The 72,089-nt window shown below is 39.4% G+C and overlaps 4 protein-coding genes across 4 annotated transcripts; 3 read left to right on the top strand and 1 right to left on the bottom strand.

Moving 5' to 3' along the window:
* Positions 1-1,014: 1,014 nt before the first annotated feature.
* Positions 1,015-9,898, bottom strand: pax9 (paired box 9). The gene is given in 5 exon segments (XM_080042838.1): positions 1,015-2,024; positions 6,215-6,263; positions 6,265-6,352; positions 8,476-9,090; positions 9,758-9,898. Coding segments are annotated over 5 exon segments (1,017 nt in total). The 5' UTR covers positions 9,762-9,898; the 3' UTR covers positions 1,015-1,763.
* A 14,898-nt stretch (positions 9,899-24,796) lies between these two features.
* Positions 24,797-26,017, top strand: nkx2.9 (NK2 transcription factor related, locus 9; the record flags this gene model as incomplete). The annotated part of the gene is made up of 2 exons (XM_080042083.1): positions 24,797-24,962; positions 25,425-26,017. The coding sequence occupies 2 exons, from the start codon at positions 24,797-24,799 to the stop codon at positions 26,015-26,017; spliced, it is 759 nt and encodes a 252-aa protein (XP_079898209.1).
* A 7,248-nt stretch (positions 26,018-33,265) lies between these two features.
* On the top strand, positions 33,266-35,091 carry nkx2.1 (NK2 homeobox 1; the record flags this gene model as incomplete). The annotated part of the gene is made up of 2 exons (XM_080041972.1): positions 33,266-33,632; positions 34,406-35,091. 2 exons carry the CDS (start codon positions 33,266-33,268, stop codon positions 35,089-35,091), a joined length of 1,053 nt encoding a protein of 350 aa, XP_079898098.1.
* An 18,657-nt stretch (positions 35,092-53,748) lies between these two features.
* Positions 53,749-59,672, top strand: mbip (MAP3K12 binding inhibitory protein 1). Its single transcript, XM_080042935.1, has 9 exons — positions 53,749-53,883; positions 54,826-54,942; positions 55,229-55,432; positions 56,030-56,126; positions 56,496-56,561; positions 56,773-56,931; positions 57,270-57,367; positions 58,530-58,568; positions 58,668-59,672. Exons 1-9 carry the CDS (start codon positions 53,764-53,766, stop codon positions 58,773-58,775), a joined length of 1,008 nt encoding a protein of 335 aa, XP_079899061.1. The 5' UTR covers positions 53,749-53,763; the 3' UTR covers positions 58,776-59,672.
* The last annotated feature ends 12,417 nt before the right edge of the window (positions 59,673-72,089 follow it).

Below are 72,089 nucleotides of genomic sequence, written 5' to 3'. Positions count from 1 at the left end.
TACTTGGCGCTTTTGTGGCTGCATGAAGGTTCGTGTTTGGGTCAGATGTCTGATGACCTTGGAGAGCGCGGGCCAATGGGCCTATTTGCGGCTGCACGTGGACTCAACCTCACCCCGGGAGTCCTTGGCACACATGATCTCAAAACTTAATGGAACAGTGATGTTCAAATGTACTGCCTAGATCCAAATGCAAAATGCTTTTTGATTTATAACTTTAAATATTATTGGAAATGATTACGAATGCTTGTTATAGAAGGATATGACTTTTTACATCTTATGAGAAATGTAATGAAGGCAGCCTTTTCTGTAAGTTCAAAAGAATAAACCGAAAGCTTAGAAAGATATATCTTATTTACTCAACTAAATTTTGGTAATACTTTTACATTGTATAATTTCATTCATTTTCAAAATAAAATATGAGAATTAAACCTTGAATTTTCTGAAGAAATGTGTGCATAATATAATTTTGTAGTAGCCTATGACTTATACATGAATCAACTTTTTCTATATTAACAAACATTATGCCTGAATATTGGTTAAATAACAAAGACATACAACGGCATACATTGTTTAAAAAAGGGGAAATTTATATTCAGTTGAATTTCTTTAAAACGTGCATGCCTTTGTCATTGCGATAATGTTCAGGCATAAATGTTAATGAATATGGAAAGGCCCATATGAAGTGTAATGAGGTGAGGTCATTTTAATGACCAAAAGAGTTTAAAAGAATTGCTTCATGTGGCGACGAACACTGCATGTGCCCAGAGATGAACTCTACCAGTGAGCCTTGACGTTTGGTAATAGAAAATACAGGCCTTGTATGAGCACGCACACTTTTTTTTATGGAAACCAGTTTCCTGCTCATGTAAAACAGGCTGGTAGACTACAATACCCTGAATTTAACATGGTATAAAGAGAAGGGGGATGAGTATTTTTAGCTATATGATGGTGTATCGCTTTTGTATTCTCAGAAAAAGAAACTGAGGTTCCTCCAAACAAGCGTCAAAACTCCAATAACAGCCAAACAATTTAATAAGATACATTCAATTTCATTGTGCAACATTTGTCAATTGTAAATGCTCTAGACTCCAACATAAGACCAATGCCAATTTTGTCTAAACGTGCGTGGAGATTCCCATGCTGTCTGCAAGGCAAATTGCACTTCATTCAACGTACCTTAATCTAATAAATAAACTTCTCTCTGGAGCTCTTTGCAAAGGCTACATTTTTAGAGAAGTGGGAAAACGATGCTCCACAAGACAGTTCCTTTTATCAACAAAAAAAAATTAAACAACACAAAAAAGCATACAAACATATAAAAACAATAGCAATTGATAAGCACCCTGAAACACTAATGTAAAAGTTGTTTTTCGACCTCTTCTTTGATTGCATATTCATGAAGTTATACATTACCCCGTTTTTTGCCCAAAGACATTTGCAGCAGTGTGCAGTAAAGGAATCTGAGAGGAATTGTGTTGATGGACGGAGTGGCAGTCATACATCAGTCCTTCAGTACACCTGTCCTGCAAGTTCTTTCAAGACAACAAGTTTGGAGTAGAAAATTGAGAGACTGTTTATTCCTCGTGTGTCTTTGGATTGTCTCTGTGTAGCAGGGCGGGGGAGGAGGGAGCGGGGGCACGAATATGGTTCCTGGGGCCGAGTCCTTCGTAGAAATGAAGCCAGAGGGGACAGACTTGGTGTCTCTTGTCCTCACCCACTCTCTCTCACTCTCCCCACCCCCCATCAGTCTGTGGAGCTGAACTTCACAGCGCCGAGGCGGTGAGCGCGTGGATGGCGTCACGGTTGGCTGTTGTCACGCTCTTGAAAGCCAGCGGGGCGGCGGTGATGTCACAGCTGTGGGGAGATAGAGCACTGCCATTGGCCGGCTGCCATGTGGCTCCGGTCACATAGGCCGAGGTGGTGGCGCTGTACCCCATGTAGGGTGACACTCGGGTGGGAGGGTGGTAGAGAGGGGTGCTGAGCGCTGTGACATAGCTGTTCACTGTGAGCAAGCCATTCAGCGTCTGCGGGGACAAAAAGAGGGGACAAAAGGAGAATATTATAGGTGTACTATACAGTTTCAGGTTAGGGGGTTTGTTTACATTTACAGAGCCTTCATTTGGTTTACAAAACATATGTTCTCTGCATGTAATTCTTAGAATTGAATAATTGTATCATCATAAATATACAATATATTTTAAAGCACCTGGATGGACCAAATGTTAGACTTGAATGTTTGTAAACAAAACTGTGGGCCCAGCTGCTTTAAACAACAGTGGAATAGTATGTTTTCAGGTATAGCTTTCTAACTTCAAACAGTGTTCCAGGGATCCAATTTTCCTGTGAAAAAAGTTTGTTTATGCCGTTTTGAGACTATACCCTCGACATTTTGCAAGTCTCTGACACAGCCAAAGTTACATTTTCAGAGGTAGAAATCTGCGTCAAATGTCCGAAAGGTCACTGTTAGTTTTTAAGGGTGGTTGGTCTTTTTCCTCAAACTTATAAAAACGGAAAGTGATATGTTCTTAAATCTAGCATCTAACCAATTTGAGAGAGGAGGATTGAGAAACTAGGCCTCACATTTTTTAGCTGCATTATTTGGTGACCCCCTTAACCCAGGTACACACATACACACAGGCAGCTGAGTTCTAATGGAAAAAAGCTGAGGCATGGAGAAAGTGAAAGGAAAAGTGCTGTAGGTTGAATTATAAACAGCAGAAACATAATTCCAACTTCACAGCCACCACATAAAAAAACCATTTTCCCCAATTTTGATGAAAGTATGGATGATCAATTATGCGCTCTCATGCCCCTGGAACATATTAAACATGAATAAAAAAGCCCATGCATGCATGATTGCCCGTCTCTCTGTGGGACTTGTTTTCTGCCCCAGAAGTGGACGTTTCTCTCCGGCGGCGTTGATATACCCCGTCAGACGATGGGGGACAGGGCGGGCTGGGGGCGCCACAAAACAGATGTCATGAGAGATTGAGAGTGAAAGGGCAGGAAGAGGGGAAATATGATAGAGAACGAGGCGAGGCCGAGGGTTCCGAGCATGAATGGGCTTTTGCTTTTCTGGCACGGGTACAGGACTTAACTTGAGGAATTCACCAAAGCATTTCAACGGGGAGGCCGAATTTCTGTTCCTGGGTGGTCTGCGACTACTGAGAATTATTCCTAAAATTGGGATTATCTCTGTTTCTTCGACTTTGCTCGACTGGCAGAGTCACCGGCTATTCCTTTACAATACATTTGGAAAGTTATACTCTAAGCTGACTTTGGTGGTGATTATGACAGAGAAACTCTAGAGGGAACACTGGTTTCTGTGGTTGTCTGTGGGCGTTTGTGTGTCTTCACTTGGCTCAGCAGCAGACACTGGAGCTCATGTCACAAACAGCCACACAGGCTTTGTTGCTCTGTTTTTAAAATAATGTTTTCCATTTAAATGAGTTTGTCTAATTAAACATTTATCCAACGATGACCAAATCTTACACTAGTGAAAAGCCCCATTTGTAACACGCACAACTACAACTACAACACACACACACACACACACACACACACACACACACACACACACAGACAGTACAACTACAAAATAAAGAAAAAAAATTAACTCTTTTCAGTACAATGCATATGTAGTACAATTCGCTTCAAAAACACCACTAACAACAGACTCACAAGTTACCACAGACCTGTCTTATTTATGGCACTGCTCCTCTACCATATTGAAGCATTTGTTTTAGGTGTAACTATTATTTTGTCCACCCCTCCTTTACCACCCATCATCTAGATAAATACACTATAATTATATCTATATATTTTTCTATTACATATATCTTGGAATTAAGAAATGTTTTATTTAACATTACAATATCTAATGTGTCAAAAATATAACTATATATATAAATAACGCATTTAAAATTGCCTATTTAAAAAAAAATAAGAATATATGTTACTCTTTCTTTTTTTGATCAATCAAAATTTTTCAATGATAATTGCCTGCGTGGGTGTTTTGATGTCCCTTTTGATTTCGCATTATTTATGACCCGGAAATGAACTGAACAATGGATAATAAAATCATTGACGCCTTTCATCCAAGTATACAAGTTGAACGGATACAATTCGCCACGCTCTGATTCCACCGTTTATATTTCAATGAGTCATTTGGATATGTTGACGCACGTTTATCTAGTGCAATAATTAAAAAAAAATTGTGTATCGGCCTAGAACTGTTTTTTTCTTCTTCTTTTTTAAAGAAACGTTGCTAAATTTTGCTGAAGCTTAGAAGTGGTTTTCGAAACATGGACGGATTCAGCTCCGAGCCGCCAAACCTTAAATCTATTTTAATGATGCTCTTCTTCTTCTTATCCTCCCAAAGAAAACCCCGAAGGTCCCATGGGTGCATCTGCCCTCTAAACAGCGCCTATAGGCCACATGTTACTAACTGCAGCCTGTGGCCTTATACAGAAACAGGCTCATATTGGAGGGGGAAAAACGTATTTGTTAAATATACAGTATGAGTCGGAACCCGCTCTTACTCGGGACCTACCAAGTTCGAGTAGCCTATGCGTTTGAATTAACTTTACGCTGAGAATCAACCTAAAATGAAATATATATTTTTTTTAAATCTAAGGATGACAGGGACACGAAGGAAAATATTTTTAAACTTGGTCCTTGCATGACATCCCCCTAGTTTAACTGTGTCTCTGTCTCTCACAAACACAAGAGTAGATTTATTTAACGTCAGGCTGCAGAGGCTTCGTGCGTAAAGTCACATTGACAAAGACTCACTGCAGACCTTTTGGTGGAACAGTATACTCGCCTCACCATTCTTTGTTTTTCAGGCAGTAAACTTCAGTAATTTATTGAGTTGTTATTTTCCGCATTAAATGGCTCACTTCTGTTTTTGTAAAGTCGAATGGCTAACCGCTCAGACGGTTAGTGTGTCCACTTTGTGCACACTGCTAATCTCTCAGCATCGGCCACGTTTCCAGCGTAATGAGCATGAAAACTCCCCTGTGATAAAGTGGCAAAATAAATTATGCGGCATGATTTTTATTTTTTTTATTTTTTTATTTTAGCCAGTAAAGAGAATCCTAAGCCCCATTTAAAAAAAGAAAGAAGACAATTTCGCATGCGCGTGGACAAGGTGCACTCGTAGCCCCTCATTAGTTGCCTATACTCTCGAAAAATTAAAATAAAGACAAAATGGAACAGAAGATAACATACACTACGAGAATTAGGTTTACATTGAAAGGCAGATATCTAAAAACTAACAGCACTCTAAATTGGTTTCCTGAATATAATGAACGAAGGAACTTTAAATATTTTGAATTTAATGTTCATATGCTTTCTATTGGCCTAATAGGCCTATCTGAAATTAGCCGTCAATGTTTGTTAATCCCGATCCTGCATCATTTTGCTTATGGCTTTTAACATCTATTTATCTATTGAATGCTAAATTAGATGTATTAATGTCCCGAAGTTTTAGGACTGCAAGGCAGTTGTTCCAGACAAAAATGTTGCTATATGTTTCAGTAAGCCTAAATAAGCCTAATAACCTTAAACCAGAATAAGATAATAAAATAATATGCAGTGGTCAGACTTCCTTTGCATGGAGTTCAATTCGCTCAAACCCTGCATGGACTGAAACCAACCCATTAAACTTCTGAAGGCCTGGAAACAGAAAACAGACTATATATAAGTTAGCTGAGTCTTTTTTTATGGGTCCAATCAGTTTTTGAGTGTTAAGCTCGCTACCATTAATATTTAAAAACCCAACACACCAGGCTGGAAAAGAAGAATCAAGAGAATATCTTAGCTATCCAAAACTCTTTAACGTACTTATTATTAAGTAATTTACACTCAGATGATTCATAGACGCACTGACCATGAAGCTGTGCCCGACAGGAAGTGCACCTTGTAAAGCCAAAATAAAAAAACCTAACCCATAATAAGATATTATAAAAATACACCATTACCAACTGGCCAAGAGAACAAGCGCGTTAATGTTGTAAAGGGGGAATTTCCAAGCCACATCATTATTAAAATATTATTTAAAAAAATACCCAGGACATTTGTCAGATTAACAGCATGATTGCCAGAAGATGGATGTAGGCTACTCTTTTCACTTTTGTTGCATTGTAGTTTACACAAAATGAAAAATGTCCTTTTATTTTATTTTTTAAATCTTGCATTTTTTTAATATTACCTGTCTGTATTTTGCTTCAGGTTCTAAATGCGGTTTATCCACGCCATTATAGTGCAGAGCTTGCCGATGGGAAATAAGTCCTGTTTATAGCGCTCCATTCTTCTAGTTTAGCGCTTGAAAAGGATGGACTGACACTAACTGGCAAAAGAGAAAGAGAAAAGGCATAAAAGGCAGGGGAGAGATTTTTTTTTAAGATTAGGCCGCTGCTGCTGCTGCTGCTGCTGCTGCTAGTGCATCCATCAGGCCCAGGTTGGCCAGGTTGCACGAGACATTAAACCCTGTGACGTGTTGCACTAAAGCGCGACTATCAGTCGTTTTACGCACAGAAAGCTCATATATCAGAGGCCTTCCTTGTGCGTAAAGCTTTTAGAACATGTTTCTAATCTTGATCAGTAAACCTAAAATATCACTTTAACCATGAAGGCCTTATTGCAAAATGTTCATAATTTGAAAGCTAATTGAAATTGTATTATTTATTTCTGCTTCTCTGCCGGTGAGACTACATCTCCCTAAAATATAAGGATGAGATAGTTCTTGTTGCCGTAATTTTCCATCAATAAATGAAATTAGGCCTCAATTTGACACGTGCAAGATTTTGACTAAAACATTGAGCACTAAAGGGAAACAAGTGAAACTTTCTGTCATATTTCATCACGTGCCTTTTAAAAGTAAACGTGTTTAGACTGAGTGAAGATCTGATTGAGGCCCGATTGGTTGAAGATGGAGTCACCTCACTGGTGGGTCAGGAGACATTTTAGCCCACAAGTAACTTCTTCCTGTCGGGGACAAATTAGATTTACGTGCAGCGTCTCCCTCCTTTCCTGAGTGATGGATGTTACATTAGACACAGTTCCCAACGATTACACTGGAAGCAGCGAGCCCACCAAAGTTGTAACTCGATAAAGAGATTTTTTTCAAAAAGTATTTCTTTGAATGTATGTAACTGAATTCACCCACGGTAATTGTACTCCATATAGTCTGGACGTTTAAATAAGCGTGTTTGTGTTTGTGTGTGTTTGTGTGTGTGTGTGTGTGTGTGTGTGTGTGTGTGTGTGTGTGCATGTGTGTGTGTGTGTGTGTGTGTGTGTGTGTGTTTCGCATGCGCGTCAAATTAATATTAACAGAAGTAGCCTATAAGTATTTAAATAAATAAATACTAGAAGTAAAATCACTACTAATTTTTAACTGACCTGAAATTTTCCCAAATGCACCATCAATTATTTTTTAAATAATCTTGAAATCACTTTGGTGCAAATAAGCTCTCACTTCAACAACTGTAATGGAAAGCTTGGCATTTAACAAAAAAAAATGCCACAAGCATCTGCTAATAATTTGGAAATGCATAAATAGTTTACAAAGGCAGCCTTTTTAAAAACACGTTCCTCCCCATGGGATCTCTCGTGGATATCTATCTACATGTGTCTTGTTTAGATTGCCCGAGTTAGATTTTTCCTGTATGGCGGTGGAAGCGCGGAGGAGCCTGGGTGTGTTTGTACGCGGTGCAGTGGCCATGAATCCTGACAGCAATGGACTGACAGCGCTCCCCCTCTCCCGCCGCTGGAAAACAAGCTCTCCGAAAATCCCTTTCCCAACACCGAGCCGGCCATTAACACTGATTTATGCCGGATCCTGTTTCACTGTTTCCAAAACAGTTGTGGTCTTGTTGAGTGCAAGCCAAAGTGATCTGGGCCTACCTGCATGTGACACATATACGACAAACATAACACATGCAGCGAGAAAAACATATCTTAATGTGTCTCTTTTTTTAATGCCCGAATCACGGTCAGACATGCAGCTCTGCACAAAATGTCTGGCTCCGGCAGCTCATGGCAAACACTCAGCACACCTCGTTCTGATGCACTTCACCTCACTCCCTTTTCCCTCCGCTGTCCCTCTAATATTCCACATCCGCCTCTTAATTATTACTGCAAAGCATGACCATCTGTTTCTGAACTAACCTGCGCCTCCCTTCTCAAATCAATTTAAGCACGAAGGTCAAATGGCATTTAGGCTCTCCCTCCATAAAGGCCTGTTGAGTTAATAACGTCCCATCAATAGTTAATACTTTTGGAGGCCTTTAAAAAAACTATTGAACTAACTCAAAGAGAAACAAAAGTCCACCTTTAGGCCTATCACTCAAACACACACACACACACACACGCACACTCGAACTCTTGCTTGTGCGCAAAACCGCCTTCTTAAATCGTATCAAATGTTGTGCAATAAACAAATGCAACCACCCTCCATGCAGCCATGCTTACTTTGTTGCTCTGTTATAGACCGTATCCCCAGAATATCTGTTACAGAGTGCGAGGAAGGCCATATCCTGTGCATGGCCATGTGTCCGGGAAGGGTGGGCATGCCAGGGGGAGTGGGCACTTTGGAAGTCGGGTATGAGTACAAGTGGTTGTACGGTATCGTGGGTTGTGGCGGTGGGTGAGGCGCCTGCTTGCCTGACTCGTAGTGGCTCTGCTGGGACAGATTCCCGATCTTGTTGCGCAGGATCCGACTGATGGAGCTGACGGATGGCAGATTGAACTTGTCGCAAACCCCATCGGCGAGTAGCCTGTCCCGGATCTCCCAGGCAAAAATCCCTGGGTCTCGCTGCTTGTATGTCCGTATGTGCTTGACCACGGTGGGTGTGGTGACCCGCGGCTTGCTGCCTCCGATGGCCCCTGGTAGGATGGAGCCCGTCTCGTTGTAGCGGGCCAGGATCTTGCTGACGCAGCCGTGGGAGACGCGCAGCTGCCGGCTGATGTCACACGGTCGAATCCCAAGCTGCGCCAGCTCCACTATCCGCAGCCGGATGGCGTTGGGGAGCGGCCGGCCGTTCACGAACACGCCGCCGAGTTGGTTCACCTCACCGAAGGCCGGCTCTGGTGTCAAAAACAAACACACAGAAAAAAGGGCAGAACAATGAGACAGCTATTAGGTAACCAAGCCCAGGCCCACCACAGACTGCTTTCACCCTGGTTAAACCACATTTATAAGACCTAATATTTCTTACCAAACACACTTTTATACAATCAAATACGCAAAAGATGTTAAGTGTAAAAATCGTGTTTTAATCTACTTATTGCAAGTTTTTGTCATTTATGAGGCTATTGTGTAATCAAAACTATTTCACGTGTACCAATAATCCTGACTTTAAAAAAAACAACATATCATAACGCATAGTTGCTTCTTTTAAAGCTTTTCACCCCCAAAAAGACTGTGCACTCTGAAATGCCATGTTATCATTTTGAGTTATGTATAAAGTTTTCGGTGAACCAACCAACCAAGAGCTGACTGATAGCTGTCGTGCACAGAGGCTAAACTTCACGCGGATGCCCAGTGACCAATGTCAAAACTCATGCTTAACTGTCAGATGTGACAATACAGTGTTGCCGGTTTATTCCCAGTTTATATCCACGGCTAAACTGACCCACCAAAACACCCTAGACAAGCACCCATGTCTCGCTATATTTCCCCTCCACCTTGACCGTTCTCTGCATCACTGACGAGGGAAAAAAACACCGATCCAACATTGAACATTGAACTCACCCATCGCGTTAAAGCCGCAAACGAAGAATACGGTGTCCGGTTCTTGCCGCCTGCGTGGGTCCTGCTCCGCGTCCAGCGTGTCCACCGTCCAAAACCGCGTCCAGAAAAATCGTCTTGTGCGATAGAGGAACAAGAGGGACAAAATTCTCGGTCTGTTTCCTGACGGCACTGGAGACAGGCTTACATTTCAATCTGTTGAAATCGGGAGGCTGGACTTCCAACGCTCCTGGCTCGTCGATTGGCTCAGCTCGCAGACAGACTTTCGAGATTGTCTAGAGCCGCGTTGCTATTGGTGCAAAAGTTTGACATGACAAATCCACGGAGCCCCCCCCCCCCCCACCTCCCCTCCTGTCCTCCTCCTCCCTGTCCAACTCTCTCCCATCAGAGAGCAAAGCTGGGGATATACCACCATGAATGTGTTTGTTAGTGAGATAGGGTGAGTAGAATGCAGTATCAAGATTTTGGATCAGATCTTCACCTTTTTAGAAGTGATGTGACTATATGAAAACATGAATTGAAAAGCTCCATGGGTGACCACCTCAAGGAACCAAGAAACCTGAAAAAATATATCAATATTTTCATCAAAACGCATTAACCGTCTGCTATCAAAACCCCTTGTAATTTAGCATTGATTTGCTATTTTACTTTTGTTGTGACAGCCAAGATTAAATCTTTCAAACTTAACACAAGTTCACGTTCTACTATGAAAATCAAAGGTGGAAAATCTAGGTTTGGGCGTCTTTACGCACCACTTCACCATCCTTCATCTCAACCATATGAATGGCATCATTAAGGAAATGGGAGGAAATTAATGATTGTTTTTGAGTAATGTCATGGGGCAGGTGTTTTATTTAAACAAAATCTCCGTGCGTTTTAGAATGATCACACTTTTCCCATTTGTTGCCTTTTTTAACTTTTTTTTCACTCTCCTTTACGCATCAAGCACCGACTTCCACACATCGTGAAACACGCCAAAAAGGGTTGGATTTTTGTGCAGAAAAATCAGGCGATCAAAAGGCAAACATGCGCAACCCTTTTGGAAATAATATGTCTGGTCATGGCGTTATGAAATAAATGGCAGTGTTGAACCTCCTGTAGATTAATCTCTTGGGCCATTTTTACATTTACTATGTTCCTTATTTAGACATGTGTATATAACAACAATACTTTCAAAGTATAGTTTTAACTCGGCAATTTTCCTCTTCCCCCTTTCAAACTCTAGGTCCATTTGATTTGCATAAAGGCTTTGCACCGAACAGCTCGTATATGGCCCTGTTTTGCCAATCGCGAACTGCAAGGGTAAAGGCATTCATAGCTCAAGAAGATACATAAATTATATTCTTTGTATTAACCCTTACATAATCACCTTTCAGGCTCAAAGCTTGTACACCAATAGTTTATTCCTAACTTGATTTACTCCACATGCATTTGTTGTATAGAAACCCCACTTATAAGCAATAGGAAACATTTGCTGCTTGCCAACGCGAGAAACAAACACACCATAACTTTGCGCTTTCTCTCTCCCCATCTCAGACACGGATTTGGGTTTTTCTCGTCTTTTATTTTTAGAAAAAGGGCCACGGCGCATGACTGACCATCTCTGTAGCCTACAACCCAAAGGGATCAACGTAAACATCAAAAGCTCTCCTGTACAGCAGTGCAATTATAGCAGTAGCCTATTGATGAAAACCTCTGCTGACATTATATACTAAGGAGGCCAAAATGTACACAAAGTATTCCTCTGTTTTAGATTCAGCACGTTATGGCTACTGGAAAGCAAACCTACCATACACACATTTTGTTTATTTTTCCCCACTTTTTCAGAATGGCAAAAATCTCTGATATGACAGATTACAGTTTTCTAATTTGAACAATCAGTAGACGGGGCTGTTGACGAGAGGTAGCCTGTGCATTAACGCTTTTCTGGAGATATTCCTGTGTACACGAGGGGTTATTTGCCTTAAGACGACTTGGGGTCTTAGTTTACCTTTTTTTTTCTCTAATTTACCACCGCATCTCCGCTTGTACCCCCACGTGCCCACCCGGCTCGGCTCCCAGGCCACTAATGCGTCAAGGATAATGTTTACCGTAGGGGAAACGTGCTCAACTTGTTTCCATTGAGGTTCCTCCGGTGGCTGAAATAACAAAAGGTCAGTGGTGAGGGATCAAAGGTCTCAGCAAACTGTTCCATCTTTTGCATTTTTTGGACAGAGTGGACAACTTCCTCCGTTTTTTTATTTTTTATTTTTTGCTGTATGTCCGCTTGAGGACGCGTTACGCTGCAGCCTCATCATCACTGGGTTGTATTGGTGTTTATCTGATTGACAACTGGACAACATTAAACCGCTGGTTGATATAAATAGTTGCAGGTTGTTTAAATCATTGTTTACAATTCCAATACAGTCAAAATAAATGATGCGATTATTACACTCAGGGGAAAAAAACATTGCACCAGACCCGACAGCGACTGTTATTATTAATATTATTATTATTATCATGGGTCATATTGTAAAGCGCACAGCCCCTGGTTTTTGATAATGGTTTCCAGACTCGACATCATGGCTGTCACATGCCTGTACAGCCATGAACAAGCTCAAACTCGTCCATGTCGAATTGAATCGTTCATACCGCCCGTGAAGGCAACGCATCACTTGTCAGACAAATTGTGTAACGATGGACCCAAAGCTTCGTCTGTGGCTCTGTGTAGGAGACAGTAGAGGCCGAGTTGATCCCTCTGGATTTGGCAGCTGCTTTATCCTGCTGTTCATATGCTGCTGCTGCGTGACAGCGGCCCTTTGACATAGGCCCTAATTATGATCATATTTGCAGCAGAGGTTTTAAGATTAAGGGCCCTCTATGCAAATTTAACTTCCAGAAAAAAAAAAAAAAAAAACGAAATATGCTTTTGTTTTGAAAGTGCTTTTTGGGTCTGCAGGATGTATTATTTGTCTTGATGGTTGATTGTTTTGTTCTATTGTAGGCCTACCAAAAACAGCGCAGTGTCCTGTAAGTCCGCTGCTTTTATACGGTTTATGTCTAAACACTTGCCACGAAGAGTTTACATCACTCTGTGCCTCCCTGATCCATGATTTAATGCTTGATGGGCATTTTGTAAATAATATGATTTTCTTTTACGTCCGGCGGCTTGTTAGCAGTAACGTGGCCTGCAGCCACTGTGCCCCTCCCCCTTCCATCCAATACTGTTGTTTAATTTTATAGTATTATTTTATTTTTATTTTGTATTTACTTTAGTTTACATTTTTTATTAATCTTCGAAAAGAAGATGCCAACGGCTACATTTTAAACTTGAATTATGAGATAATGTATTCTGTTTTATGTAATCAAAACATGAATTATTAATATTGACATGCGATATATGGATGAACCTAAGATTGCTAATGATGTGTGTAATCATATATTTTGAAATATTAAAAATAATATTGCATTCGTTTTGTTTGTTAGTTTGTCTCTCCTTTAATTTGACCGTGCATACCGCCCTCCCTGCAGCTGGATGGTATATATAGATGTGTGCCGCTTTGTCCCTTTGTCAGATTATCTGTCATTAAGGAATGGAAGATGTCCATCAACAGGATCAAGTGTATAAACTACAATTCATTCATCAGGTAAATATGTAACCTAATAAATAATGAGTAAAATCATACATTTTACATCATACATGCATTTTCATTAATGTAACAATCAGCAGGTGGATTGCATGTCACTGTATTCCCTAAAAAAGCATAGGCCTACAATGAAATGCAAATACACACCTTCATCAACTCCCAATGATGAAATTAAAAAAAAATAAACAAAGCTGTCTGGTGTTGCAACAGCGCCAGATATCCTCAATTATACACTGTCTCCAGTCTTGTATTTTTCTTTCGCCGCAAAGATTTCAACAGAAGAAAAAAAAACTACAGATCCAACAGAGTTTGTTTACGTCTCATACTGTGCAGCTATAAACCTTGATGGCACAGCCACTCCCACCTCAGCTATCTTCTTCGACTGGAAGCAAAGTAACTTTAACCGCCTTTTGTTTTTTTAATTTCCACGTCTTCAACAAGTGAAGACTTGAGGGACTTTGTTATTGTGTCGCCACAATGAGAGAGACTCGACTCGGCTCAAGATATGAATTAAAATACCTGCCATGTCTTCTCAGGCTGGGACTTTTTCACATCAAGTAAAAAAGAAAGTGGTTTCAAGACAATTTTCTTGTCACGACGGATCCACATTCCCCTTTCAGTATGATCCATGGCGCTGCTGTAATTAAAAAGTTTCTAATGACTAATAACTAATGAAAAACCAAACGTAAATCAATAGCTCGTGTCTTCCGAGTAGTGTTTGTCTTTCACCAGAGCGTCTGTTTGTATATTTTACCTGATCCAAACTCATCTCGACCGGGAAGTGGCTCAAAGCTAATCGACTTCACATTGAATCTGAGCTGATTTATACCCCACCACTGACAGAATTAATGAAAAAAAAACGTAATAGGCCTACGATAAATAACAAAGGTGTCTCATCTTTCTTATCTTGTTGTGAGGCCAAAATAATGTCACGAGTCAGTCATACATAAAACTCTAAGATGATATACATAGCTTATATTTGTATTTATTTATTTTTTAACCCTGTTTTTAGTTTTTATTCAGCACCTGTCAGAAGCTTTTATATTCTCTGTAAATGATGATGTTGACGATCATGATGATTACGGCTGCGATGCGATTAATTAGTACAATGGATGAATGATTATTGTTCCTGTATTCGTTTTCTTTTGAATGCTGTGAGCTACTAAACATCTCTTTTTGAGATTATTTTTTACAACCTGCAGCCTGAGACGCGAAGAAATAAACTGACACGCTAGACAACCAATCGATTACATCAACAATTCTCCATCATCACATCAAGCACATTGGAAGGCATGGATAATAGCCTAAATAAAACATAATTTCAAAATTAATATTTTACTGAAAATGATAGATAATAGGTCCATACATTTAAACTTCAAAAAAGTAAATGAAACTTTGAAAATGTTAATCATGCAGCTGCAACTGTAAGGCAAATATCATAATCGATGCAGGAAAAGCTGTAATGAGTCAGCAGGGTAGTCCAAAAATAAAGGAAATTATGATTTGAACGTATTTTTTTAATTAAAAATACTTTTGTCACATCCCAAAGGATTATTATTATTATTATTATTATTATTATTATTATTATTATTATTATTATTATTATTATTATTTGCAGACAATTTTTTGACATCAAATCCTTCCACGTTAGATCTGTTGCAACCTGACTTCATACGTGACATTGTATCATTGGGCCTAAACTTCATCCCTTCAACACAAGTTTTCTATCGAGGAAGAAGGAACCGGAAATTAATTGAGACGCATTGGCTGCAATCCGTCAACTGACTCTTGTTTGTGGGCCAAAAAATTATTGATAATTGCCGAATAATTGTGCAGGACAGAGTTTCTAATCTGCGATACGCAGATGCAGAGCCGCTTTGCTGCTGCAGATTCTCCGAGGACAAAAAGTTAAAGCGGTGAAACGGAAAGAAAAAAAAGTTCCAAGTTCCTGGTTTAATGTTCCCAGTTAGATCCTAAGGGAAATCCAAGTCACCACTAATGGGTTATTATGGGGACGCGCGGTGATTTCCTCTTCCACTGAGGGGTTGGAGGTCTGTCATCTCATACTAACTGTCCCCAAAGTGACAGACATCTGCAACAAGATACACACGTGCGGAGAGTAGTTATTGTATGTGTGTGTGTGTGTGTGTGTGTGTGTGTGTGTGTGTGTGTGTGTGTGTGTGTGTGTGTGTGTGTGTGTGTGTGTGTGTGTGTGTGTGTGTGTTGCCCTCAGAATAAACAAGGCCCAGCAGTTTGTCACCCAAAAGCGTCACTAATCCACTAATCTGGGTCTTTAGGGGTGTTGCTTCCAGCTGTTCGATACAAATAAAATGAGAATGGAGCTTTAATGTGTGTGGAGGCTGCTGCTCCTTTACAATAACCTGCACTGATGACTCTAACCTTTGCAGCGATGTCACCATTAAAGTCTTTTTGCAGGTTAGCACTTCTCCCTGGGCTGAGTGGCCCAGTGACTTTAGTGCGGCCTTAATGAGGACGAACGCGGGTTAACGACGTATGTAGCCGATGTTTCAGAAGGCCAGGCCTGGGCTTTCAGCAGAGAGGGACAAAAATAAACAATATTTACGACACTTTTAAGCATACATCACTTTTGACATCTGTTCGTCTGGCACCTGGCATCCATTACTATTAAATATTTCATTCCGCCCTCATTTGGAGTGAGCGCTCTTTGTCCCGGACCAAGGACACTGGCGTGGAAGAAAAAGAAATGCAATGGAGAGAGCTGTGTGTGCCTTCACTGCGCTCTTACGCGGCCTTTTCCCTTTTGTGCAGAAAAGTGCAAATGGGGTGTTGATGCAGACCACACGGCCGCGTTGTGCGCCAGACCCGAGGAACCGTTGAGTCATACCTGGATATTGGAGCCATATTGTATTTCCTCATCCATTAAGATCTCTGCACACGCGCCGGAAAAATTCCTGCAATTAGTCAATTTTTGGGCACAAGAGCGTCAGAACCATATTACACTGAGTGGACTGGGTGTTCAGTATCCGCAAAAACAAACAGAGGTTGACCAGAGTCCGATGAGTAATGTCACAGAGAAGTCCAAATATGTTTTTTTTAAATATATTTAATTAGCCGATAGGGAAGATAAACTATTTAACACTTAGGAATTATGACCTGCAGTTATTTGTGATGCGACTCGTTCCACTTCACGTACAGTTAAAGCAGCACCGAGGCCTCTTTGGTGACGCTCCCAACGTGCAAATGATTACTCTTCTGCGAGGATGACGTGCTAATAATAAGGGGGCGTGTCCAGCATTTTGTTGAGCAACAGATGCTCCAGATATCAGATGCGGGAAAACATCTGTCCAGTTGTTTATTACGAGGCTGAAATGTCCCTGTTGGGCTTCAGAAAGGGTCTTTTGATGCTGCTGAGTCCGACTGCATGGGACCAGGAAGCCGGGTTAATACAAGATACTGTGGCGCCACCTGGAGGACGTTTTAGGTATGGCATGCCAGCCATCACTGAAACACTTAGTAGTTTCCAGGAATATTCAGAGGTGGAAAATAACGGTAAGTACTTTTAATTACTTAAAGTACATAGGTAAAGTCCAATACCTAGGGGTTAGGGATTTGTACTTGTTTCCATGTTATGCAACTGTGTACTTTCACTCCACAACATCTCAAGGGGCAAATCTTGCACTTTTTACTCCTCTTCTTTTACCTAACAGCTTACATTTGAGGAATTATTTTTGAATCCATTCCTTTCCAGTGAAACCATATATGTGGCCAGATTTGGTGATTTTGAATGCTTATTCTTCTTTTAAACTGAAGGATTTATTTGTTCATCAAACAACAAAATAAATAATTGGAAAAGCTTTTTATGGATTTTTATAGCTATTTGGCTCTCACATGACAGGGACGCTACAAATGCAACAATGTTATAGAATAGGATGCATTGATGTACATTAAACCACCCAACAGTTTATGACAGAGTTAAAAATGAGCTCATCCTTTCAACATCTGCAGCAGTAAAATGCCACACATTACAATAATAGGAAACACTGACAGGAGACATTTAGCTTTACAATGAGTACTTTTATTTTTCATAATCTAAAGAAAATGTTTCTGATAATACTTCAATGCTTTTTATTTAAGTGAGTTATCTGAATATTTCTTTCACCACTGTTCACTCATAGACACCTGAAAATGCTTGAACCCAAATGAAGACTAGGCTTCCACCGATCATAAAATTATTGGAGTATTTAATAGGTAAGATCCATTCTTTGGTAGCCTAGACTGAGCCTTTGCATGTACATGCACATGTCTGGATGCTGTCTGTGTTTATGGTAACAGATATCAAGTGTAAGGGCATGTAGTAGCTTGGCAACAGTTCCATTACTTTTGATGTCTTTTACTCTAACGGTGCTTGGACCTGAGTACAAATTTGTTCATGATTCATATGGAAGCATGTTCTCCAATGACAATTATATAACCTTTGATCTCTTCTCTCACAATAGTGCACACTAACTGCAGCACCACAGCTAGGAGGACAAAGCACTTTGTTACAAAACAGGCTGCTGGGAATGAAGCACAACAGGTACAAACATCCTTTTCATTGCATGAAAGAATGACCAAACAGAAACAGTATCTGTCTGGGCCTGAGCTGCAACCACTTTAAAAACGACTGAAGTGAAGTGAACTCCACCCACTATCTGTGGTCTGTTGAAGGAGGGCGATCCACGAGGAGTCACTCAGTCAGTTTGTCCTGCAGAGGGCAACCAAGTATCACACATTGCCAACAAGTCAGATTCACAGTTCACTGTCTTGAAAGCTGTTTGTATGAGCTCAGGAAGTAAACAGTTCCTTATTTCTTCTATCAGGATTTGTCCAGAGATTGATCTTTGCCTCCTCTGGACTGAAACAGAGTGAGAGCTGACACTTGCCATATAAGCTCATGTCATAAAACAAATATATGAGATGTTCCTATTTGTCCAATGTTTAAGGGAAAGAAACAATTGAAGATTATTATTGTAGCCTTTTGTTTTTTAAATGATTAATGTTACTTTAAAAACAGTAGTGTTTGATGAGCCTCCTGTTTAAAATGTTTAACACCGTCTTGTCTCTAGTTTCAGAAGCTTGCAGATATAGGGCCTGTTTACATGTAAGTCACAATTCTTTTCTTCTGTAGCATTATGTTGACTTTATAGACACTAGAAGTGAGTCAAGTAAGTTGTTTTATGCAAAGTCTGGAAGTATATTTGGTCTTGTTATAATTAATAGAGAGGGTATATCTTTTCATGTTTACGTGTATTTATTCATTTGCGGTTGACTTAGCTTAAAGGTCTACTTCACCGATTTGAATATGAAGGTGTATTGAATTCTGAGATCCTATGTAGTATAAATGTGCGAAAAAAATTGAAATCGGTTCATTCTAGCCTGAGAAAAGGCAGAAAGAGTGTTTTTTTAACCCTATATTTCTCTTTCTCGTGACATCACAGAAAGAGAAATATAGGGTTAAAAAAAACTTACTTTGTAAATATTACTGTGATGTCTTTTACTGTGACATCACAGTAATATTTACAAAGTAAGTTTTTTTTTAACCCTATATTTCTCCTTCTGTGATGTCACGAGAAAGAGAAATATAGGGTTAAAAAAAACACTCTTTCTGCCTTTTCTCAGGCTAGGATGAACCGATTTTTTTTTTTTTGCACATTTATACTACATAGGATCTCAGAATTCAATACACCTTCAAATTCAAACTGGTGAAGTAGGCCTTTAAGTACATTCTGATTTGACTGAAGACAAAATATGACATGAAGTTTTGATAAACCAGGACTGATCCAGAGTTAATGTTGGAAAGCTTTTCTGCTTCCTTTGTACAGTTGATCAATCTGTCATCATCAATCGCATCAACATTGATTGGCTGCAACCGTGGCATGTGTGGAAACAACTCAAGCTCTAAAAAGTAAGTAAGTCTCTTTTACTTTACCATGGTTTTCTTTTTAAGTGCACCTATGCACGTCACTCTCCAGTAGTCTGATAGGAGCAATGAACAGCCTGCTAACTTTATTGTTTGCAGCGGTGGAAAGTAAAGTATTGAAGTATACATTTAAGGTGCATTTACTTGAGTATTTCTATTTTCTACTTCTTTATACTTCCACTCTACATTTTGGAGGCAACTCTTGTACTTTTTCATTCAATACAGTTATTGTATAACCTTTGCAGACTGAGGTTAAAATAAATTATGATAAAACGTTATATAGCCATGGGGGGAATTCAAAAGCTACCCTTCTGATAACGTTTGTTACTTAGATAACATTTTCTCCACATTTACCAGCTTCATCTTAAAAGTGAAGTACAGATTATTTCTTTCTAAGCACCCTAATCCTACTTAAAGATTGGTGATATTTATTAGCTTTTTCTAGTGTGTAAAATGTTATTTGAAGCACCTATATTTGCTAATAATTAAGGCTTTTAAACGCATCTTATTTCTTTAACGTCAGAACCTTTCTGTTGATGTCCCACTTAACTCCTTTTAAGAAAATCCCATTGGTACACATTCGTTTTTGTGTCATAAAGCACCGTACAAACAAACCTCGACTTTCCACACTTTCACTCAGCAGCGCACACACAGCTGCTACACGAACAAGAAGCCTCACAAGGGCCCCAGTTTAGTGCAGAGAGGCTGATGTGTCTGCCAAGTCATTATCCCCCCGCTGCCCCTCTCCAAAATGCTAATGCTTTTTACAGGACAGTGGGACACTAGCGGCAGGTGCAGCTGCTGGAGCATCATGCTGCACTGAGCCACCACACTGCACAGCGGAGCAACAGAGGGACATTGTGGGTGTTTAGGTGATGGATAATCAGTCAGTGTTTGGGATCAGATAAACATCCTCCTGGGCTTTATCTTCATCTTTGGTTGACTTTTGGTTTTACTCATAAAACTACAAGCTCACAGTATAGGACACATGGTATAGTGTTTGGAACTGGACAACAAATGTAACGTAAAGGACAAAGTGGTCCCATTGTTCGTGTTTGGTTAAATTCACAAGCTACCCACTAGTGTATGAAATAATCTAAATTAGCCTCAGCTTTACCAGCTGCAATATTACAGTATTAATGATCATAATCCGATAATATGATATACATTATTTGAGTCTATTTAATGGTTGTACTCTTTTACTTAAGTAAACTTTTGAATGCTGGACTTTTGCTTGTAATAATAATTGTACTTCCATTATGGGATTTAAATACTTTTTCCAGCACTGGTTTCGGGGAGTACTACTGATCAGGGAAACAATTATATGAGGACTTTTTTGGCTATGCCTGAAATTTAAATTTATTGTCAGTTGTCGCTGAAAACTTCAGGTTTGAAAACAAAACACATATGTTGGTGTGGTGTCAGAAAGTAGCGAGCTTAGCTGATCTCTTTTTTTTCTGGCTTGTGGCTACATTAGCTGCTACTAGTTTACACACCCAAATCTTGACTGAACTGATGTTGATTGAGTTGATTTTGGGTAGTTTTGACAAGAATAATCTCCATCATTATCATTTAATTCTTTATTTCAAACCGTGAGTCAAACAGTTATACAAGCTAAATCTGTGGAATATAATTCTTTAAATTCTTGAGCTTTTATTTTAGTTTCAGACCTTCAGAACTTTAGCAAACACTCTTTCTTATATCAGCCCAGTTTTAGTCTTTGTAATCGTTGCAAATTTCTTGAGTCCATTTTAAATTCCTACACAATACTCACAACGTTTTACATGGCCAGGCACCAGAATACTTTGAATTGGTTACTGTGTCAAAAAGGTCACTGGGTTAGGCCTTTTATCTGCTCCAGAATCCTGCTTTAGGTCTTTGGGGGTGACCAAGCTTTTTGCTATCAGATCTGGACACTGTGAACTTTAAATCTTCTCTGAAAAAAAAAAAAGTTTATTATGTATTTTTTACTATAATACAGCTCTGTCATAATACCCTGGTTGATTCGTATTTTACCTTATGGGTTGGGTTTTGTATGTAACTTTCTATAATATTCTATAATCATGCGGCACTAGAAAGAAAATTGTGCTCCTTGCTTGTAAATTGCAATATAGAATAAATAATATACTGTAAGTGCCAAAAAATAAGAGGGAGAAGTTAGAAAAGTAAGTGAGGGGAAATAAGTGGGTCTTTAAAGTTTTTAAAATATAAATTTACTACATTGAATAATCTAGTAAAATGTAAATTATTCAAATGCTCCAAGCAGCAGACAATGTGTCGGATCTAGTTTTTACACAAGTTTAATCATATCATAAAAAAACTTAAAATTACATCTCCTTAACATTGTTTTAAAATGTATCCACCTGTGAACATGCAATATTTTTATTTCAAACATTTAACTCGAAATTTCCTAAAATATTTTTTAATGTTTCATTTCTAGACTCAAGACGTGTCTTACTTTACTGAAAAGTCCATTCTCGTGTGATTATTGGACCAGGTTTGGTTTGACAAATGACATGTTAAAACAAACACATCTTAGACTCAGACTTAAAGTGAGCAGGGAGGAACTTTTTCTGCTTTTCGGCAGATGAATTTGTATTAAACTCTGCACATACAATATTCTGCACATGAAGCTAGGTGACAACAATAAGAACAACACATTTTTCAGTATATTAGGACAAAAATAATACATATAATTATAGTTTTTATTTACTTGACTTGATAACTTTATGTGATTTAGAGTCACAGGCTTGTGCTCAATATTCATTGAGTTTCCCATTGAGTTGCTCATGTCTGAAATGTCCAAAACTGTCAGTTCAGCTGCTGAATCCGGATCCATGTGAGAAAAATCTCCATTTGGCTGAGCCGAGGAAGGGATTGGGAATGGAGAGCTGAACAACAGAGTAAATATTTGGCAGTGGAGAGCTCTTGGGAAGTGCAGAGGAGCCTCTCTGGATCAAGCCTGTGGGTGTTAAATAGATTAAGTGGCTGCTGGGTCATTGTGGACAGAGAAATTCCCGCTCTTTGGACATGACTTCTCTTTGCTTTTGCGTGTTTTTGCTCTCCAATCGAGTGCCCTCTGTAAACTAGCCACTCCAGCAAACCTGCGGTACTGTAATCCGCTAGTGTTTGTCAACCGCTGGGAGGCTCTTGTGCACAGAGATGATGCTTGAAGAGGGGAGTCAGCCCTCTCAGTTTATTTGCTGATAGAAAATCTCATCTTGAAAATGTTTGTTTTCCAAGGAAACGCTTGTGCGTAATGTGCGTAAATGTTTTTTAAATGGCCGAAAACGAGATACACAACGCTGATTACAAAGCATTTTGTTGGCATAACACAGGTTGCCGACTTTGTTGAACTCTGAACATTTTAAAGGGAATTTAATACGTCCTGAATCACACATGTAATATGGCTTGGGACTATAGACTTGGCGGCAGTAGACGTAGAGCAGTAGATAGTGTCCCCAGATCCCATTCAGCTCCATTCAAAACCATGACAACACGGAACAAGCTCGGATTTATCCTGCAAAGTTAAAGGACATTGTGCTGGGGCGTCAATCAGGCATTATTGCGGGACTGAACAAATGCAAAATCTTGACTGGAACAAATGCTTCCAACGGGTCTCGGACGCGGGGCTACATTTTCCCCTTTTGTTCCCCTCCTCTGGTTGGCATGTATTTGTGTTCGCTCTCGTCCGACCACCCAGGACGAGGTGGGGAGGCATGTCCACCACCAGCCCTCTCATCCCCGGCCTCAGGCACCGCGCTGAAGTGGATGAGGGCCGATATCAATATCAAATACGAAGGGAGAAGGAGAAAATAGCCCCCACATAAGACTGGATTCACGCTTTGCATTTAATGCGTTTTATATGTGTTAAGAGGCCAAAATATCAGCCTGTAGGCTTCAGCTTGGAAAGAGAAGGGTCAGACCTCTGTCATCATTTCAAATGTTTGAAATACCAAATTAGATAGAGTTAAATAAAATACAAAATAATGCATTACAAGCTGAAGCTTTCACTCTAAGTTCTGTGTTTGAAGCATGATGTGTGATCAATAATTTATCTTGATTACCAATTAGTTAAATCTTGTCAGCAGTCATCAGTCACTGCTCCAATTTGTCAGAAGTCGAATGAGGCAGGCATGTGTCGAGATGCAGTTGAAGCCATTCAAAAAGTATTGATCGTGCAATAAATTTGCCTCTGCAATACAATTGTTATTTTATTTTCTAATATTTTACTTCACTTCCGTAAGCAACATTAATACGCACTTTTTTAACATTGAATACATTTTGATGACTCACTATAATAATTGAAGTAGTATTTTTCGATTATACATTGGTTGTTATTACAACTGTGTATAGAGTCATAACGTTTTTTATTTTTATTTTAACCTCTAAGCCTTGATTGATCTATTTTTACATTTAGAATTGTATTGGTTTTTCTTTTCTGACTTAATCACAGGCCACATATAGCCTACATGCAACACACGACTGCAAACTTATCACACACTTGATTATATATTTGTATTTGTATATTATGTTAAGATACTTTGGGTGAACAGAAAAGTGCTATATAAATCGTACATGTATTATTATTCATCATAATTTTATTTTTGTATATGGATGTGTTATGTATATTGATGTGCCTCAATGAGAAGTTATAACGGTTGACAAAAACATTAATGATCTCTCAGAACGGCGTATTACGACATTATTGTGCATGATAAACTATCAACTGACTCTAAAGTTTTACAATACAAACTAGCATCGAAAATCGTTCCGAAACTTTAAAGGGAAATACTTCCCTGTTGTGCATTCCTTAAATATTTCGGTGTTGGGAAAAATGCACCTCTGGGAGTCCTCCACCATAAATAACCACCACAACTTCTCACGACTGCAATTAATACGCCTCTAATGGACGTATTAGTTAAACCAACTCGCGGGCATCACGCTAATTGCTCACTTTGTATGCAAATGTTGGACACGTTGTTTGGGCGAGAAGAGGGGGGAAGAAGGAGGGGGTGGGTTTTTGATGACGGGACGGACTCTGTTGTCACTTGCCACCCAAGACGTGATTCAGCTCCCAACAATCACCATTATCTGTTCAGCCCAGTTTGACGATACGGGACGAATCTGTAATGATGACGAGTGTTTCCTTCGCTCATTGTTGACGCGCTGAGGTTTTTTCCTTCCACCATCATTGGGTGACGGCACTCGAGCCATTCAGGTGCTCGTCGGAGGAGGAGGCTTTATAAGCGGAGGGGCCTTGTGTTTGCATCTCGTGGAGTGTCTGTTTGTGTAAACACTGAGTCCAGTGCACACACATACACATTGGGTTTTTTTGAGCTCGTGTTTGGACAGCGCATAAAGTGGAGAGGATCCCATCCGATGCGTTTTGCTCATCCTTGGATAGATTTACATTGAGAGCTTTTTTGTTGTTGTTTTACGCATAACAACCTCGGATTGCGCTAAACGATGGCGATGGCTGCCCCGTCCAAGTTCAGTTTTTCCGTCCGGAGCATCCTGGATTTGCCTGAGGCGGATGCCGAGGCAGCACCGCGGTCCTCCCCGGTCTACTCCTCCTCCTGCTGCTCCTCCAGCTCGCTTTACACAACCTGGATGGACTGCGACCGGAGCCCTTGCATGTGTGAGTACATATGTTGATGATTAGACATTTATGTTAAATGCTATGTAATGACATAGGCTGTCACCCATCTGCCCTACCAAAGAAAAACGTGCATTGTTCATCATAACAGCTTGTGGCTTTATTTTGAAATAATAAGGGACCTTGATCTAGAAATACGGATATTAGATGATGATAATTACATGATCTTTAGCCTTCTATTAAATAGATAGATAGATAGATAGATAGATAGATAGATAGATAGATAGATAGATAGATAGATAGATAGATAGATAGATAGATAGATAGATAGATAGATAGATAGATAGATAGATAGATAGATAGATAGATAGATAGATAGATAGATAGATAGATAGATAGATAGATAGATAGATAGTAGGCCAGGAAAAAACTATTATGTCATACATACAACTGTTACATCATTCCTGTATGAATTTGGTCTAAACTGCATCATTATTTCCACAGCTTCTGATGAAGGGAGTCTCGAGGCCTCCCCAGACTCGACCAAGCCGGATGACTCGTCCCCGGACTCGGAGCCCGACAAGTGCAATAAGAAGAGCAAGAAGCGGCGCGTGTTGTTCTCCAAGGCGCAGACCCTGGAGCTGGAGAGGCGCTTCCGTCAGCAGCGCTACCTGTCCGGCCCGGAGAGGGAGCAGCTGGCCCGGCTCCTCGGCCTCTCACCGACCCAGGTCAAGATCTGGTTCCAGAACCACCGCTACAAGATGAAGAGAGGCCGTTCAGAGGGAGGAGGGCATATGTTGCATGACATGGAGATACCGCATCCTCAGGTGCTGCGTCGCGTCGTCGTTCCGATCCTGGTACGCGATGGGAAACCGTTTCACGCCTGCTTACTCGACACGGAGAAAGCCGGTTGTTTGCCTTCATCCCAAGCGGTGACTTTTCCTTTGGCCTACCCGTCTCTCCACCACCCGTCCCCCGTCGCTCTCCATCCGAGGTACCACCACCACAACCAGCACTTTCCCACCGCAGCGGCGGCCTCCAGATTCGCCTGGAGAGACTTTTGGAGCGACTCGGTCCACTTCAATTCTTTCAAGTGAAGGCCTCAGTCAGTTCAAGGGACAAACTCATTGAGAATAGCATCAAATGTTTTCTGAATGTTTTGCAAACAAAAAATTCGAGCAACTTAAACGTTTAGATTTTCAATATAGAAAGGATATTTTGCACATTTTATTTTGATATTCTGTATTATTCTATTGAGTGTTTCTATTTTTTTAAATGCTGATAATATTTTCATCGTGCATGGGCATGGGCTTACTGCATGGGTTTTAATTATCCGTTGAGATAATGTATTTGTACTTCAAGCTGTTTAAATCTAATATTGTTATAAATAATTGTTGAAGACAGCAAAGTTACTGTAGGCTTTAGGCGCCACTATTAGCCTGAATGTTTGAAGGAAAAAATAATGTTATTCTTGGACTTTTAATGTTGTTGTGTTGTTGTAACTGTTTCAACTGTTTCTTTTTGTGAACAAAATTATTAATAAAAAGTTTCTCATATTTTTTACTATACATATAACTGTGTAATGTGCTTTGTTCTTCAAGTTTAGCCCCAAAAAGTATAGAATCTATTGCTGAAAGAAAACCTATTCACAACATTTACTAGGCCTCTGAGTTCAAATTATTATTTAAACAGCTCCCTAATATTATTAAAGCTTTAAGCATGTTCAGTGGGTTTAGAATCATATAGTCTCTAGTAGATTCGATTTGTAGAATCTAAAATATGTAGCAGGTCATGACAGGGGCCCTGAGGCCTTTCTAATGTTAAAAAACTAATTATGCACCCAGAAGCTGAGCAAACATCAGTCCTCAAAGGCCTGGATCTGGTTAAGCATAAGAATACCCAGTAAACATTGCAGCCTCTCTCACTATGGCACCCTGTTGTCGTCTGGGCCCATGGGCTGCTTTTCACTTCTCTACAATTACCTTTTGTTATTCTCAGGCAAGTGGGGACAAATATGGCTATTACGCTCAGACTTTATGTGGAAATCTCAGTTTATGTGTACTGTAGGTTTGAGTTTTGAGGCTGCATTATACATCAGAGGATAAACTTTGTTTGAGCACAAACCCTAAATATTTTACCTCAAAACTGACTGGGTGCAGTAACTGAAGTCAAGGATCAAGATGTTTTTTATTTGCAGAAATGTGCTTCAAGACGAACATTTTGAGTTGATTGGCATGACACATCTAATTTTACAGATTTATTAGGTTATTTGTGGACACTTAAGAACACCCCTCAACAGTGAAAATACTTCTAGTGAGCATAGATTCAGAGAGAGAACGGCTGTAGGGTTGATCGCCATGTTCTCAAAGTTAAAAATACTTCACAGATCTCCCTCACTTCCCCCCCTCCCTCTCTCGTCTACAAATCATGGAAAAATATGCCTGTGTGTTTAAAATCGTGTCAGTATTTCATCAGTGACGAGGGGGGTCCCTCTGCTTTCACGCCCCCTATAATGTTGTTTGCTCGTCCTGTGACCCTGCAGCCCATCGTCCCTGTCACCTGGCCCTTTGTCCCCCGCGCTGGGGCCACCTTGTATCCCATATGGAGGGGACTGGCCGAACCCCTCAGCTAGATGCATCTCCCCTTAAACACTCTTTTTGTCTGCGTGTCTCCCTGTGAATGGACCATTGTCCCGCATCCAAAAGGGACCGAGACAAAATCTTTAGTGTTTCAATTCCCGTGATGTTTAATCAGTCCCTGCGACAAATTTATGAGGTTTAACTGCACAATGGCGTTTTAGAGCATCTTGGGGTTTAAGGGTGACAAAGACAGGCTTTTAGGAGGTTGCCATTGGTTTTTTAAGTTGGTCGGAGGAATTGTCTGAATAGGATGGGCTTGTATTAGCCGACCCATCCTATAGTTTTACTCACTGGCCTGTCCCCGGGGCCCCTTTTTAGGGAAGTTATAAGGTCCACATAAACTAGGCCACAGGAGGAGATTTGTTAAACACGTATTAGGTCCCTAATGGCCCTCAGAGTTATAGAGGCCGATCTGTGTTTTGTAGTAGAGATCATTCCAAGGCCAGCTTTCTGTTGTTAGACATAAGCATTTTCAACAATACTTTTCCACAAATGTTGGCCTTCTATTGGATAGAATTTGTATTAGTTGGTCTTCATCCATTTGCAAACTGTATGAATGTCTGAAGACTTGCAGGATAGTCTAGGAAGTTAACTCAGTGTGATGGATAATAGCCTCAAAAACAGGCTAATTTATTTAACATTTTTGTCCGCTAGTGAAAAATTTGCCTCACTTTTTTCACGCTTAGAGGTGCATCTTCAAAAAAATTTGCGTCAGGAGGACAGAAACATGTTCATTCTAGTTTATTTAGCTTACAGGCAGTTGCTTTATTTGGGGATATTATTCAGCTTTTTGGTTTGTCGGTTATATGATGTACAAACCGACTATGTACTAATTTTACTAACTCATCTTAGCCTCAATACTCAGTTCAGGTAGAACGACAGCAGGTGAAGAAGAGTGGACTTTATAGACTCAGTGTTATAGACTCTTGAACATGTTGATGACTGCTGCAGCTCAGTGAAGCCAAAGTTGGTGATGAATCCACTGTATACAGTAATGGTGCAATCAGAGTTAATCCAGTTAATTGATGATGAATTTTGTATAAAAAAAGACTCAAGTTGTTCAAAAACCTTTCTTACCGGCAGGTGTTGTTGAGTCAGCAGCATCTACATGCAACGTTGAAGTATGAGGAATTGAAGAAACATTAACTTTTTTGTAACTGAAATCAACAATCTTTATTTTATTATAGGATTTCTTTGTAAAACATCAAAACAACAAAAGAGGAAAGAAAAGGAAAAATTACGAGTATCTGAACACATCAAACTCATTTTGAGTAGGATCTTTTTCATTCATGTGTCCCTGATCTGTCATGTGATGCCTTCAGGGGTCATGCGGAGAGTGTTAGTACGACAGCTTATAGAGATGTTGCCTAACACACTGTACACAGCAGTTTTTACTAGGTACACATTTGTCGGACATATTTTGATACATAAAATTACAAATGTGTGTCTGATTGCATTTTTTGACACAAAAGTTGAATCATCTTGATAATAACTTTCTAAAATGTGCTTCTTCTGTGCTACACTTATGCTATTTACAACAATGGCCTAACTGGGATGTGATATGGACCTGTATATAACAATGGTGTGAAAGTATAGTCCATCTAGTTCTGTCTAGTGTGTAACATCACATATTTACGGCCGCATGGGAAAAAAACGTTTAACACACTGAAACTGACGCTTGTAAATGAACATGCCATGTCATGGAAAAAATGGAAAAAGATCACATTTCAAAGGTCCGACCAATTGTGTCATGAAGATTGTGAAACACAGCCCTAAACTGCAATTACATTTCAGAGGGGAATATTCTACTTTGTACTTACCTTGCTTTGGTTACTTTGCCCATGAAGATTAATTATATAAATTATAAAGGTATCATACATTATGATGTATATATCATTACAGATGAATATACCCAGCAGTGTAAAGTTGTTATATGAGTTGCTTGTGAGTACTTTTGATAATCCATCCATTTATCTGTCCATACATCCAGAAATTCATTCACCCATCCATCGTAATGACGTCTTGGGTGTTAGTAATCAAACTCAACACTAGATGGCTCAATAACACACGGTATGAGTTCTCACCTCCTGTATTAAACCTAACCACGCGTTGTGATCAGTTCTTTGACTACAGAAAGCAGCTGATCCAGTAGGGGTCGCGCTTCACTCGGAAAGCACTCTAGCTTCTCCCCCCACTCACTCACTCACCGTGAATCTTTGCAGCTGCTGATTGGGTGCTGAAAGATGGCCGCCCGCTGTGACGTGTGGCTGCTTAGTGTGACGCCGTGCGTCAGTATTTGCTCAAAGGTTGTGTTGCAAAGTCACTTGCCCTATAATGAGTCGTGCTCTTATATCTTCATCCTGCAGGCTTTGGCTGTGACTTACTAATCAGGATTTGGAAATATATTTAGCCTACATCATCACTCCTTTCAAATGTGAAATAACTTGATTAAATATATGATGTTTTTTTTTTTTTTTTTAAACTCAGTCTGACCCTGTTGTCCACTCTTTAAAGTCAGAAATAATGATCGTCATTTTGAAGTCTCGCGTAGGCTTTGTCCAATTTCTTCTTCTTTTTTGTCGCCTCCTTCTCACCGTCTCGTTTCCTGGAAGAAAGTTGTTGAAAGAGAAAACAGGAAAAAGTGATAAGGGGAAAAAACATCATCAGGGTGACGGTTCTGTCAATGCAAAAGGCGTGAAGGATCCACATTAAACTTAATACGGTCTGTTTTGGGTTGGAGACGTGCAGTATACGGACCTGTCTTTACGTATTGATCATATTTAACATAGGCACCTATTAAAGTGTACCCGAAGTAGGCTTTAGTGTGGGGTTTTAATGCAAAATAAGTGATACCCTTAGAGCTGGAATTTGAGATTTGGGTAACACTTTACAATAAGGTACACAAGAAAAGAGTAGTTACCCTTTTAAAAAGGTTAGTTTACCTTTTAAAAAGGTTAGTTTACCTTTCAAAAAAGAGTAGTTTACCTTTTTTGAAAGGTAAACTACTCTTTTTTTGTGTACCTTATTGTAAAGTGTTACCGAGATTTGATATCCCCTTTGAGATAAAATACGTGCAGTGGAGATGTGTGGTTCATTAGTGTGCGTAAAGTGACATTTATAATTTTCGTGGATAGATTTTACATTTTATTTTCGTACTAATATCTCTATGTATTGTCGCTGAAGCTCTCCCTATGGTATTTGCATGTGGACACAGATCTCAGGAGCGAATTTTGTGTCTTCATCTAAGAAATTAGTATCATTTTTCTAAGGGAAGTAGTAGCCTAGGATAGGCAACTTCCTTTTACAGTTTTCATCGCAAACACTTATTTCCTCCCGTCTGAAGTTGTTCTCTGAATAATATCATGCACCAATTGGTTCGTAAACAACAACCTTGAGCCTAGCCTCGCACCCGCCACTTCAAAGTGTCCTCTTTATTCGGAGGAATTAGTCAGAACATTTTGACTAATTACCGCTAATTTGCCATAATAGCTGTGTGCCAGAACAGTTAAAAGGTACTGATTTAGATTATTAAGAATGTCTTGCGAAATTCCGTAATTAAGGTGGCATGATAAGAGAGATTTACCTTGGACGCAGTCACGAAGCGGAGACATGCTGTAATTTTAATTGCCTGCGATTATAAATAAGACCGTGTGAATTATGCGCATGCACCACGGCTACCATCCAAACAATTTGTTTTAACTGTAATATTTAGCCTTGGACATGGTATGATAATATTGCTTCGTTAAAAATAATTGTAAAGAAATATGATGTTATGCATTGTTGTGATGTCAGTTGGTGACAGAGATGATCCTGCTGTAACATGTAGCAGCCGTGAATGTGCAGGATTGATCCCCGTGACTGTCAGTGATAGGCATGTCAGTGCAGTGATGGGACTTCACTCAGAACCCTCACACTAAAACCATAAAACTAGTAAAAACACACTTTTATCTTTTACGTTTTAGTACGTTTCGAGTTAACGTGTAAAAGAAAAAAAATCTCAAATGTTCTACCACCAGAAGACGGAATGTTTCTTTAATTCCTCTATTAGGAAAATATCGGCTCAACCTTCAGGAACAGACTTCTTCTGTTGCTGCTGCTGTTAGCACCTGCTGCTGCTGCTGCTGCTGCGAGATGGTAAACAATCTTAAAAAAATCTTAAAATAACATTAAATGTATTTTTATAGGCCTATTATTTTGGCAGTACATCCGACTTTGGTATCATCGTGACATCCACAGATATAGTAAGTTAAAAGTTATTCTATCAATTTAAAAATGTCAATGCTTAATTTGTAATGTCAATAATTGTTTTCCTAAAAAGCAAGGGAAATATGACTTGTACGAATGGCTATTTCTACATAGCCTCATCATGTTATTGACATGTTAAACAATGTGTTGTTCATTAAAATGTGTTCACATACATCTTTAAAAAGCATTCCAATAAAAATACTTTACCAATAATGATTACAATTTAATTTTAAAAATGCAATATTATAATGAATCTGTTAATTTTTGTTTGGAATAAATATTTTTGGCTTGAAAAGTGAAGAAAAAGTCATCTAAAATCCATGCGTAAAAGTGGACTTTGGCACGGAAACCATTTTTTTTTACTTCTTCAAAGCTGCTTGAATGAAGCGAGAACCTTTTCCTCTGCTCCGGTGTAAAATTTTAGAAATGAGATATGATTGAGTTAAACTGTTATGGCTCCTTGAGCATTAAGGCAAGATGCTACTGAGGGGCTACCTGGCGTTGTGCTGCAGGAGAGTCGTACTTGAACGCCTTTAACTTCACATGAGAGCCTCTCATACTCCAGACCCTATTTAGTTTGTCTGTTTTGTTTGCTTGTTTCTTTTGACTCGTGAACCAGTGTGTGCATGATGCATCTGAATTTAGGTAACACGCCGCTTGCGTCCAATGATATCAAAAGAAAAAGGGAAAAAACGACGGGGGTTAATCATTTACGCAGCCACTTAACACGGGATGTGTATTTATTTACTTATCAGTATCAGTCAATTTCCCTCCCCGCAAGTGCACTTTTGCATGTCTGAGTACGATAAGGCATAACACAAACAATCCCGCAATCACTGGAGGCCTCTCATGGCCATTAAAAGTCAGTAGTTCAACTGAGGAGTGGTTCTCCAACTCTCAAGTCCATATAGGCCTCTCCTTTCATCAAGAGGTCCTCGTAAACATCACTACAGTTAATAAAGTGTATTGTGGTCAGTGCAGTCTCAAGGTGCAGCCGTGTGTTTATCAGCGACAGCAACAAGTCACAAACTCCAAATGCAGCAGAAGCTGCCTGCAGCGAGTCCGGAGCCTGCGTGCAGCCTCCGAGATGATGCACATTTATGATCATGTAGGCTGCAGCGCGTATGTTATTGTTAGTGGGAGGGGAGCACACATGTCTTGTAAGTGAAATTACGCGCGGCGAAAGGAGGCTCGAGCTGTTTTGTATTGTCGCCGATGCCCCGCCTCTGATGGTAGCCTTAAACCTGGCACCCAGCTAAAACAAACCCAAAGCCAGCACCGAGCTCCCACTCAATCCAATTAAGGCGGACTTGAGGCACTCTCCTACGTGTTCATCTACCAGGATCGACGTTGAGACAACAGGAACCGGAGGGGCTTTGGCCAAAAAAAAAAAAAAAACGAGAGAGAGAAGAAGGAGAGATTGCCTTGCCTTCTAATTTCTCCCTCTCCAGCCCCAGAACAATGTCGATGAGCCCTAAGCATACGACTCCTTTTTCTGTTTCCGATATCTTGAGTCCCCTTGAGGAGAGCTATAAGAAAGTAAGTATGGAGAATAACAACTTGGGGGCACCTCTCACTTCTTACCGGCAGCCGCAGGTCTCGCAGGCGGCGATGCAGCAGCACCACATGGGCCACAATGGGACTGTGTCTGCGGCTTACCACATGACGGCGGCAGGTGTTTCTCAGCTGTCACACTCGGCCATGGGGGGCTACTGTAACGGCAACCTGGGCAACATGGGCGACCTGCCGTCTTACCAGGACGGCATGAGGGGCAGCGCCACGGCCACCGGCTGGTACGGAGCCAACCCAGACCCGCGCTTCTCCACCAGTAAGTAGCATGCACCTGTTCTATGACTATGAGTCGTGTAGCCTACTCTTGAAATATAGTTTCATGTGCTTCGTTGTTTTTACGCAGCTTTGTAGCGCTTGCCGGGTTGTTCCTTTCACCTGGGCGCCCAAATGGACACTCTCCAAACCCCAGATTTTGTCCAGATTTTACCAGCCATGTTTTTATCTAAGTATAAGGAAGTGCAAAGATATTGCACAAGCATGTGCTTTACATCCTCAGCGTGCCACATCTGAAAAGACTCTTGACACTGGGGCACCCTTTTACTCTAAGCTGCCAGTCTGCCTTTATTTAGGATGGTTTAATGTTGAATATTTGATCAAATTAACCCAATATGAATATGCTGTCAGTCATGAAATATTGCTGCAATTGCTCATATGTCGGTTGGATACAGTTGACATTTTGATTATGTAATAACACGGATTTTGACTCGCATCTCTCTCGTTTTTATGGCCTATTTGAAAAGTATTTAAAGAATGATTTTTACTCGGCTGCTCGTTAAAATGCAAACCATGTAGAGTGGCACTTTTTTGACAGTCATGAAAATTATTTATCAGGTCGAAATTAGATGGACGCCAAGGTTAATGGCATTGTTTGCCATCGTTTCATCCAAACTCAAAGCCAATTTTCTAAGATTTTTTTTTTCTTTTTTCATAAAGACCAGATAATTCCTTGCATATTATACAAAAAAATGTGCAAGTCAAACGATAATTTGCATTGCATTAATTTGGTGTTTTTTCCCCCAATCATTTCAGTCTCTCGCTTCATGGGCTCGTCTTCGGGCATGAACATGGGCAGCATGGGCAGCCTCGGCTCCCTGGCGGACGTGGGCAAAGGCATGGGCTCCCTGTCTAGCACCCCGAGGAGGAAGAGGCGCGTGCTCTTCTCCCAGGCGCAGGTCTACGAGCTGGAGCGACGCTTCAAGCAGCAGAAATACCTGTCCGCCCCGGAGAGGGAACACCTGGCCAGTATGATCCACCTCACCCCGACCCAGGTCAAAATCTGGTTCCAGAATCACCGCTATAAGATGAAGAGGCAGGCCAAAGACAAAGTGTCCCAACAGCAGCTTCAGCAAGACAGCGGCTCGTGCCAGCAGCAGCAGCAGTCCCCACGGAGGGTCGCCGTGCCGGTGCTAGTGAAGGACGGTAAGCCGTGCCAAGGCAGCGGCCACACGCCCACCTCCTCCGCACAGACTCACCACCAGCAAGCGGGCAATGTCATGATCATGTCCAACAATAACACGTCGGGCCTCGTGCAGCATCAGAGCCAGCAGGTGGTGGGAAGCACAGCGGGTCATTCTCCAGATTTAGCCCCGCACTCCTCCTCCAGCCCGCCGTCACTGCAGAGCCAAGTGGCCGGCCTCTCCCACCTCAACTCCCCCGGCGCAGAGTACGGCTCGGCCCTGCAGTGTTCGGCCCTGTTATACGGCAGGACGTGGTGACAAGAGGCACCGGTGTGGCTATGATTTAAAAGCAATTCTTCTATTTAAAGAAAAAGTTTTTTTCTTCTCCGTCCTATTCGCATTTGAACAAGAGCCGAGTGAAATCGATGCAGCTCTTCTTGAATTTTCATCTTTTTTGGAAGGTAGTGGGACATAAAGGAAGGAGAAAGGGGAAAACAACTTTTTATACTGCGGATGTGAAAGTCTTGGGATTTATTTATGTAAATTATATTGAGACAAAGAAGACTCAGCAGTCATTATAGGCCGCAGTAGTTTGGAAAAAAGTGAACCTGAACAGGGAGGCATATAAAACTGCTGTGTATGGGTGATTTTTAATCCCTCATCGCAAACACATGGACACAAATGATTCTGATTTATAATAGAATTTAATGTAAGCTGTAGATCTAGCTTGTATATTTCTGTAAAAGGTTTGAATTTTAGCTATCTGTTGTACAAAGTTTTTGACGCTGTTGGCGGTTTGTTGTCGTTTCATTGGTATTTGTACGTTTAATTTCTTTGTAACTTATATAGATATTTGACTTACTACAAAACAGTCCTATTAATAAATTATGGAAACAAGACAGTTAAGCTTTTTTTGTGTATGAACTATGTCAAAATATGCGATGTTATATGGCGGAAATATTCCTATTGGGGGAAAAATCAGTGAAGCGAAAATTAAACCAATGCGATATTATTATTATTATTATTATTATTATTATTATTATTATTATTATTATTATTATTATTATTATTATTATTATTATTATTATTATTATTATTATTATTGGTTCGTTTGTTTATTATAGGCTTAGGTGTAGGCCTACTTTTTTCTTTTTTGAGGAAAGGACATTTTGGGTTTATCAGGAGAAAATCTGCTCGATTTATTTTCTTTTAATTAGGCTACTAGGCTATTATTGTTTTTATTTTTCTGTCCATTGGTACATTTGGCAAACTGATAAGAACAATTGCTACTCGTGCTTTTATTTCGACATTTTGCAACCTATTTGTATTTTATTTATTTACCTGTTTTATTCTCTGACAGAACCCACGCAGTTCAGGCTTATCGTTAACCGCTGCAGTTCACACAAGCCCTGCAGAGTAAACGTAGCCTTTATTTGCAGGTTTTTCTTTTCTCACTCTGTGTGTGTTTTTCTGTGTGAGTCAGAAAGGTGAGGTCGGTCGGCTCCCAACATCAAACACAAACGCAGCGCAAAGAACAGCTTATCGATGAAATCCCTGACCAAACAGCGCATGTATTCTTCTCAAATAACTCGCGAGGCGAACTGTCGGCGCGCGGCTATATCAGTCGCTTTATCAATAATCAATCAGGGAATTGAAAGGGAAACGGCAAAAGGCTGTTTGTGCCCGGTGTCAATAACAAACCAGTGCAAGTCTCCACAAACATTTCTTTTGAACATTAGGCTGTGGCTTTTCTTTTCTTTTAGGCCTATGCCATTTTTTCTTTTTTCTTTAAATGGCCGCGATAACGAACACACAACTAGTAATTTATTTCTCCTCAGGTTTAGGCTGCAAATAAGAGCTAGCCTATAATAACCATTAGGGGCTATTCTCCCGCAACCTAATAGCGCTATAAGTATTAACAGTAAACAATGTTGTTGCTAAGAGACTCGCGAGACTCGCGACAGGTGATTTTCGTTTACAGCTGAAATAAGTTGTTTTCATTATAGCGTTGACCCAGAGCTATAATTTCAAATGGTTTCGGTCTGAAGAAGATACCATCCAACTCCATAGAAGGTGTATGACACTGGAATTGTTTGAGAAAAAAAAGGTTAGCCTATTTTGTTTTTTATAAGTAGGCCTAGGCTATTAATTATCCTAGATTTTAAAGACCTAAATGTTGCCAATTTCCAAACAAAACGCTGAGCACTAAGCTTCATTTCACAAGGGTTTTCAACGGTTCCTGGACTATGACGATCATTGTTGTATTTTACAAGAGACCATTTTGCGAGCTGTTTTTTTCTGACCCTGCATCTTGATGTCCATTTAATTCTGATTTAAAATTGGGAACGAAAACACTTCTTAATAGTGACGTCAAAGTCTGACTATTCTATCTTTACACCTATTGTTGCCCTCAAAACAAGTGTCTGCCTTTTAATAACGTCTGCCTGTTAGCCTATAACATGATGTCTAAACGTCCCGTCGATGGTCGCTCACATGCAGCTGCAGTCGCCCATACAGGCCTGGTTTGCACCTGACTCGTTTTTAATACGGTATCACTGGATTTGATTGAGGGCTTCTTGCTCACATTGCTCGCATTTACAGGTATGCATGCACTATTTTCCAGCCATTAGCCTATGTTAATACAATAGGCCTATGGGCCAATGACCTGCTGCGTTATCTGGTTATCCCATGTTTTGTTGTGATGCAATCTTATAGGCTTTGTGTTCCTCTTCTGATTTTCCAGGGCTGAATTATTCCAGGCAACACTCAGGTTTATCTGTTGACATTTTACTCTTTTATCCTCATAAATATTATGAAGAAAATAAAAAAAATCACCCAAAAAGAGGAAAACTTAACATCCATTTTTGCTTTCTTCCCTAATCTCTTTAAGGCATCAGCATGTTTTAGGACACCACACAGACACCCCCCCCCCCCCCCCTCCCCCTAATCCAAGAAAATAAACCCTTTGGGCGACTTCTAAGGGAAATCTCTGCAGCATCTGAAACTATCTTCTATGAGGTATTTTGCAGGGCTGGTTTTGTTCGGGAGTGAAGTGAGAAGTTTGGGATTACATTAACATGTCTTAGGCGCGGTGTGTGGTCTTTGTGTGCAGCTTGTAGCTGTTGAGGATGACTTGTTGGAAGCGTGTGTGCTCTCATCGCTCTCTTTTGTAGAAACCCACAGTGCAACTCCCCAAGTCCTCCTGGCTTTATGATGGGCTGGTCTCCATGAACCCCAAGCAATTAGTCCCTAATCTCAAGGTAATCATATTTGAGTTAGCGGCTGGCTGTTGAATTTTATTCGCCTGCTTACCTTCGGTATCACTTTTGGGTAATAATGGCATCCAGAAATAAGATTTCAGTGGCATGTTGTTAAGACTGAAAGGCTCAAGGCTGCAATAGCTTCAACGAGACCGACATCAATAAATGGTTAATCCTAATTAAGTGAGTCAATAAGTGATAATAAAAGAGCGTTTAGTTTTTTATGAACCAATTTTGAGACCTGCACTTTTAACAATGTTAGTCTTAACCAATAACTGCAATTAAGTCGTATTATCATCTTAACATTTGTATTTTTCTTCTCTGATTATTTTCAGTTTATTAGAAAATGTTCTGCAAATAGCTGTCAATATCTTAATGTCGGTGTGCACATCAAGGAAATTACACATTCTAAACACACTGCAGGTTTTAATTAATTAAATGAGCTGGATATTTCTGCAGTGTTACTTGTGCGCATGCATGCCGAACCATGCAGTAGGCTATCTCTAAAAACAACAGATCTCAAACTTACATTTCTAAGACTGAATAGAACGTTGACACCTGACACAGAATAAGAAAGTGAAAATAATGAATTCATTAATAATACAAGAAAGAGACACAACTGGTTCGTTGGGTGAATGTGTGATTTTTGGCATATTCCAATTGATGAATATGTAGCCTATACTGCGCCGTTGAAAAAAATAACAAATAAAAACACAAGTACTTCATTTCAGATGAAGGTTATTCATTATATATGTATGTGTGTTCTTTTTGTTTATTTACTTTTACTGTAAGAGATGTAGAGGCGGACTTGGCGCTGTCCAAGGTACTGATAGAGATGTAAATATAAGGCCAACGGGCCATGTTAGGTACTAAAATGCTTAGCCTATAGGTCTATATAACGTGTTCAACCAAATATTATTCAAACTGAGAAAAATCTGGACACATTTTGAATCCTCATAATGGCCTTATTTATAGATGCAAAATGTATCTTCTCTAAAAGCCCCTCTTAGTCTTCTCCTTTAAGTTGCTAAACATTTCACTGCAGCCTGCGCATTTATGTGCATTACAAATAGGACAATTACACAGCAAATGCAATCACCTCCTTTGGTAAATGTTATTGTCAGCTAGCAGCAAAAAAATCTTTAATTGTCCTACGTTTATCTGGTTCTTCAAACCATTGTTCGAAAAAGTGCAAACGAGGGTCATTTGTGAACAGAAATACTTTGCATGCAAAGTGGAGCACAAGATGCTGTAATACTTGACCTTTCAACATAATTGTTGCAGGCATGAAATGCAGCGTTCAGAGCTCGCTGAGTGGAGTCTTTTTTCCTTCTCTCTCTCTCTCTCTCTCTCTCTCTCTCTCTCTCTCTCTCTCTCTCTCTGATGAACAAAGCGCATTTTATACATATTCGGTGTTCCTTTGGCTTTGTTTCTTTTGAAGAACATTTCTCTGGGACTGGCTGCAATTTATCTACATGTTAATAACACTGCTGGAGCAAAAAAAAACTCGGAACAAATCACAAGATTTCTCAATGAAATACTTAACAATGGACTGCGAGCTTAGAGAAGCTTAAAAAAGAAGAATAAATTATCTGTGACATGACAGGCCTTTACCTGAATGATTCATGATGGCCGGTATTCAACATCTTGCTCAAGGACACTTCAGGAATAAAGTAACTGCTGCAGATGTTCAACCCTGCTTCTTTCAGACTGGATGTTGAGCTGTTTCTTCACAATATTGTGATGATAAAAAAAATAAAAAAAGTACCTTAGTTTAGATCTTCACTGACCTAGAAAATTTTACAACCGAAGTGATTCATCTGCTTATTTATTTTAGACCTGTACTTTACAATCTCCAAGGGTTGCATGACAAAACCAAGACTTCAAAACTATACAGAAAATAAAAGAAAATAAACTAACAAAACTACAAAAAAACAAGCTGCAGAGCAATGAACGGAACAGTGCTATAATAACCGTAGCCTATTAAGATTTTACCCGGTTAAGGTGTGAGGACAGAAATTTCACATAGTGATTGACAGTTACTAAAAATGTTTTAACACTTTCTGGTCACTCAGAAAACCATACAACCTTGCTGTTGTTCCATTTTCCTTTAAAGTTTGAAAGGCTAGATGGTACCATTTAGTGTCATGAATTTGTAAGGTAAAGTGAATCAGGGATTGAGGAGAGTATCGTCTGCATAGAGTTCAAAGTCAGTGTGAGTGTCATTAGACACATTTCCGAGTAACACATCAAATGTGGAGGGGGTTTAGTTATGAAACGGATTTAAAAAAAGAAAAATCATAAAGTAGACCTCAACCACCTTCTTTAGAACGAGTTGAAATCCAAACCTCCTGCTCAGCTATTGCTCTTTTAGCTATATACCCACTAGCTAATGGGCGGGTGTTGTTTTATAAGATGACCGTGGTTAGCTTGTCACCCCAGATCATATTTGATTGAACCCGTTTTTGTAACTGACCTCGAGTACAAGATGAGTCTTTGAAATAAGATATAATGAAATGAGATATAAGAAAAAATAAATTCTGGACAAATATTCAGAATGAAAGAAAAGATAAATAAATATTCAACACGGGCACTAAAATTAAAACTTGGATGATCATTTCATTGTATACAGAGCAAATAGACAATACAATTCCCTTATATAAAATTAAGAAAGCGTAAAGATGGAGTTTCTTAAATGAGAAAATAACTAATCCAGGAACGGATGCCTGTCACACCTAATGTTTGCTGGGGCTTGCTGTGTGTGCTTCACAGTCTGTACACAATAAGACCCTTAGACCCTAAACTCCACTGACGGAAAACTCCCAGCAAAAAAATGTAACAGGAAAAATGTTGAGAAACCTCAGGGAGAGTGACAGTGGAAGGGATCCCTCTCCCAGGACGTACAGATATACAATAGATGTCAGGTGTAGAGAACAATAACATATTGACAACACTATTACTGAAACTGAAACCGAAATAAACTCATCGATATCAACTTGACTAAGGACAAATTGTGAGGGCTGGACCTCAAATGAAGACATAATGTATAATAAAGTCATATCTGCTCTATGAGGTTAGAAGGTGTCGGTAGAGATGTATAAAACCCTTAAAGTCAGTTGTTGATTGGCTCTCTACCTCTAAACTAATAAAGTACTTTCCCAGCTGTGTTCAACTAAGCTAATACAAGTGCTTACACCTTCAGTTCAGCTTGACTGCTTTCGTTCTTCTGTCCTCAGAAGACCCAGTCTGCCTTTCAGATTAACATAAAGTGTACATTTAAGATTACGTAAAGCTAGTATTTGGATTTGTTTAAAGATTACATTTAGGATTTGAGAATAAGGACAATGGTTGTGGTTAATTCTGTATAGACATTTCTTGTTGGACAAGCATCAGGCTCCAGGGGCTTGAAAATCAAGGGTTTAACAACAAGATAGGACACTTTCCTATATGTTTTATCTCGTACAAACCCTGTTTACCAGATAGTCTCAGGAAGATTAATGAAGCACTAAGTTACCTTAATAACCAAGCACTCCCTCTAAATTGCAGGAATTTAGTGAAAGAATAGTTCTGATATTCCTCAGTAAAGTTATATAGATAACTTGGAAATTCCACTTTCTGAGACAGAACACATAGGCCTACATGCAACAAAAACTATGTTGCTTGAAAAGGGAATATGGTAACAATGAAGATCTGGTTTAGTGCAAAAAAAAGCCCAATGTTATTTTCACTACTAGTCCTTACAATAATAGTCAACATTTTTAACAAACCATCTCATATCACCACTGGTTCATTAGTATCCTAATCACAGCATAATTGCCTATGTCTTAATCAACCCATGCTTTGGTGCATCCCTATCAACCTATTCCATGCAAACACTTGCCAGCTTCCACCTCATGCCAACCGCAATGGCCTTAATGGGTGCAAACTTTTTGCCCCTTCCTTAAAAGACCTTGTCCATCTATTCTTTCCAAAGCATATTTTAACCCGAGACACCAGCAGCATGAGACAAATTTGAGCACACATGGCCCGGAAACTGTTTAAAAGTGGAATGACCCACATGTTGTGTGTGCGTGCTCCCGTTAAACATGCCAATTAGAGCAGACCAGACCAAAGCGTAGTTGCCATGTCTGTATACAGTACCAGCAGGAGCCCTTTAGAAACCAACGAGCCATTCCTAACCCCGTTAACACCAAACCCTCCAGACCGACCAGGGTCCCGCTGCTCGCTCTACAGGCCTGCAGCAATAACTTCTCCATTTAATGAAGGTCTGAATAGTCCAAGGCTATCCCTTTCAAATGGCAAGGCATAAAGGGAATTTAAATTGATTAAATATGAGGGCACTTTTGATGATAAATTATGTAATCCTTTTATTTAGAGGTATATTGGCCTTGAAAAGTTTAACAATACAGTATGTTAGGCAACTTTGAGCGGTGGTGGAAACGAACCAAATGTGCTCAAGTGCTGTGCTTTAGTACACATTAACATACTGGAGTTTCGCTAATTTATACTTCTACTATACAAATTTGCAGTGAAACATAGTACACTCTTCTCTATTACATTTATCTGACAGCAATATTGAGTTGTGTCTCAACAAATTAAGATTTGACATACAATATTAACAGTTTATAACATACTGTATTACTACAGCTTTCAATAACACTATAAAGTAGTTCAAATGAGCTGATGCAATAACACGTTGGGGTCAGTTAGGCTAAATGCATGATGTAATAAATAGATAATACTAAAATAATGGTAGGCTACCTTCACATCCATGGGCTGATTTTCAAGATTTTCAATGTGAGTTTTTATAAGAATAAACAATATACTTTCAAACAAGCTGCAGCAAAGAAAGCAAACCATCCTGTGTAGATCATAAAGCCTAAATCCTGTAGTCCACCATTCAGTCCCTGTGTGTTTGTATAGAGTGGGCGTTTATCTCTTTGCACTGACTGAAAAAAATTCCTTGAATGTTACTACAATAAGCAATCAAGATCCCAAAGCCCAGACATTTGACAGCTTAATGAGTTCAGACTGCAATCACTTTCAGAATAGGCCCTGGACCATTCTAACAGCGAGCAAAACATACATGGGCTGAGCGGAGAAAAGGCACCCGCTCGTCCATTTAACTCACGGTAAAGACCCACATAACTGCAGCTTCATACAAACACAGGGCGGAGGTGGATGTAAAGAGGCGCTGCAGATATATTAGGACCTGTTGAGACTTACATGTTTTGTTCGGGGAACAGGGGGAGGGGTGATATTTGCCCCCCTAATGAAATATGTCATTACGAGGAATTCATGTGACACAATAGGGGCGACAGTCAAAAATTGCCCCACTGCTGTTCAGTAATTACATAGTTTGCCCTGGCAGCGCCTTCAGGCAGGTGGCTGGTCCATCATGCAAATGGCTTGGCTGTGCCGACATAATTAGCCACTGCGAGCCGCTTAAATTAACAATTAGCTAACATGCAATTCGTTTCACAACGCAGAAGTTCTCTTTTTTTTAGGCCAATTGTCACTGTATGCTATTCCGGCTGATGAATGAATTGCTCAGTAGGATATAGCCTGGGCTATATGCTTTTTTTTTACTTGGTCAATTTACAGGCCAAATGAAAGGAAATCGACAGAATAAGGGTTAATATCCTAATCCCCAATGCGCTGCATAAAGGCACATTTATGTTAACCACTTGGGTTTCCCATATATTAAAAAGCCTATTACGTGCATCTCAGGCTGACAGGCAGCTCAATAAATGGTTGTCGTGTCAGGTGTTGATGGTAAAATGGCAGTTTAACAGAAAACAGTAGTGTAAGCGAGAGTGAATCGGACTTCTAGGCCACATGCTGCGTCTCAGCCAGCGCGAAAGGGTCTGCTTTTCTAACCTCTCCACTGATCCCCTTTGCAGCCGGCGTCCTTAACACTATTGCCTTAGGCTACTGCAGGCCAATCACGGCCCACCCACTCTCTCATTCTTCTCGCTGCCCTCCGACATGACACGGGAACAAAGTAGACATTAAGCAACATTAAACCCAGGGATGGGACTAGTCAGGAACCCGTTATCTCTTAATGAAGGAAAACACATGCGGAGCGATACACATAGCGGGTAATCAATAGAGAGGACGGACAAAGGAGATCGGAGCGGCCTAAAAAAGGGAAATGCAAATCAATTAGAATCGTTGTTTGCTTTGAAACCGCCGAGTCTATTTCCATTAATTACATGTTCATTAAAAGTAATTCGTCTAGGCTACACAACAACAGTGGTCTCCCTTCTTGTCCTTTTTTTTATTTAGCCTATCTTTTAAGCAGTGATGGACAAGACACTGGCTGGGCTCCAAGTCTCTTTTTAAGTATTTAATCTCACAGTCTGGGACTTTTTGGAGCATGATGAATCTTAAGCAAACTGGCCTGTATTGCTCATATGTTAAACTTCATTTATAGCTCAAAAAAGAAAGAAAGAAAGAAAAAGTAATAGCCATAGTCATGGTTGAATACATTTAAAATAGGACAGTAACTTCATGTTGTTGATACTTATCTTATCTTATCATCTATCAAACCCTTTTTTTACACTGCCTACTTGCTTTGAAAAGCTCAACTGTGTTGTTTAACCAAGTGTTATGTTAAAATGTCATGTTCTAGCATCATGATCAGTATGCTATCTTATCTCCTTTTTATACACTCAGAGTTGCTTTCACCGAGGGCCCACAACCTCTTGTTGGTTGCTATAGCATTTTCAAGCACCATTCTGCTAAATCCCAACCCCCACATAGACCTGCTCTGCACACTTGTAATAAATTATCCTCAAGTGAAACGACTAAAAACGAGCTGGACCAAAGCTAGATAGGGCCACTTTAGTGAATCATGCTTAATAAACATTTTCATTTTGTATGTGTCTGTGTGTGTGTATGTGTGTGTGACTTGACCCCTTTTATACAGTGTATGTGTCTGGGTCTTTCAGCACATCGTCTAAACCGTGCCAAGTCTATGGGGCCTACTGTTATTGCAGCTCTTATGATGATGACTGCTGTTATGCAATGACAGCAGTAGACAAAATCTGTAGGCGGCTGGATGCATCTCATGCAGAGTGTGCTCCTCATCCTTAGGCCTGAAGTGCAAACATATGCGTCTGAAACACCAGTGAGAAGAACACTGATTTGTTTGATTAATTAAAACCCGCTCCCCCAAAAATGCCCCCTAAAAGCACACGTTCACAATGCTGAACCACCAAGTTTAGTGGTGAACAAGTGGAAATTTGAATCAGCCTCTTTATTCTATGAGCCCCATCTTTGCCAAATTGAATGCAGATTGAAAATAATTTTTCAGCTCTTGACTTAAGCTATTCACGGCTCTCTGAATTGGATTTGCTACTGTCAAATTGCCACACACATGTAAATAAGAGCGTTTAAGTCTCCAAAAAATCCTTCAAATGATTGTAGGTCTGTCGCTTTAGGGAGATATGTCCGTTTATAGAGAAATACAGGATTAGCCTTCCCAGGGTTAAAATACTGTGATTAAATTGTTATATTCAATCAATCATGAAATCCTTTATTTATTCTATACTGTCAATAATATTTCTAAAACATGTTTCAATTGATAACATTTATTTTTTGATTAATATAAACTCAATAACACAGACAAACCAACCATAAATGATAGATCACCATACTATATTTATTTTATGTTTTGCAGCATCTCACCCTGCAGACAACAACTGTAGTCTTAAAATTTTAATAAACACTATCTACTTAAATACTTTTATATATGTGAACATGAATGCCCATTCACCTTCTCCTAGCAACAGTAGCCCAGTGCAGGACCAGTGCCTGCTGTTTTTTGTCAGGAAATCAATACAGGGCGGTAAAATCTGTTCTAATCATCTGTACATTTACCATCACAATCAACAATCAAAGCCAAGACCTGAATCTTTATTTGTAGGCCTGAACTGAACAATTTTCCCACTGTGAAAGGCAAGCTAAATTAGAACCCTTGGTTCCTGTTAGTAGCTCTTAATGGCTCTGATTTGTGAACTGCTAAATGAGGTTATGTAAATTGATCCTGAATGTAGGCAGAGGCCCGCAGGTGACAGGTGCAGTCGGGTGGAGGTGGGGGTGGGTGAGGGGACGGTGTCATGAAATGAGGAGGGGTGGGGGGAGTAACATTGCAAGATGTATTTGTAAGGCCATTGGGAGACAGAATTACAGACCGTTGTGAGACAGATTTTTTGTAGACTGAGTGTAAGATTATAAATATATAAATAAAAACAACAAATATGTTATTCAATACATTGGATTTAAAATGATTCACATACATACTTAATACCAGTGGTGAAAATAACTAAGTAAACTTGCTGAAGTATTCATGTGCAGTTTTTAAGCGCTTTTATTGACATTTGTGTTTCCATTTTACCTATTGTACTGCATGTACTGTATATACTTCAACAACATTTTAAATACAAATATTTTACTTTCACTCACTATATTAATTTAAATGCATATGGTATTTTTTTATTTTTTGATGAGTATAATCATAATAAGATACTATATTAATGTAGTTATAATCAGATAGTAGGTATTTTTAAGTATGAATTGATGTAGTTAATAACATTGACACCTGAAAAGCATCTGTGTACCACCAACACTTGTTGCCATTATATATAGCCAGATAATATAATATAATAGAGTTGATATAATTTCAAATATGTCTTTATAGAAGAACTGAAAATACTTACATTACAATATCTGCTTATTGTCTAATAAACAATTTACATTATGTCTAGATGCAGATACAACCAAAATGTTACTTTCATTCATAAATGTTTTGTCATTATCCATGACAAATTATCTCATGGTTTGATCAGTTTATCTGGATCTGGCAGACGGCCATGTCTCCATACTCCTATCTGAGGATGTGAAAACAAGGGAACCATAAACACGCAGCCTCTCGGGATAGATTGCCGAGTGACTGAAGCGCTGCACTCCATTTCAGCCGTTTAGGCTCCGATGGTTCCTGTTCTAGCTGTAGGGATGACTGACTTATCACCAGTAACTTTTACATTCCTTACATGGGGGGAGAGCTGACCATTAGTGTAATGTAAAAATGAAATTAAAAATGTCCATGTTCAGAGTGTTCAAATGGATTAAAAGGCAAGTGTGCAAGTTGGAATGTTAGTTTCTACAATTCCATCACAACTGGACAAACTTGCACTGCTGGAAAAGGCTCCAGAAAGCTACTAAATTGTGCCCATTAGTGAGATTTGGTAATACAGTATGTCCATGCTGGTTCCAACTTGTCCTATCTCACCAGTAATACAATTTTGTTTTTGCTATTTTTGCCCATCCTTTGATGTGTTAGATATGCAATGACTTAAAAAAAGCATGGTTTTACAGACCTGTGATGCAATACCATCCATGAACTCAGGTCAGGCCAGAGACCTCTTCAGTCGCTCATATACGTGCAAGGGAACCTGTATTAAGCTGATTAAGCAATTGCACATGGAAGGGCTGAAGTGCTGGTGGCCGGGCATCTTCCTCTTGCTGATTGGAAATGTGTCAGGAACAGCAGTGTGCGGCAGTAAAAGGCAGTTAATAACTTTATGAGGATCCTTAGCGCTTTGTCCATGTTATTAATGCACTTCACAGTTAGAAAGTGGCTTTAAGCAATAACCTGCCTACCTACCCTTGTGGCTAACTTTCAGTTGAGACTGCATCGCTCAAGAGTGTGGTGTTTTCCCCATCACATTAACTCACTAAGTGTGTGCTGGAGCTTGGTTTGCCTTTGTGTGAGCAGCAAACCCAGGCGAAAAAAATTTATACTTTAACATACTAAATTTAAGCACACTTAGTGTACTTCATAAGCACAAAATGATTGTACTCAAAGTGTGTTATTTTCGAGTACTAAAACATACTTAGTATACTAATGATATATCATTATTGCTACTTAAGATATACTAAAATACATCTTAGTGTACTTGACTGTACTATTTTGAGACACCATTAAGATTAACTTAAATATACTTAAGTACACTTTTCTCTACTAATACTGTACTTATTTATAATGTTCTTTAGTTCGATTTAAAGTATACTAAAATCCACTTTTCAGATTACTATTAATACATTTAGAATATACTGGAAATGTATTTCTAATTTAATCTTTATGTATTGCCATTTTATTTTAAATATATTTACAAAACATAAATAAAAATTTAAAAGTTGTACTTAAGCATATTATAGTTCATCTTAATGTTGTCTCAAAATAGTACAGATAAGTACACTTAGTTGTACTTTAGTATGTCTAAAGTAGCACTCATGATATATCATTAGTATACTAAGTATATTGTTAGCACATTGAAAATAATATACTGTGAGTACACTAATTATGTGTGCAGAAAGTATACTAGATGTATTTCATTAAAGTACACTTCAACAGTACACAGAAAGTATATTTTTTCTATAATTAATTTGAATTTCAAATAACTTTTAAGTAAACATAAAACATATTTAGAACATACTTGAGGTAGAAAAAAAGTTTATTTTTAACATGCAAGGCAAAACAGACTGGACATTATTTCAGTCTTGCTTTGGTAAGTGTCGGCTGCTTGTCTCTTTATGGATAGATGTCGTCTGGTCGGTCCAGACTGAAATATCTCAAAAACTATTGGATATATTAGGCTTTTATTTCTGTAAACGCATGCAGAGGATGAGTCATAATATTCATTTGTTCAATACTTGACCAAACTAATCCCCAACAGCCTATTCTGTACTTTGTGATTGGAGGTAATTAGCTAATGTTAGCTCTGACTAATAACTACTAGATGGATGCAGTACAATATGAAATAAATACTCATGGTTCCCAGAGGATGCATCCTAATGACTTTAGTTATCATCTTACGACCATAATTGACAATTATTTTGAGTTAAATGTTATATTTCCCCAATACTCTTTTAGGTTCGACAAAAGCCTATGTGCCAAACTAATAAGATTCTCACCAACTGCAGCTGCACTTTGTGTTTAAGGTAAACAGTAACATAGAACAGATAACATTGTAAACATTAGCATGTTAGCATAATAATTCTGAGAATGTAAGCAAAAACATGGGTTGGTAGTTTTTAAGAGCAAATATTTCTACATGTTCAGCTGCCGTGGAGCGCCCATAGTCCAAAGCCCACTGGAAAGGAATACATTGAATTATTCCCCTCTCAGTTAATCGAGACAAAACCTTCCCACAGCCATCCACTTGCCTCTCCACATTGTGCTCCCTCTTTCTCCTGACCCTCCCGTCTGCCCCTTTACTCTGTCTCTTGCTCTGTCAACATCATCTGCCAACCGTGGAGCAGACGAGGCTCAGAAGCAAACCTTTTTACTATACTGCAGGTGGCTGATGAGACTATGGCGAGAGGCAGCAACAATCCCTCTTCACTCCTTTCCCTCCACCACCACCAGCCTGTTTTTTGTGCAAGACAAAATCCCTCTCTCTGCCACAGTCAGAGACCGTGTTTTTGTGAACCACTGACGAGCACTTTTAACCTGTGGGTATCCCCCTCCAATTTAACATTTGTCAGCAGTGTATTGGAAAATAAAATAAAAAATTTATAACACACCATAACACAATATAATGCTGTTCGAAGCAACCACATTTTAGATTTGTCTTCTTTCTCATGTGGTTCTTCATGGGGTTTAATGTTGGAAAATGCACAGTAGACTAAATGCACCATCAAAGTTCTTTTTGAGCAGATAATTGACAACGTATTGCTTACATTATGTACTATATGCATCAATAATGAAATTCCATTGGAAGAAGGCCTACTGAAAGGGCCCATTGTGCTAAATCAGTACTTTTACTTTTGAATAGCTTTCATTTGAATATGTAATTAAATATTAAGAAAGTGTAGTGCTGGTACTCCAGCACTGCATGGTCTTGTGCAACTTCAACTACATTAAGTTGCGACTACTAGATTGTGTTTTTCTACAAAACTCAAATTTGGTTATTGAAAAAAGAAAAGAAAACTTAAATATTACAAAAAAAAAAAAAATTATTTTTGTTTTTTCTATAATCTAAGCTCCTTAATAAACCAGTCCTACCAAAATAGAGCGGAATAGAAAATCACAGCTCTTGGGTCTGCAGCCAGGCAAATTAAATGAGCAGCTTTTTCATTTCTGAGCTCCTTGCTGTGTGGGAACATTCAGCACTGGCTCAGCATGTCAAACCATGTCAAGTGTTACAGTTCCCTTCCTGCCTTGGGGAAAAAAATATCACCCCCAGAGATGAATTTGAGTAAAAAAGGCTTGTCTTCAGACCCCTTCCTAAAATGATTAACCCTTGTATTGAGCATTATTGAGCTCTGAGTGGTTGTGCTTTCTCATTGCCTGTAATTGTTCTTTTTCTGTTGTTGCCTTCATCAGTCTCTCTCCTCATTATATGAAAAGAAGGAAAAAATGTCTGAATAGAGGAGGGAGATTTTCCCACAGTCACTCAACTCCGAAAAATACGCCATTGTCGCCAGGTTCCCATCCCAGTGCCCTGCTGAACAGTCCGCCGCGGTCTGAGGGACAATGCTCCTATAATTGAGTGACCATTCTTTATCCTGTTTGAAAAGTGATGGAGAATACAGTTAGATGTAGCTACAAATCTCACATTTGACTTGGTCCAAACCTGCAGGAAGCCATGTCCAATTGTTTCTTATTTGACTGCAGAAAAAAATTGGAATAAAAAATCCTGATTTGTTATATGTTTTTGTGATTGTTCTTCTTAGTATATATTTTATATGTTTTTCTTTCTTGTATATGTTTTGTGTGGACCCCAGGAAGAGTAGCTGATGTTTCTGCATCAGCTAATAGAGATCCTAATAATATCAAAATCAAATCTGAGCAACAATATAATATTATTTAAGCTGTATTTTAGACTTATAATGCAGTTAATACACATGTGTATTTATACCATATTATCCAGAAGATCATTTTGGTCGGATAGCATTAAAGTTTTTCACCAGTTACTGATGTATTGTGTATTTGGAATTTGTGCACCAGCAACACAAAGATGTTTTAACTTTTAATGAAAATAAAGTGACATTGTATTCTACGAAGCCTCTCCTTATAGTTTCAACATTACCTATAAAAATCCAACCTATTTCAAACCAAATGTATAGTTCCTTTATTCACTACCAGGGTGCATTTAAATGATATTAAAGCATGACTAAAATAAAATATTGGCATACAAACAAAGTCTGGCAATTCAGGAAATAAAAATTAAAATAGATGGAAAAAAAACAAAGGAAATAAGGAAGAAAAACTCAAAAGATGGCCATCAAGAATAATAGGTTGTTTAACCTACTTTTAAAGATTGTCAGAGATATTTCACATATTTAATCTGCTGCTGGTAAATTGTTCCTAGTTATGGCACTAGTTACTTTGCAGAGTGAAAATTTTCGGCCAAAATGTATGATCAGTTTTTAAAATATAATCAATTAAACTACCCAACAGTAGATATAAAGTTGTTAGAAATAGTATCAACATAATCAGCTGGAATAATGAAACACTGCTTACATTTTAATGCATTAATACCAGTAGTAATACAATTATTAAGCCTAATAGAAGTCATGCATTAGGGGTCATTTAATATTTTATGCTTTAGTTAATATTTCTGTACTTTTTTTTAATTTTTTTATATTATATATTTTTATTGTCACAGGCAATTTATATCCTCCAAAGGGGGAATCGTTGCATACAATCGGTATATATCTACACATACCTACATGCATATACACCTATACAAATACACATACATATATATATATACCTATACATACATATACACACATACATACATCCACACATGTCCACATACATACAGATCTTCCCAATGTATTATACAGATTCACACCGTAGTTGTTTCCGTAGAAGAAGCAAAAGATATGTTAAAAAAAAAGATTATAATAAATCAAATGTCAGTGCACGGTCAAGGCTCTGCAGACTAAAGTAAACCCCTTAGTACACACACCTCATGGACAGGTATTGGGTCATAAGAAGACATTCTCTGATCCCAACCGAAAAAGAAAAAAACATCTAGAAAACAAACTTTCTCGGAATCATCGACTCAACCCCATGTTACCCAATGTGTGCATGTCATTTCCTGCAACACTTTTTTTTCCCCTTTCCCCTCCACCCCCCTCCCCTTCCTCTCCTCTTTAAACAATGAACACAATTAGCAATATACAAAAAAAAAATAAAAAAATAAAAACAAATAAAAATAAAAAACTCAAATAAAAAGAAAATAAGTAAAAGAAAAATTACGTAAGTAATGTAAGTAATGTACACTTAAGTTATGACTAGGTTTTATCCACTTGAATTTATTTATCATTATTATTTTTTTTTTAAATTATTATTATCTATTTATTTACCCATTTTTATTCTATTCATTTATTTAATTATTTATTTATTTTCCCCTTCTCTTTTCTTTTCTGTGGAATATGCTAGGTCACTGTCTATTGTTAATGTAATCCAGGAATGGGGTCCATGTAGTTAGGAAGGAATTATGTTGTCCAGTGAGTCTGAATGTGATCCTTTCACAGTTTGCCATGTCTGTCATTAGTTCAATCCAGTCACCGAAGGATGAAGGGGTGACTGATTTCCAATTCCTCAGGATAATTCTACATCCTGTTAAAATGGCCAGTCGGCACCATGATTTTTTTTTGCCGTGCAACTGTTGATCACTTGGTATTATTCCCAGAAGACAGAGTGCTGGGTTTTTAGTTAGGGTGACATTAAACAAAACATTTAAAAGGTATTCTATTTTACTCCACAGGTTCCTTACCATAACACACTCGTACAACATATGCACCATTGTTCCAGTCTCATTTTGGCAACGCCAACATTTATCATCATTTCTTAACTTGAGTCTGGCCATCTTGCTTGGGGTCCAGTATGCTCGATGGAGGATTTTATAATTTGTGTATTGTGTTTTGATTTCTCGAGCAGTTGTGTGCCAGCTAGATATGGCTTCCTTCCAATGTTGTTGTTCTATATTTTCTCTTATATCTTTCTCCCATACTAATTTGAGACTATTTAATTTTGGTGCATTGGAATCTCTAATGTAATTGTAAAATAGTGAGGCACCACCTTTTTTTTGGCTGGCATGATGAAGCATACGTTGTATTTCAGTGTTAGGGTCAGGTCCAGAGCTCATGGTTGACAGGAGACAGTGACGTAACTGGAGATATTTCCAGAAGTCAGTATTTGTCAGATTGTAATGTTGTTTCAAATGTTCAAATGTTACCATATGGCCCTTGTCGTATAAGTCCCCCAAATGTAAAATTCCCACTTTGGCCCACTGGTACCAGCAAAATGGCTTTTTGGCTATTCTAATCCTTGAATTGAACCATATTGATGCTTCAAGTGTCAGTGATGGGTTATTTTTAACATGACAATGTACCATTTTCCAGCTTTCCCTTGTAAATTCGAGCACAGGATTAAGAACAACATTAAACGTGTAAATATTTCTGTACTTAAATATATAATATTTTAACTCACTTGCTCCTTCAAGTCGATATAGTGGACTTTTGTAAACAGCAGCTGATACAAGAGTACAAATAGTACCTTTGCCTTATAGGACCAAATAAAGTGGAATACAATTAATTAAGAATTAGATCTAAAGTAGGCCATGGTACGGTTTGTGAGTACGCGCATGCGTTTGAGAAGCCTTAACCAATCAGCAGGCATCATCGCACAGGGCTTTGGACTGCAATGGCGGAGACAATGAAGCTGAGTGGAAATCATGCTCCTCCTAATGAATCCAGTAAAATGTCCAGCTACAATGACTGCGTGCGTGTGATACTGAAGCTGTTTGCAGGCTTCGGAAAAGAGGTTTGTTTTGTGAACGTTGTTTGAGCCCCGAGTTACGCTTCATTTTTAGTCCGTATTGTTAGAAAGCTACATGCTAATGTTTTTAGCATCCCGGTGTAGCATCAGTTGCTGCACTGCTTTGCTGCCTGTCACTTTAAAATGTATTACTCAACATGCGGGCGGTGTGTGCGAAAAGCAATGTTTCAATAAAGGAATCGTGCGTGGGTTCCTGCTAAATTAATTGTTTCTAGTGTTTCCCAGCTCGTTGTGTTCATGTAGCCTAAAGGTATCGCTAAACTAGCCACTTGGTTTAATACATTTCAAAATAAAGCTCGCAGTTTAACTTTGAGTGTTTCCCTGTACAGACCTATTTATCTAGCTTTCCCAAGGAACTTTATGAATGCCAAACTTTTTGTTCACATCGAATGACCGTCTGGCATTACCTGAAGTTTTTATTTTAAGGCAGCAATAAGGAAATACTGTATCATTTGTTTATTTACACTGGATCCCTATTCTCATAATAGGTCCATGATTTATATTCTGTGTAAATGTATGCAACTTCTTGCATCTTCTCTGCTATCATGCACAAGAAGAGCTTTAGCTTTGTATCAGTTACATTCACATAGTGGCTTTGCACATGTGTTTTTATGAGTGTTATGATAAATTATTTTGTTGAACATGATGTTTTCAAATTGTGTGTTTTGCCAAATTAAATAAATGTAATTTACAATGACAGAAAAGCAGTACAAATCTTACAATTTATTAACCCCCCCCCCCCTCCTTTGAGTAATCCCAATTGATTAATTGATAAATCAAATTGGTTGCAGATTTTTTTTCAGGCCATCATCTAATCAACAAGGTACATTTATAAATTATGCTCTGACCGTGCTATTGTTAAACTAAATATTGGCTTTACACTAATGTCCAGTGTGACTTCATGTTGTCTGTGTTTTTTAATTGTAGCTCAAACTCAGTGATGCAGCTCTCAGAATAGAAGTCAACATCGATGCTGTGGATCTTCCATCATCTCCAGATGTTCAAGTTTACAGCTGTTTGCAGGAGCATATCACTAAATTGCAGGTAAAGTGGCTATGCACTGAAAGACGGCTAAGTTTGACAATTTGACATTGGTTAAATTGCATTTGAAATTGAGAAAAAATAATATTAAGACTAAAAATGTTTGTTGAAATAAGTTTGACTTGATGACTTACACATTTGAGATGGCAAATAGCTATTTATAAACATATTATACATTACATTACACATCTTGTTAGTTAGTTAGTTAGTTAGTTAGTAGTCTTTAATACAAATAAATAAAAGTATATTTTGATGTAATATGCAAGTTGCCCCTATGTTTTTTTTATAGGTTGTTTCAGAAACCTTAAAGACACTTGTGGATGCTGATACATCGTCTGCAATCGACGACACATCAGAGGATGCTGTGACCTCGTCATCGCTCAGGGAGCAAACGGCTGCGCCCTCTGAGCACCTTCCAAGCGGCTCGGAGGAAGCAGAAGGCAAGATGGAGGCTGATGACATCATGATTCAGATCAGAGCCAGGAAGTCAGAGGTGGGTCTCAGTCAGCAGATCCCTCAGCTGTTCTGGCAGTGACATTTTTCGAGCCCTCTTTACTCTCTGTCAAGCAAATGAATAATCATTAGTAATTGCTCCCGAGGATGTGACATGATGTGCAGCGGTGAAGCGAATGCTTGATGGGGATCTGATAAGCCGAGTTCAGCACAGAATAAGGGTTTCTTTAGTGCCGTGGTCGGGTAGAACAGACCACATTGCTGGAGGGCTTTGAGAGAGGGCCAGGTCCTTGATGGATTATGAAGTGGATGCTCATTACTCTGAGATTGCATGTGGATGAAGGACGAGAGGCCCCATTCTGTTGTGCATTTATTTTGGTAGCCAAGCAAACAGTATTCATATTCCATCATGTGTAGTGATGATGGCAAGCAATTCAAATTCTTTGGCTACCTGGAATTATGTCCTACTACATTTCTCATTCCATGTAATGTGAGATGCTTCCCCCGGTTTGCCCCAGATCATAAGATTTTAAGTAGGCAAAAGAAAAACCTCATTACCATCTTGACACCTATCAATAGCGCATCAATCCATCATATCTTATTATCCGTGTTGTGTCTCTCCATTTTAAACCCCCAGATTGAACGGAGAATATCTGCATTTATGGAACGCAAGCAGATGGAGATCAATGAAAACAATGTGCGCGAGTTTTGCAACGTGATCGACTGCAATCAGGGTGAGAATGGGAGAGAGGTTGGGGGCAGGGTGGAGAGGGAGCCTGCACACAGATTGGCAATGTTTGGGAGAGAGCTGATTTCCACAGGCGAGAGGTCAGGCTGAACTGCTCCAAGAGTGGGGCTGAAGTAGCTAACACACTCGGCCTCAAAAACACAACCAGCTTTGTCCAGAAAAACACCAGACAGAAGGCCTTTTTTGAATTTAAAGCCTGTCTGAGACACCTGTTACAGGAATCAGGACAGACATGGTTGTAACCAAAATGATATATACGTGTGTGTGCGTGTGTGTGTGTGTGTATATATATATAAAACATTACTTTAACATGTGATTCTAAATATATTTTTTATTCAAAAATCCTCCTCCGTAGAAGACAGCTGTGCCAGAACAGATGCAGTTTTCACTCCATATCCAGGTTTTAAAAGCCACGTGAAAGGTAAGAACATTTACATTTGAAAGTCATTGATCGATAATGCTTAAAATCCATTCATAAAAATATTTGGTAAAATAATTTAAATAACAAACATCAATGGTTTTGCATCCGCATGCTTTTTTACATGGCCTAAACCTCTTCTAAACCATTTTGTTACATTGTCTCTGGTTAATGTTGAGCCTCTGTTTATGTGTTATGTTGCTTGGCTGGTTAGTTACGCGGGTGGTAAACACTTACGGGCCCCAGACCCGCAGTGGGGGAAGCCAAGTAGAGGCTGGGGAGCAGCAGAGGGGGCTGATGACAAGAGACTGTGGAAACGCAGCCATAGAAGAACGACTTCACAACATCGAGACTCACCTGAAACTCCCCACAGGTCAGACAAGGAGACACAAACCTTGTACTGTCTGCTACTAATATCATCGGGTCTCACTTTGAACAGTTATACATGCCTGTTTAAGTAATATTTTATTAAGGATGTATAGGAATACGCTATTGGAAATGTAAACAAACACCTGATTTTTTTTTTAACCTGATATACAATATAAATATATTTTAACGTAACAAACAGTGTGACATTATTCATTTGTAACTAATCCATGTTTTAGTTCTCTTCTCACATGCAATACTCAAAATCTCCACCCTACATTTGTTGAATTGGTCTTCTTTTTTCATCAGTATTCGAACTGTTCAACAAGTGTTTTTATTCCTTAGTCGGCCCAGTTCCGTTGAATGTCTACCAGAGACTAAAAAAGCTGGAGGATCGTATCCTGGAATTAGAGGGACTCTCTCCAGAGTACTTTCAGTCTACGGTGAGTCCTATGGCTTTAAAGGTATTTAATTATTCATCAATGTTCAGTCAGGGTTCATACACAGGTCGTATGGTAATGGTTGTAATTTCAACATTTATATTTTTTGTACTAGTGCGCTAATTATAAGAATTACTTAATTTGCACAGATTATATATAATCAAGTTGCCACAAGTCATAGGTGAACTCTTCCTTTGCTACTTAGAGCTGAACCCTGGATATTTCTGGACCTCTTAAATTTAAATAATGGCACACATGCTTTGCTCAATAAATTTGCTCCTATTGGTGTGTGTGCGGGCAGTGCGGCATCTATATGCTTGTGCGCATGTACGAACAACAAATACAACATGGACCTGGAAGTATTTAACATTGCTTCAATGTTTATATGAGCCCAATTTTATTTTTTTATACTAGGTGAGTTTGTGGGTGGGCCTAATGGAGTTTCCCTTGGGATTTCTCTTTTTCTATGTCTCTCCTCGAGTGACACATTGAGTCTAAGAAGCAATGTGTTTGGTTAGATTTACTTTAAATTTAAGGTCACTGCAGACAGCTCACTCGAGAAACGACTATTTTTCACTGCACCGTGTTTAAAAAAAACAAAAAAAAACAAGAGACTCAAAATCTGTCAGTAAGTAATTTAGAGCCGGACAGACTGCTTCCCAGACATGGGAAATACGAGTCGGTCCGCCGTCTGTTCACTTTATTGTGCTAAAGATGCTGCATGTCTCTTTCACACTGGTATTTCTCTGCACAGCATGCTGCTTCTATGAGTACGCTGCTCTCCATCTGCCTTTGACTCACTGCGTGTTTGTTTGAGCAGAGCAAGAGATGTGGAGTGTCTTTGAATAAACTGATGGGGTCTTTTTATATTCAGAGTACCACTTTTTCTCTCTCTCGTTATCTCTATCTCTCTCTCTCTATGGCAATTTTTGAAAGTACTGTAGTTGGGTGGTTGCTGAAGAGCTGTATACAGTTGGCCCACCATTTCAGGAACAACATTCTAACACTGAACAGCCAAGGAAGCTAAAGTAAAAACACAAACCAAAAAATGTATTTTAAATGTCCTCTCAATGTATTGTGTATGTGTCTGAGTAAATTCTTGATTTCTTGAAGGGGAAATAAGACATTTTACTCACTAAAAACTAATTTTGTGTTGTTTTTGAAGAGTCATCTGCACAAGCGAGCAAAGACATCCCCTGCTCAGGTAACTATTTTTTTTCGTTCACAGCACTTTGTAAGGGGAAGTTAACCTTGTTTGATCAATTGTATCTTATTATTTATGTATTTATTTTTTGTCCTTCAGGCCTGCAGTCTGACAGAGCTGGATGAGAAGATCATTGCGGTGAAAGCGGCACTGCTGAAGAGGGTGAATGAATTTGGACCAGGATACGGGTCAGAGTGTCCAATGTAACATATACACACAAACAGTCATCTGTACACCTTACCTCTTCATAAGCAACATTCTCACTATATGCGATAAAATAAACCCACTAACATTCAATATGAGCTTCATTCCATGGTCATTACAGAGAGAAAAACTGTATTCCTCTAAATGGTTTTGTAATAAACTGAGATATAATTGCTCTGTAAATAAAGCTACTGTCTCTTTTATGAAACCTGCGACTCGTAATTTATCATGAGATTAATATGACGGCCATTAACTGTAATTTGCAATAATCGGTCATTCCATTATTGGTAAAAAGAAAAATATTAACAAAAACTTCTACAAATGATTACTTTCATTTATATAAATATGAAAACAGTCAAAAACCCAAACCCAGTAGTCGATAAACTATCAAACAGTAACATTTTTACATTTCAAAGGTTGTATTCAGTCATTTAACTTAAATGATTGCAAAATGATCAGTTGTTACTGGTTATATGATAATTGATGATCAAGGAATTCTTCAAGCTATAATAGATAATGCACCTTAAACACAATATAATATTGAATTAATTTATCATGGATAGTTTAAAATTTCCCCCTTTATGTTTAAAGCTGAAAAAGTGTGTGTGCGTTCATGTCTGTGTGTGTGCGTGTGTAATTGAGATGCCTCTGAGAGAGAGAGAGAGAGAGAGCACCTGATTTATCTGCCTGACTGCTGTGTGACGATGATCACCACTAATGGTTGTCATTATAACAAATGACCTGATTACTGCATCTCTGTTTGGAAAACATATTGGAGACCCAACAAACCAGCATTAAATGGGACGCTGCTGTGTTTGACACTGTGACATGTTTATAAAAAGGCTTTTAAGCTTCAAGCTTTAACTGAGCGAGAGGCGGAAGCAGTAATGATCATTTTATTTTCCTGTTACGGGTTTAACTATTAGATTGTAACTGCAGTCAGGGATTGTTCGAGCTTTGCGGTTATTAAGGTATCTGTTTACAGTGGTAGAAGAAGAAAAAGCACCAATACAATGTAAAAGTATAGTACAACTGTTTTAGCTTGGGAAGATGGAGGTAGTTTGAACTATAATTGAACTATGATTGATTGACATTTTGGTATTTTAGTCCAGAGTTTGGCAACCTAGGGGTCGGATCCCCTCCAAAGGGTCACAGGATAAATCTAAGGGGGACAAGAGATGATCAAGGGGGTAGAAAAGAGATGAAAAACAAAATGATGTGGCACAAATTTCTATTAAAAATGTTTGGACTTAGTTTTTCCTTTTTTATTATGATGTATTGTATTGTATTGTTATTGCTAACCCTTTCAGCTTCAGAAAGTTATTCAAATGAAAAGTCGTTTTAATGGAAATGCTAACAACACCTAGACATCTAAAATGTGACAGGAGGCCAAATGTAAATGCCATTTTTTTTTTTTTGTCTCAAGCCATGTAAGAAACCCCAGGTTTAATCTTTAACGATCTAATGTATTTCATAATTTTATCAGATGTTTTAATTTCAATGTATGTGTTATCTTACACACTGAACTGGAATAATGTGTATTTTAAAGAACCTTATAGGGACTGGGATTTCAAATAAGCCTTGGTTATAAACCTTGTATAATTGGCATATTTATACTAGTGGAGTATAATGTAATGCATTTCTCTAAAATGTAGAGGAGTGGAGATGTGAATTAACATTTAATGGAAATAAAAACACAGGTAATATACCACAGAATTGTACAGAGGTAGGGTGCCTGAATAGATGTACTTGCTAACCAAGGCTTTCTTTTTGAGACAAGTTTAAAAGAGGAATGTAACAACTTTCTCAATGACATCCACCTTTTTTAAAAACTTAAACCTCTTACATTCTGTTTCGAATAATAAAAATGTCCTTATAAGCAGGTACCTTGACCAATTCATGGTTGACTATAAAACGAAAGCAGAGTCTCTAAGGGTGACAGGATTGAAGTTTACAATACTACAAAATGTAACTCATTTAATGCTTCTACTCATGGAACAATAAGACAAGATTTTAAAATGTATTTTGCAACAGGTGGGACTGACAGAAACAGCAAAAAAAGCAACGTTCTTACGTCTTTGTTAATTGCTGAAAATCACCCTTTCCTTTCCTTTGCAGTTGCTTATTGTATGTCCCGTCAAGATTTGTTTCAGAGTTGATTGATGGAGTGACCTGAATACAATAGAAGATGTTGCATTGTGTATTTTTTTTGGAAGTTATTTCATTCTCAATACGGAAATGTTTTTTTTTTTTTCTTTTTTCAACCCTGGCTTTCAGGTGTATACCTCGCTTGTTCGTACTCTGTCCGTCTCTTGCTCATAGACTGGAACCTTCTGGGGCAACGAGGGGCCACAATGCGCTTGGAAGGGGAGCACTTGAGCTGCAGGGACGTGGATGGATGTGGAAGGGGGGGTTGGGTGGGGTGCTCATTGTTCCCCCTGGGGCTTTTGTCTCAGACACAGTCCCCCTTATGAGGGTTAATAAGGACAAATTGGCCCGAGTGTAACAAATGGATTATAGGGTTGGACAAAAGCTTGTATTTTGTGGGGCTGCGTTTGCTGGGATCCACCCATCATCTGCCCATTGAGCCCGGCACACTGACTAGCGTCTACATGAAGTGTCTCACTAAATATCTCATTATCTTTATCCTGTCAGTTGTATATTACCTTAGCACATTATGCGTGCAGTTTTCCTACAGTGAATTTAACCGAAAAGTAAAGTTTATGTCACATGCCGTTTTTTAATCTTTGCAATTAACCGTGGCTTTACTTCCTACAGCTTATGTCAAGAATATAAAGTCAAAATGTCAACATTAGTGTCAGTGGTTAGTGCGCTAAGGTTGGGTGGGCATAGTGTAACCCTTTTCAAATGAACAAAGAACCACTTCCTCATTGACTCTATGTAATTCCTGCCTGTCAGTCAGTCCTCCCTCGGCCCTGATTTTCTTGTTATGTCCTTGGGAACCTTGGCAAAAAGACATAGAGGCTGTTCCTCGTCTTCTATGGGTCCGGTTGTATTTTTTGGTGGGGTCGCAGGAGAGGATTCATATCCATTCATATCTCACAAACTCTTCTTAATGGCCTCCAAAGCCCTCCAGAAAGAAAGCCCTTTCCTGTGACTAGTCAGCTCCAGTCTTTATTCATCTGTGGCTCCGTGTCAAAAAAGACTGTTGCTCGTTTGTGCCCCGAACAATGAGGAACAAGGCTAAATCTCTAGCCGGGAACAAAGGACAGAAAACAGGCTTTTCACTCTGTAGAACATTAGATTCTGACACATTTTGCAATGGCAGTTTTTCCCCATCCTGAGTGCTGTGGCTCTGGTCCTTTTAAAGAGACCACCTGTTGGCAACAGGCCTGTTCTTCATTACAGACAGCCCTATTATCACAGGATGAGGAGCGCCACAGGCTAACTTTTTTAAGTTAACCCTGCTGCAGCCTTCCAAAACTGGCAGATTGGGAAACATAAATTGCATTTTAGCGATGGAAAATCTATTTCTGCTGGTAATTTTCTATCTTGTATTTGAACATGGGCTTGAGTTGGAAGTAGGCTATGTTCTTGTCCTTTTCAGTTAGAAATGTCACACACAAAGCAACCCGAACGTATGCAGCTTGAATGTTCGATAAGTACAGAGATAGATTTGCCAGATTATGCATTGTTAGAAGAAAACCCAAACCTACTTACTGTAAAGTTGTTGATGACGATCTTTTATTTCTGGTGTCTGGAGGGCTTTTTCTCTTCATTTGAAAGCAGATTTGAGCAATTTTCACTCTCCAAAACATTAGCATAACTACGGCAGGATAATGATTTTTACAACTGTGTAACATAAAAGTACTGTAGGTGGTGATGCGAAGCAATCAAGTGCATACTTTGGCTTTGAATTGGACATGATAAACACAGGCTGACGGAAGTGGTTTGCTTTATGTTTTTGTGTGGAGAGTTTAAAGATGGTGTTAAATAATTTATGCTTTTCATAGCTTGGTAAGCCCACGGATACACCAGCGAAATATAAAAAGAAGTTGCATTTTTCATGAATAATCTTTGCAGGGAAATTGGTTGTGTAAGCACAAAGCTTGCACACAGGAAAATTGTTTGTTGTTCACCCTTTATAAAAAGGTGGATTAATCGATTCCGGAGAAAGCTTGTCGACCATATCACTTTGTCAAAATCAGTAAATATTTCCAAATGATCCAGTATTTATGCACAGCCAAGGCTCTCTAAACGAGTAAGTATACTAAGGGGGCCTATCGTAGCAAGCAACATGCCCATATTTGACCACAAATATTTTTGACAACAAGAGTTCTCCAGAATTGCTGACTCCACCTTTAATTCTACATTAAAACAACAAATACCTCTGCCATGCTCATGCCATCACTGTCGGTGGACACCCGATGCAGTCGCACTTGTTTCATGTTCAAAAACATCCAGAGGACGGGGGGGGGGGGGGCACAAATGCACCTGTGACCCTCCCCCCAAAGCAGACTGCCTAAGAGAGGATCCCCCTGCAGCCCACAGGCTTCAACAAGAGGCAGTCAGCTGCTCTCTGTGGCCCTGCTGCACGGCCCCGGGCTCTCTGGAGTTAAATGTGCCTGTGATATTGCCAGGAGGGAGCAGCGGGAGTTGAATTCAGGCAATTACAATCAAGTCAGGGCATAGTTAGTGCGTGGGCTCTGGCAGCACCTGAGCTGGATGCTGATGAGACACTTAGCCCCAAACCCTCACACATTGGCCCAGACCCCCTCCCCCCTTTTCCCTCTCTCTTCCCACAGTAGCAGACCCCCTACTGGACACTTCCACTTCCCTTCACCTCATTTAGGCCTCTAGAGCTCTCTCACCCCTTCCCCCTCTCTCGCTCTGGCCCTCACATTGCAATGCTTCCGTCTTTTATATAGGTGGGGTGGAGTACTGCACTCAATCACTCTTCATTCATTCACACTGTACGATAATGAACAACTACTCCGATATTGTCCTTCAAGCACCTGTGCATAGCAGAGCTTTGAACATTGTGCCGAGTTCTTGAGAAGTATATATGAAGAGTGACTTCTCTTGAAGACATAAAAGAAGCTACAGGTAAGTATAGATAAGTCGCTATTGATCATTCCGGTTAAACGTTTATGTGTAGAAGAAGGCACCTTAAGAAGAGTCTTTACCAATCATGCCACAAAGTTCAAGCCCCATCACACCGCCATTGCTGCAAGGATTTTTACTTACAGGTGGCTGACTATAGGACTCTGTGTCCTTATGGCGACAGAAAGAGAGAATGGAAAGGGGGGCGCTGTTCTTGAATATCTATGACCCAAGAATATGGAGTCAGGCATCACAACAACACTCTTATCCCCTTTTCCCAATAAGATGCTCTCAGCTCGTTCTGAGGGAAAGCCTCCCGACTCCCGCCCTCTCTCAGCCACCACACTTTGCTGAAGTGTCATTAGGATCGTAAAGGGCAGGTTGCCATAGAACTTAAATTGCTGTGGATGTATGGACTCATAGAGCCACCATATTTTGAATGTAAAGGTCTGAGTATGACGTCTTGTACGAGGGGGCCATACTGGTGGGCTACACTTGGCTGATTCTTCATCTGTAGTCAGTGTGCATGTATCCTTCATGTATCGCTTTAGTGCTCTGTTTTGTGAGATTGCTAGCTTTGCTCTCCAATCCACTTTCATTGTCTATCTGTGGCTGTGCTTGTTAGTTAGAGCCGGGGCATAGTATTTGGCAGAGCCAAGGGGAAAGGTGGAACACCTCTTTCACGATTTTTTGCCATAATGGTTGTCTTTTGATTTTTTTCCCTGGGCTTTGGATACTACCAGGGATTGTCTCTTTGAAATTATTCCATTTTGGCAGAGAAAAAGAAAATGGATTGCGCTGATCCTGTTTTGTTCCTGGGGGGACGGCAGCAGTATTATCCCGGGCTGACACCGTTGGCGAAGAGGCAATCACAGTGGCCCTCGCTCTGACAAAAACACTCCATCTGCAAGGAGAGGAGGAAATCACACCACAATGATGCCTGACTCTTCTGCCTCACTCTGGCAGCTGGGCCCTGGGACCCATGAACTGCTACACAACCGCCACCACAATGGCTGTTATAGGAACGCACAAACACCTCACTACAAATCAGCAGCTGTAACACACAAAGGCAATGCACCTGCCATCACACAACAAGAACAGGGCGTATTTGTTCAAAAAGTTTCTTTGGCTGCTCAAGGCTGGTTAGAGTGGTCTCTGTTTTATCTCCCGCATTCTTATTAAAGTGGCTACGAGGAAGTTTCCATCTTTGTTGAATCTAGTGCCCCCTTTGTTTTAAGACACAGGCGCCATGCGTTTGTTAAGGAAGCGAGTGAAAGAGAGACTGCAGGAAGCATTGTGATGAGGTCATGTATTTATATGTGACTATGTGAGATTATTAATGGTAATATGACGATGGTGAAGTACCGTTCGGGAAACGGGATGTTCCGGTCTGCCTGCCGTGAATCGTTGATGGTCTCGTTTGCTGTTAAAGGTCATTTATGATCATCAGAGAAAAAATGTGACTGTTTCATGCATATTTAAGATTTCCTCATAGTCTCATAGTTTTGTAGACCTTGAGACAAATGAATCCACAGTACATTTTTTAAAGTTTTAAACCCACTTAGCCAACTGTTTACTCTTACAGAAACACAAATACCATTAGGATGTCAAACACGTGCACACACTTAAAAAACACACACCAGATGAAAGATAAGCCGCTGTGTAGCTTTGCCTGTTAGTATTCAGGAGTTTCACCTCTCTCCCTCCGTGTTCCATACCTGGGGATCAAACGCACCTCTTTGTGAGAGAGGCCTGACCCCCTGCTATTAGCAAACAGAAGAGAGCCCAGCTGACACCACTCTTGAGATGTGCCATGCAGACGGAGGCCTGTGATTACAGCACAATCCTGAGGAGACAACCCTCCACCCTACTCCAGCCCCAACCGCCTGCAACTCCCCCAACACACACACACACACACACACACACACACACACACACACACACACACACACACACACACACACACACACACACACACACACACACACACACACACATCCCTCACCCCGGCACACCGACACCTCTCCTTCACCACAAATTCACCTATCTCTGAAATAGATGTTAATCTCTCGCTCAATTGGTTGCCTCTAAGACCCTCGTTGACACACATATAGCCATGCCCAGCCCATGAATAATCAATAGGGCTCTATTTTAGTGGACATATTTCCCAGAACAGGTCATTTCTCGTGACTATTACTGCCGCAGAGAGAGAAGCTTTATCTAGAATACAGTGAAACAGGGATATGGCTCTGTCTAGTGCCTTCATGGCGCCACGTGAAAACGAATGAAGGTAAAGCAGGGGGGGGAATTATTTTTTTGCGAGAGAGGCAGATGCTCAAGTGGGTCTTCCGATAGCAGATGAGCAAACCCTCATTGCAAAACCCCTCATACATACTAGAGAATAGTAATGTACAAACACATGCAACATGCATGTGCACATGCATCCAGTCTTTTCCTGCCAGGTAGACCAAAAAAATCTCTTTCTGAAACATATTTTCTACTTTTCTTTCCTGGTCTCTGTGTCTTGTTGACACACACACACACATACGCACGCACGTGCTCGCACACACACGCACACACGCACACACACACACACACACACACACACACACACACACTCACAAGAAGAAAACTTCAATTCTATCTGCAGGGGCAGAAATCAATCTCACATCTCTTTAGTTAATCCGCAATGGCTCTCTACAGATCCTGACACTAATAAGGTATTGAGCAGGTGAGGCCAGGGGCTGAGGAGCAGAACAGAGGAAGAGGAGAGGCCTGCAGTCTGGGGCCTGACTGGCGGCTGGCACTGTTCCAGTGCAATTATGGGGCTTGTGTTTGGGAGAGAAGGGTGCAGGAAAGAAGCAGCAGAGATAGAAGAGAGAGAGAGAGAGGCATAGAGAAAGAGGGGGTGGGGGAAAAAATTGATCCCATCTGTGGTATGATGGTTAATTAAAGCAGCTCTTGAGCAGCCCAAGGATGAGAGGCTTGGCTGGGCTCCTGGAGGCACAGCTCTGATTACTCACACAGAATGGATGGTTTCTTAGCAATGAAAGGAGGAGGCCAAGAGCTGCCTGGTGGGGTGCACAGACGACATCAAGGAGGAGAGACATGTGCATGCCGCACACTCACACATGTGCATGCACGCACACGTGCAAATGGACTCACACACACACACTTGCATGCGCATGCATACATATACATATGTAAACACTCATGTCACACACATGTATACATCACAGACCCTGTAAACACGAGTGCAAACATCATCAAATTATATCAAAATAAGTGCATCAGGAAACTAATCAGATATAATGTGAGGCCACTAAGTGCGATTTTCCACAACAAGGAGAGCACAGGAGGTTAATGACAAAACAACCTAAGTTCTTCTAATGTAGCTCAAGGTGCAGATTATAGATTTTGTTAGAAGAATGTATCGTTCTTAATGGAGTTTCACTAAGAAACCCGTAATCTTTAGAGGACGTACAAAAGAAATTATACTATCCTTTTTTTTCTAATACTGCTATTGTAATCCATCACAGACCTGAATAAGAACACACTGATTTTGCCTCCCATTCCCCCAGTCATTAAATGTTCATCTTATCTTACCATTACATTAAAGGAATACTTCACCCATACGGAACCAGCGTTCTATCATTATAAAATAACTATTATAATATAATGAATTAGGTTTTTCTTCCCTCAGTCTTCCCTTAGCCCAGCTGTCCTGTTAATCATAACCCTTACTGTGATATCACAGTAAGGAAACTGTAGGGTTAGTGAGACCATAAAACACTCTTTCTGCCTTTTCTCAGGCTAAAATGATCCGATTTCAATTTTTTTGCACATTTATACTAAATAGGATCTCCGAGTTCAATACACCTTCATATTCCAACCGGTGAAGTAGGCCTTTAAGATAGCACCAACACCCTTTACACCCACCTCATTGACATTCATGGATCTCTCATATTAAGAGGGCATGGGTGACAGCACTGGCACTTTGGAAAGACCCCACCCCCCTATGGTGAGATCTGGTATTGCAAAACATGGCGACGCAAAAAAAGAAAAATAAGTGTGCATTTCTGCACACACACACACACACACACACACACACACACACAAACACACATTAAAGACAACTTTTACTTGCATTTAATAAATTGCTAGTGTTCAATGCTTTATAGCTTTATCGTAATGTTTTGATCATTGATTGTGAAATAAAGCTTTTCTTCGTCCTAATATTGCCTGATAAAACAACTATCATGTGACCATATAAAACAATGGTCCTTGAAAGATGATATGTAGGTGGAACAGACAGCCCGCCCTTCTGTTTTTATAAAGTTGAAGATATAATCATACCCTCAGAGTTAGAGAGGGGTTATAATAAACCTCTAAATCTGAGGTGTGTATGAATTATGTATATGGCGATGATTTGATGGCTGCAAACTAGAAAAGAGGGTGCAAGCGGCTGATTGAGGTGCGCGCCACGCGGAGCATCGCTCGCCGCCATGTCTCCTGGTGCAGACAGCCGAGGTCAGGGCCCGTGCTAATTGGTGTCGGGCCGAACGCTTGAGAGCTAAATGAGAAAATTACACGTTCTGGGATGGAATCAGCTGCAGTTGTTAAGGGAGCCTTTTACAGTGCGGCGGCTGCAATCGTATCTGTGTGACGGAGACAGCTGTCTGGCTCTCTGTTTGTTGGGGAGGAAGGAGATTTAGAAGGTAAACTTTTGTATTTTAAGGTGTGAGAAAGCTTTGGTTTACATACACAGCCCCACCCATTAAATATACAAACCGTGCCTGAGCTTTTGTGGCTAAAGTGCAATTGTTCTACGTAGGCCTATATAGGCTACTCCAAAACAACACATGATGTGATGTTCAAGGCATTGAAAAATGTAATTAAAAATACACGTTTGTCCTGATTTTCCAGAAAACTATTTGCGGAAAGTGAAATTGAAGTTATTTTGCAGCAGATATGTCAACTATGAATATCTCAACTATCAACTAAAAGCTGCTATACCCAATATTTATTATGTTGACAGTGGATAAAGAGAAAGGTAGGCCAACTGCTGGTAGCAACGATCTTATTAAATGGTCGCTGCAGAGCACAGCTGCAAGAAGTTATGTCCGCTACTGCACAAACTGCACACAGACAAAGTTTGAGACTACAGTATAGCTGGTGAACATATTGGAGCTTTTAGAGCTAAAGACACAGGTATTTCCATTAGGAAATTGGTGGAGACCAAAAATAGAGCTAAAAGGAGAGTCAATATTGGACTAACGTATGTTCGCAGGTTGCATACAACTCTAAATGAATTCTAATGTTGATCCGTATCTGCTGAACAAGCTATGGAACTTGCAACAAGTTTTGCTGCATTATTGCAGGTTTATATATTCCATTTGATTCTACTTTGCACTTCTACTTTTTTTTTACTCTGTTGCATTTATTTGATGGCAATAGATAGTTAGTCTGCAGGTTAAGATTTTAAAAGAAAACCATATGACCATATAGAATACATTGCATTGTTACAGATTAATGTCTGTTAATGTGTGTATTGAATTGAATGACCACATTTGCATTGGGCTATGGCTACTTTGGCTAAAGTAAAACAGCTAAATATGTATTCCACCATTACCAAAGACCTCCGGGAAAAAGTAAAATGTGTTTTTGTCATTGCCTTATCTCTTTCCTTGTTCACTTGTTTGGGTGAATTAACCCATCTGGCAATGTTGAAATGCCAATACTTCAGAAACAAGACAAAAAACAAAATAAAATCTCTGGCATTTAGCTGTCATTATAAATCAGCATATACTGTCTCCTGCCTCTTTAAGCTGGCAGTGTTTCTCACCTGCAGCCCAGGGCTTTTCTCTGTGTGTTTGTTCTTATCATAGCGCAGAATTCTCTGAACACAATCACCATGATCCACTCAACATGATCTAGATGAGGAAGCTCTCTTTGTTTTCAAATCAACTTATTTGAATTCCCTGATGAGCGACACTGTTTGAGAAAAATGGAATTCTACTTAAATTATCTCTTATTTATTCATGATTCCTGACATTTCTTTTCACAGGCCTTTTGTGAGCAGGTAGAAGTTGTATACGTGTATTTGTCATTCAAGGCCCGAGCAAATTATTCTCTTCAAAACAGCATTCCTCCACTCCTCCGTCACACCCAACAAACAGACAAACAACAATGTGGACCAAATGACTAAAGCGTTGAATGGCCTTCCTTTTGTTCTTTCCCTTATTTCTCTTTTTCTGCTGGCTCTTTCTCTTTCCAAGACAGACTCCTTTGGTGGTGAGCCCCGGCAATCTTAAGTAAACGTCATTAACTGTTTGCTCATATCGCCCTCAGAAAGTACGCCTTAGCCTCCTTTGTCTCACTATCAGTTGTATAAAGAGGTTTGTGCTGTAATGGCGTGGTCAGCCAGTGCCAGGGGCTTTGAAGTGCCGTCTCACCCAAAAGAATCAACGTCTGTGGTCACTGAACGCTGGCCCTGGAGTTTGTAGTTTGAGGAGATCAGGTGGCAACATAATTGGAAACCCCTGTACAAAACCCTACATGTATTTTTTTTTCAACGCGTGGTTTCAAAATTACACTTTTACAGAAGGAAAGCACTTTCTAATAAGGCACACTTCATGAAGGCTTTATCAGCTGTAACAAATGGCATCATTAATGGTTAATAAGTTATTCATTACTGCTTTCTAGATCATGAATGAGCCATTTAAGGTCAGTTTTTCAATTGTCTAGTTGTGAAAAATCGGTTTGATTGGTGTGTATAGGTGTGTACTTCTAAATTTCTCTCTTCGTTTTAAAGACCGAACTCCAATAGACCATTTAACCATCCATTTATTTATAACAGCAATGGTTATGATATACAAAGAACCCTTTTTTGAATTGAAAACTAATATTTGTGACTGCAGACCTGGTGGCTTATTAGAAAACGATTCAACCAGTAAAAGGGTTACATGCTTATCACTTATTTGATACGCTATCACATCTGCAGTTATAAGTGTTACTGATTATTTATAATGGGTTCTTCAATCATCAAGTATGGTCTTTAAAATGCTTAGAAATTACTTTAGAACATGTATAATCACAGATGGCTTGTAATAAAAATACAAATGTATGATTTGCCGTTAGTAACAACTTACTAATACCCACTTAAAAGCTATTATAATGTATTATAAATTACATAATAACATAACATAACTACAGGCTATATATAATATTACAGATTTTCTACCTACTTATAAGACACCAGTCAAGCGGATAGATGTTTAATTCAAGAACAAAGAAACGTTATTGGATGATTAGATTATAAGATGTAAATTTAAATGTTACTAAACTTTAGTTAATAAAGGGTTATTCCACTATAATAATCTATCAATTTACAGGGTTGTCATACTGAAAACAGTTTGCCACCTTAAAGTTTATACGACTAAATGACTTAGTTATGGTTAAGAAATATTGTGGTCATGGTTAAAAAACAACAACATTGATCGTTGGTGGGAGATAGCATGTAAAACTGTGTTCACCCAACCGTTCACCCTGATTGGCCCCTAAGTCATCATTCTACGTAAACATAGGTATTTTGAACAAAGACATTGCCATTTTTCTGGTTATTATGTTATTATTGGGTTAGTTATTAATAAGGATTCCTTGTTTGTCATATCAGATCGACCAATGAGGGTAATGTTATTGTGGAGGATGAGTGGTGGAAAGTAACAGAGTACAAGTAGTTGTTACAATTTCTAAATACTTATACTTTACTTGAGTACTTCCCCTTTATACTACTGTATACTTCTAATCAGCTTTATTAAATGTCAGAGACTAACATTGTACTTTATACTCCAATACATTTATTTGGCAGCTTTAGTTTCTTTGTATATCCAGATTATTGATACGAAGCATAATCAAACGATACATTATGATGTCATATAGATGAATCTACCCAACAATATATAAAAGTAGATCAAATGAGCCCAAACTTAACTAGCTGCAACATTAAAGTGATCATTACACTTTGATGCAACACTTCAATTATAATTATAATTTAGGATTATAATAAATAGTATTCTGAAATAGGTAATTCTGCATAATTAGTAACTTTTTACTTTTGGCACGTTAAAAATGTGATGCTTATAAGTGTGTACTTTTACTTAACAACAGTAACATCTTTAAGCAGGAACACTTATTTCTACACTGGTATTTCTAAGATCCTGTTCCACCACTGTACACCAGCAACTTTCAAGA

This window comes from Ammodytes marinus (assembly GCF_949987685.1).
Source record: "Ammodytes marinus genome assembly, chromosome: 15".
In the NCBI taxonomy this organism is placed as follows: Eukaryota; Metazoa; Chordata; class Actinopteri; order Uranoscopiformes; family Ammodytidae; genus Ammodytes; species Ammodytes marinus.
This window is presented reverse-complemented; position numbering and strand designations above follow the sequence as displayed.

What these genes read in the sequence shown, in the direction of transcription:
- mbip (XM_080042935.1), top strand. Translation starts at nt 53,764, where the DNA reads ATGGCGGAGACAATGAAGCTGAGTGGAAATCATGCTCCTCCTAATGAA. An exon ending in AGCATATCACTAAATTGCAG is followed by an intron (nt 54,943 to 55,228) that starts GTAAAGTGGCTA and finishes TTTTTTTTATAG; the next exon opens with GTTGTTTCAGAAACCTTAAA. An exon ending in CGTGATCGACTGCAATCAGG is followed by an intron (nt 56,127 to 56,495) that starts GTGAGAATGGGA and finishes CCTCCTCCGTAG; the next exon opens with AAGACAGCTGTGCCAGAACA.